The sequence below is a fragment of the Nicotiana tabacum genome, chromosome 7 (genome assembly GCF_000715075.1).
Source record: "Nicotiana tabacum cultivar K326 chromosome 7, ASM71507v2, whole genome shotgun sequence".
NCBI lineage: Eukaryota > Viridiplantae > Streptophyta > Magnoliopsida > Solanales > Solanaceae > Nicotiana > Nicotiana tabacum.
This window is the reverse complement of record NC_134086.1, coordinates 35,113,935-35,186,023: the sequence shown is the minus strand read 5'-3', so window position 1 is coordinate 35,186,023 and position 72,089 is coordinate 35,113,935. Positions and strand designations below refer to the sequence as shown.

General features: G+C 38.9%; 2 protein-coding genes across 30 annotated transcripts; one reads left to right on the top strand and one right to left on the bottom strand.

Annotated features, from left to right (window-relative positions):
• Positions 1 to 37,331: 37,331 nt before the first annotated feature.
• Positions 37,332 to 49,595, bottom strand: LOC107824908 (uncharacterized). Of its 29 annotated transcripts, XM_075257093.1 has the most exons (12): positions 49,398 to 49,595; positions 45,980 to 46,069; positions 45,747 to 45,815; positions 45,601 to 45,663; positions 41,132 to 41,178; positions 40,869 to 40,976; positions 40,607 to 40,752; positions 39,995 to 40,099; positions 39,852 to 39,905; positions 39,052 to 39,151; positions 38,881 to 38,966; positions 38,156 to 38,295 (listed from the first exon to the last, which is right to left on the bottom strand). In XM_075257093.1, the coding sequence occupies exons 2-6, from the start codon at positions 45,993 to 45,995 to the stop codon at positions 40,911 to 40,913; spliced, it is 261 nt and encodes an 86-aa protein (XP_075113194.1). In that variant the 5' UTR covers positions 45,996 to 46,069; positions 49,398 to 49,595; the 3' UTR covers positions 38,156 to 38,295; positions 38,881 to 38,966; positions 39,052 to 39,151; positions 39,852 to 39,905; positions 39,995 to 40,099; positions 40,607 to 40,752; positions 40,869 to 40,910. The 29 variants fall into 29 exon arrangements, with proteins under 29 accessions (XP_075113177.1, XP_075113191.1, XP_075113192.1 ...); XM_075257076.1 differs by lacking the exon at positions 39,852 to 39,905 and adding an exon at positions 37,332 to 37,758 and having other exon boundaries at positions 38,157 to 38,295; positions 40,869 to 41,178; XM_075257090.1 differs by lacking the exon at positions 39,852 to 39,905 and adding an exon at positions 37,332 to 37,758 and having other exon boundaries at positions 38,157 to 38,966.
• Positions 49,596 to 53,615: 4,020 nt separating this feature from the next.
• On the top strand, positions 53,616 to 57,757 carry LOC107824911 (sm-like protein LSM5). The gene is made up of 4 exons (XM_016651719.2): positions 53,616 to 53,779; positions 53,874 to 53,997; positions 57,229 to 57,301; positions 57,442 to 57,757. The coding sequence occupies exons 1-4, from the start codon at positions 53,743 to 53,745 to the stop codon at positions 57,472 to 57,474; spliced, it is 267 nt and encodes an 88-aa protein (XP_016507205.1). The 5' UTR covers positions 53,616 to 53,742; the 3' UTR covers positions 57,475 to 57,757.
• Positions 57,758 to 72,089: the final 14,332 nt, after the last annotated feature.

Sequence of the window (72,089 nt, the reverse complement as noted above, 5' to 3'; positions counted from 1 at the left end):
ACCGTGGTTGAAAATGATAAAACTGAGCTCATCCCAACAAGAACAGTGACCGGATGGAGGGTGTGTATCGATTATCGGAAGCTCAACAGTGCCACATGCAAAGACCATTTTCCTATGCCTTTTATTGATCAAATGCTTGATCGGCTAGCGGGAAGGTCATTCTATTGCTTTCCTGATGGATATTCCGGGTACAACCAAATCAACATCGCATTGCAGGATCAAGAGAAGACAACATTCACTTGCCCTTATGGAACTTTTGCTTTTAGCCGGATGCCATTTGGTTTGTGCAATGCTCCGGCTATTTTTCAAAAATGTATGATGTCCATTTTCTCTAACATGGTGGAGGATTTTCTAGAGGTTTTCATGGACGACTTCTCAGTGGTAGGTGACTCTTTTGAACACTGTCTTAACAATCTTAGACAAGTGCTTAAGAGATGTGAAGAGACCAACCTTGTGCTCAACTGGGAGAAATGCCATTTCATGGTAGATGAAGGTATTGTACTGGGGAATTTCAAAACATGGCATAGAGGTTGACGGGCAAAGATCGAGATTATTTCCAAGCTTCCTTTACCTACTTCCGTTAAAGGTGTTCGAAGTTTCTTGGGGCATCCCGGGTTCTATAGGCATTTCATCAAGGATTTTTCCAAGATTGCAAATCCTATGTGCAAACTCCTTGATAAAGATGCCAAGTTTGTTTTTGATGAGAAATGCCTCAAAGCCTTTGAGAATTGAAGCAAAGGCTCACCACGGCACCTATTATTGTCACACCCGATTGGTCTCTTCCTTTCGAGCTCATGTGTGACGCTAGTGGTGTAGCTATTGGATCAATGCTTGGCCAACATCACAACAAGGTTGTCCACCTGGTCTATTATGCAAGCATGACACTCATGGAGCACAAATGAATTACACAGTGACTGAGCAAGAACTTCTTGCCATTGTTTATGCCTTTGAGAAGTTCCGGGCTTATTTGTTGGGATCTAAGGTGATCGTGTACACAGATCATGTTACTCCTTGCTATCTCATAGCAAAAAAGGATGCAAAGCCTCGATTGATTCGATGGGTCTTGTTGTTGCAAGAATTTGACTTCGAGGTCAAGGATCGCAAGGCAACTCAAAATCAAGGAGCGGATCATTTATCAAGGCTTAAAGAGGTAGGGAGGCCAAAGGGAAATCTTGAGGTTAATGATGCATTCCCTGATGAACACATATTAGCACTTTCTAGCACTTTTGCTCCTTGGTATGCCGATATTGCCAACTACTTGGTTAGTGACCTTATTTCGGATGTATTAGAATCCTATCAAAAAAGAAGTTTTTGAGAGATTGTCGACAATACTATTGGGAAGAACCATTCTTGTTCCGTGTTTGTGCTGACAACATCATCAGGAGGTGTGTTCTAGAAGAAGAGATTATGCCAATTTTAAAGGCATGCCATGACTCACCGGTTGGGAGTCCTCATGGGGGGAATCAAACGGTAGCTAAGGTGCTTGAATGTGGTTACTATTGGCCTTCAATCTATCATGATGGCAATCAAATTGTCAAGACTTGTGACCAATGCCAATGGCAAGGCTCAATCTCTAAGAGGCATGAAATGCCAATGCACTTTATGATGGAGATAGAAATCTTCGACGTGTGGGGAATTGATTTTATGGGTCCCTTTGTAAGCTCTTGTGGGATAAAATATATCTTGGTGGTTGTGGACTATGGGTCCAAATGGGTTGAAGCAATTGCCTTACCAAACAACGAGGCAAGAATTATGACCGCATTCTTAAAGAAAAACATATTCACTCGGTTTGGCACTCCAAGGTCCATTCTTAGTGATGGTGGGTCTCATTTCTGTAACAAGGCTTTCACGGGGCTACTAGAGAAATATGGCGTCAAGCATAAGGTGGTCACACCTTATCATCCCCAATCAAGTGGTCAAGTTGAAGTTTTCAACCGGGAGATAAAGAGCATCCTAGCAAAGACCGTCAATGCAAACAGGAACGATTGGTCAAGGAAGCTAGACAACGCATTGAGGGCATACCGTACGGCATACAAAACTCCTATTGGCACTTCTCCTTATCGGCTAGTCTTCGGCAAAGCTTGTCATCTACCCATAGAACTAGAACACAAAGCCATGTGGGCTCTGAAGAGGTTGAACTTGGATTGGGCTGATGCTGCAAATTTGAGGTTAACACAACTCAATGAAATGGAGGAATTTCGTTTCCATGCATATGAAAGTGAAGCTATGTATAAAGAAAGGATGAAGTTCGTCCAAGACAAAAAGATCTTGAAGAGGGAGTTCAAGTCGGGTGGCTTGGTTTTGCTCTTTAACTCAAGGCTAAAATTGTTTCCGGACAAGCTCAAATCAAAATGGTCTGGTCCGTTCAAGGTGGTAAATGTCTCTCCTTTTGGAGCTATGGAACTAGAATCGGAGGATGGGCTCCGAACCTTCAAGAATGGCCAGCGAGTCAAGCACTACTTGGGCACAAATGGAGAAAAACATTTGGTGGAGTAGCTGGCTCTCAAAGATGGTCCGTGCCCGACCAATGAGTGAATCTAAAGGAACGCCAAATTCGTCATGCCGCGACGTTAAATCAAGCGCTTCATGGGAGGCAACCCATGTGTGGTAACACCCTTTTTGGCCTTTAAATTTTTAATTTTTGTTAGATAGATTTAATTGAGCAATTTAAAGTGTGTGTTAGAGTGCAGGGGATTCAAAAGATCATAGCACGGGGTGAGATTGCATGAGAAAGGGAAGAAAAATCACTTTGGGTAGTTTGCTACACATATGCGATCGCATTTTCACTATGCGGACCGCATTTTGGTCGCAAACCAACACAATGTGTTTGGCTAAAATGGGTGATAAAACTGCGGCAAGTTGGTGCACTTTGCAGACCGCATTTCCACTCTGTGATCACATAGTGCACCGCAGTTTTGACCCTCCAGCAACTCTCTTGATTCCACCGCATAACACTTATGCGGTCGCATAGTGTGTTATGCGGTGACTTACCCAACTCCAATCATTCAGGTATACCCCCTCGCATCTCTTCATTCAAAAACGAACAAAAAGATTTTTTTTTAAAATTTATCAGAAACAAAACAAAACAAAAAAAAAAGAAGAGAAAAGGAACGGAGAAGGAAAAATGACTACTGTGTGAACTAATCTTCCAAATGTGCTCATAAACTCGTCACTGGTATGTTTTCCTTGTCCCAATTACATCCCTGCAAGCTTAAGTTTTACATTTGTTCTTGTTTTTGTTTCTCCTGTTTTTGTTTTATATTTTCTTTTATCTGTGTTTTTCTTTCGTGTTTTGTAGTTAGAGATCTGTTTGTACTGTGCTCTTAGTTAAGTAGTATGTTTTGGGGGTGTTGGGTAGTAAAAATTAGGCCCGCCATTGTTGAGGGTTGAGTTCAATCGTTGGGAATGATGAAGTTTGCGGCTCGCATAATCAAAATGCGGTCCGCATTTCTGCTGCATAAGTAAACCCAAGTAGGCTGAAGAAGATGACTAAATGTGGCGACTTTGCGATCGCATAATTGATATGCGGACCGCAAAGCCATCGCATAATGACACAGAACACCCAGTTTAATAACATGCCTTCTGCGTCCATTTTTCGATCGCATTTTGTGATTCTATTTTCTGACCAATCAAGTATGTGATGATTATGTGAACCGCATAGTGGTTATGCGATCGCATAATCCATCGCATACTTAGATCATTCAAAGGGCTTGCAAGTTTGCAATAAGTTTACGGTTCGCATAGTGGTTATGTGACCGCATAACTTGTCGTATTCTTAACTTTTTCTTGAGTTTTCTGTTTTCTTTCCACTATTGCCTACCATGCCCTCACATTTCACTTTTGTATAGATGTGGCTCCCAAGAAACATACAGCCCCCACCCAGAAAAGGGTATCCTCCAGTCGTCACTCTCAACAAGCAAAACGTCTACGATCAGACCCAACTGTTACACGTTCCTCCCAGTCTGATGAGGAGGAGACCTTGCCCGAGGTTGACCTACAGGCTGAGGCAAGACGGAAACGAGGAGATGACTTTCAGCTCAGATTTGGGGTCAAAGGGTCCAGGGAGCTTTATAGAGAAGGGCTGAACAAATAAAAAATCCTGGCCGAAAAACAACTGAGTACGAATGGGATACAAGAGCAGTACCCCCACATATGGGAGAACATCAAGGCACTAAAATGGGAGAGCTTCACGGAGTTGCCTGATGAATATAATGAAACCATTTTCCGTGAGTTTTATGCCTCCTATGGAGCCTCCAAGATTGCTTATCACAAGCGCAACAGGGTTTTCTACGACACTGTGCTAGTTCGGGGGACGAGTGTGTTCTGTAGTGATGAGACTATTAATGAATTTTACATCCCTAACTAGAGCTCGGGCACAGCTGAGTACCACGCCAAATGGGTAAACTGGGAGAATGAGAGAAGTTGGATAGCATATGTGATAGCAAAGGGGACTCCTACCTGGATCAACCCCGTACACAAAATATACAAGGAGGATCTCATATGAGAGGATCGATTTTGGCTTAGCTTTGTCACTTCTCGACTGATACCATCAAGAAATGAGACTGATATAGGCATTGAGAAAGCTCTTCTCATTGCCTGCATTATGGCGGGAATCAAGATTGATGTGGGCGCTCTTATCTTCCGGGAATTAGGGATTTGGGCAAAGCAAGTAGCCACTTCACTTCCATTCCCATGTTTGATCATAGCCCTCTGTAAGGCTGTGAAAGTCCCTACCATGCCACACACTGACAAGATAGGGAAGACACTAAAGGATATTGATATCACACACATAAATGATGTTGTTGCTCCCCCAGAGGCTCAGACTCAGGGCCCAGTTGATGTAGAACCTTCAGATTCCCAATCTCATGTGTCCCCTCAGGTTCCAGTTGCATCTACTTCTACTTCACAGCCTGCCTCTCAGTCCACCATTGCTCTGCCTTCTGCTGCACTTCCAGCCATTTCGAGGCTTGGTCTCATAGCTCACCATGCCAATGCTAAAGTAGACCATCTTCTGAAGAACTTGCCCACTCTCATCAGACAGCCTTTGATGCCTATACAGTCCTTAGTGCCAGCACTCCAACAACAACAAACAACTTATAGGGTCACCTGCAACAGCTTGAGTTGAGGGTAGAGAAGATAGAGCGAGGTGAGGTTAGTGACTTGCCTAGGCTCCGGGAGGAAGTTGCCACTATGAAGACCGAGCTCCACAAGATGCAGACTTTGGAGTTCGATCTTTCATCCTTCCTGCCCAAGGAAGGTGAGCAGGGAGCAGACGCAGCAGCACCAGGCTTGGGCCTTGACTTCTCCACTCTGATGATAGATATTGCACCTCTGACTGTCGGGGCTTCCCAGCCTCCAGCTCCTCCTACACATATTGAAATTCCTTCAGATGAGGATTCCGGACATTCTACAAAGTCCGAGGGTGAGGGGGCAGACGAGGGAGAGGATGAGGAGGATTCAGGGTCCACGGAGGATGATGGCCCTCAGGAGAAGGGCAAGCAGATTGCTGCCTCTACAGTAAACAAGCAGCAATTCAGATAGCAATACAACATTCGCTAGCAGATATGGCCGCCCATGCAGACCCATCGGCCACTCAGCCATCAGCGGGCGAGGCTAGTAGCTCACAAGCCCCAGCTCCAGTATTGGGTCAGCCAGATATCCCTCCTCCATCAGTGGAGGTCACTCCTCAGGTCGAGATCTCATCGGTCCCAGCTTCAGCATCAGAGGGTGACCCCACCATCACTCAGCCGGCTTCCGACTCCCATAGCGCTTAGTGCGCCTCAAGGAGCCCCTAAACTCTATTTTATGTTCTTATGCATTGGGGAAAATGCATGCTTTTTAGTTGGGGTGGTAGCCTTGTATATATTTTTGTGAAATTGGCAATTGTTGTACATGTTTATGTTTTTGTGCTATAATCAAGCTTATGTTATGTTTTCGTAATTCTGTATATATTGGTGTTTTGTGATTTCTGTACATAAGTTATGTTATCCTTGTGTATATAAAAAAAACAAGTAGATAGTTTTCCATCTTTAGTAATTAGCAATGAATTCCCCTTGGTTTTTCTTTGTCGGGTTCTTTTCCAAGGGTGTAATAGTAGAACCAGGACAGTAGAATGAAGCATGTTGACCGGTTTGGTGTACTTGTTTAGTTTCAAGCATGTGTGTCTGTATATAGCATATACCCTTCCATTAATATTTAAAAAAAAAAGATATCAACTGTGTGAACTTGAGGCTCGCTCTGTGATTCTATGTCTACCTAGAGTTATACATGTATATATGATGAAAGCTTTGAGTTATCAAGTGTTGACTCGAGGGCTTCAAACTATGTAAGCCAAACAGTTCGTGTGCCATGTGTGTGAGTTCTTTGTGTAAATAATTCGTGTGTTTACTTCTGCCATCTAGAACTTGCCCGGTTGATTTTTCGATGCTTATAATAATTACATTTGGTTGGAGAAACGACCTTAGGCAGTCTTTGTGATTTTTGGAAAATCAGTTAGCCTTTCACGCCACCCATTGTACAGATAGTATCATTAGTCACCCCATTTGAGCCTTTAACCTTTTCTTTGGCTACCTCATTACAAACCTTTCCCTTTTTGTGAAATAATTCCCTCTTTTGAACCCGTCCCTCCTTGAGAATTGAGAATGAGGCTAAAAGCTTAAGTTGGGGGTGTGTTGTCAAGCCGAAAATCAGCAAGGTTGTGCAAAGAACGTAGGAAAGTGTACCTCAGAATGTGAAACTACTCAAGCTCCAAAAGCAAAAAAAAAAAAAAAAAAAAAAAGAGAAAAAAAAGGTATAAGAGCTGTGAGTATTTATATATAAGGAGCCTTGAAGAGAATAAAAGAGGTAGTTGAGGTGGCTAAATGGTGGAAAAGTTGAAGCTAATGAAGGCTATGTGGTTTTAAAAGAAGCAAAGAGCAACAAGAAAGAAAAATGTGATTAGTGTTCAAGGAGGGTGTAGTCACTTGTACCCAAATGCTTATCCGACCCTTCCCTAAACCTACATTACAAGCTTAAAAAGTCCTTATGGGATCTCCAACCGAGCGTTCTTAGAATAAAGCGATGAATTAAAATAAGGCCAAGCCTATGGTATGGTATGTTGCAACACTTGAAACTCTTTTTGAGGGTGAGTGTATTTGTGAATTCGTCCCTTTTTGTTGTCATTGTAAATATTGTGATTTTGGACTTTCTTTCTAGTGAGGGCACATGAATTGTGAGGTTGGATAAAAGTTGAGTTTTTGAGTCAAATGCAAATGCACTCAGCTGAGGGTAATATTTTGTCACATTGTTTGAGGCTCAAAGTTTCACAAGTTGATTAGTTTCCTTGTAAATATTGATGGTTCAGGGAGGGTAAAGCAATCGAATAGGATAGTGTTGTCTTAGTTGCTTGAGGACAAGCAAGAGTTTAAGTTGAGGGTGTTGATGTGCCAGAGAATTTCGGCACATTTGATACAAATTGCTTAGATTTTAGCTTGTTTTAGATGTAATTATCTTTTATACTTATGCAATTTTAATGTTTTTGCAGTGTATGAGGTTTGAGGACTTAAGAGCATGGAAATGAAATCAAAAAGCCACAAAAAGATAAGAAAAAGAGCAAAAAGGCATCGCAAATCCAACATGCGAGCCGCAGAATGTCAAAGGAATCGCAAACCATAACATATTTCTGGGCAAAGTCCAGTGCAATAAATGCGGTCCAATCTGCGATCGCATAACCTGTTTGCGTGCCGCATAATGGACCGCAAACCCGACATGAAGATTGCTGAAGGTAGAAAATGTGACGCGAAATGCGATCGCATAACTGCAATGTGGACCGCAAAACATCAATGCGATGAGGGCCAGGAATCTAGGGTTTTAAGATGCAATGGCTATGTCAAGAATGCGGACCGCATGTCTGTTATGCGACAGATATGCGGTCGCATATTTAACCGAAAAAAGTATTTTTGTCCAAATTTTATCCCGAGTTTTGGCCCACTATAAATAGATTTATTGGGGTTTTGTGGGGGCATCTTGTCTGATTTTAGAGCTACAATATAAGGCTTTAATATCCTTCTCTTTTGGAAATTTTTGGGTCAAGAATCTTTCACTTTGTAAGCTTTATGGTATTAAATATTCTCTTCCTTTTGTTTTTTAGTATGTATAGCTAACTTTAAATACTAAGGTTGTGGACCCTAAATGGGTGTTATGTTAATGGGTATTTAACATTGAATATATGTATAATGGTTGGTTGATATTTATTTACTTCTCATTCTTCATTTATCAATTGTGGTTGCAAACATTAACAAGTGCCATTAAATTCTTACTTTGCTTGGGAAAGTGGGTTGGAATTTGGTAGAAGTAAATAATAAAGACTCAAGGCTTTAAACCTTGTTTAATAGAATCGCTTAGGAATAAGTGAGTTTTATTTAGCATATATTGATTATTCTTAATTGCAACTCTTTTATATTTGGAGAAGTCGTAAAGAGGAAATACTACCCAACTATTGGAACATATTGGGTAGTCATTTAGAAATCATTTGCATATCAAAAGTACCTTCCATTAGAAATATATCACATTAACACCGATAGCATTACACTTCATTGAAGGGGGCACAACCTTGGTTTCTTTAATCAAATTATTTACACTCTCAATATCACAATTAGTTATTTCTTCAAACCAAACTCAATTCATACTCTTGTTACTATTAACCGAATAGAATTACGACTTTAGTCAAGTAACACACTATTTGAGTAGCCTTTTCACACCTATTTCCTATTGGATTCGACCCCAACCTTATTGAGTTATTATATTTGACACCGATCGCCTTACACTATTTAATTAAAGTGTAATTTGAGCGTATCACACATACCTTATATCAATAGCTAAATATCTCCACGTGTTAAACTAACTTCTATTCTTTGAACTCAATTAAACTTTACTTTACCACTGGAACAGCTCCACCTTCTCTATTATTGAACAGAATATGGTTTCAAAATTTTACCCATTTAAATTAGTTATGTTGGGAATTTTTAATACTTTCAACTTTTACTTCCAATCTATGCTTTTCTTTTCTGTTCTCCCTCTTGTTTTCTGCAATTTTCCTCTTAGGTGGTGTGTTTTGTTTTCTTCAAATCTTTTTATTATTTTATAGATTTCTTACCCCACCCACTCCTGTATCATTTTATCATGAGGAGACCAAATCCCAAGAGATATTTAAAGTTTAAACAATGAAGTGTTCTTCTTTTAAGGGGCAAAGCTATGCATGTCGAAAAAATTATACTATGCATAGATAAAATATTACTTGTTTTGATAAAAAAAAAATTTAAAACACCTTTACATAGTTTACTGACAAAAAAATTTGAACATCCTTATTGAATTTTCTGGTTTCGTCACTGCTTCAGTTCTTCTTTCTTTATAGATTTATTAATCCATGACATAATATCTAAATTTCCCATTCACTTTTAGAGTTAGTTGCTTTCTGTGACTGGTATGAGCTGCTGCCAAGAAAAGAATGAAAGATACTCCTTTTGCCAATACTCTATGAAATATGAATACAGACAATATTGCTTACCCTTTCTGCCCAAGTTAAGGAATATACCATGAAAAAATTAAGACTAGCTAGGAATCTTTTTCGTGCTAGTCAAGTGATGCACTTCTTTTCAAGATTATTGTCTCCTATAGTTGGAAATTAATATTTTTGTGAAACAATGTTTAAAGATGGGATGGCAATTTAAACAAAATAAGAAAGAGTATATTCCAATAACATTTCTTTACAATTTCACTTATGTATAAATATTATTACTTTATTTCCTTTTCAAACCCATGAAGGACCCAAAAGCTGCAGAAATAAAGAACCAAAGAGGTGACTTGCTTTAAGGTTTTGTGAAAGGGACTATTTCATTAAATTTGATACCAAAACTTTAGTTGTAGGACAAAATATCTTGCCAAATGGTCCCCTTTCGTGGCCAAAATTACACCTCATAGCCTACCTAACTTCTTCTTTTTAGTAACATGACCGCCAAAGTTTCCAAAAAAGGATTTAAGGTTTGTACTTGACAACTTTCCAATCAAATTACCTACAAACACATAACTGGTGTTGTGCAATTGTCACCATCCAAGCTATGGGTTGTGACAGACATGCAGTATGGGCTTGTTTCTGTGTGTATAATGAGAGAGGTCACTTGAGATGGTTTGATAATGTTTTGCATCGACTTTCAGTTATGTTGGTTCATAAATCCGAAATCATCGTGCGTAAAGGTTTAAAAATGGTACATGATAATCCTAAAATCATCTTAAAGGAAGATGGCTCAAAGATATATAATATCTTGGATCTATACAGAAATAGCAAAAGATATAACATAACAGAATAGAAAAAAAGACCTATATGAGTGATCGATACTAATTAGTTAGGAATATATATGTTTTGGTCGTGTTAGTACGTTTATTTTAGAATATGCTTTCTATGAATCTTTAACCCAGAGAGATTTTATGCTAGCGAGAATTCTAGTAATCTTTATATTTATTTTTATTTTGTAGAATATGGCCTTATATGAATTAATTTAAGCGGAGAATTATATGTAATTAGTGAGGATTCAAATAGCCGACTTCATTTGGGATTAATGTGGAGTAACAGTAGTTATTGTGTTATAGTAGTGTGTATAAAATAGATTATTGTCTAGCTATGGTAATTGTCCATAGGTAATAGTTAGCTGGCCTTGTTAGGTAGAGTACAAACCTAGTATATTGGTGAAGCAAAAGGTAATACTATTATATAGGATTTATATATGGATCATACATATTAAATGTATGAGGTTTTCTAGCTGTCCTTTTTGGTTTGGTATATAGTGCTTAATAACAAAAGAAGGTGGGATTCAAAATACAAGTATTCTTCAGTCTCATGTGCATTTTGTACTTAGATATTTTTTGCTAGAATGTTTGCGACTTAATTTCTCTCCCTATATGAGTGGTGGATATTGCTTAACTACCCAAGCTATTCATTAGTTTTACCTGCAAATTGCAATCAGATAATAAATGTGAGGATGAAAAAAAAGAATATATATATATATATATATATATATATAAGAGGGAATAGAAAAGAGGACTTGGCACATCTCTTTGGCCATGGATCTTATTTATCTTTTTCTCCTTTTTTTGAGATTTTATCTCTCATTTTAATACATAAAAAACTCATTTACTACCTAGGAAAGTGAACTAATAAGGAAAACAAATGAGGTTTATGGATGAGATTTTCAGTTATGGAATATAAACAAAATGTAATTACTGCTCAATTATAAAAAAAAAATCAGTTATGGAATAGTAAAAAGAATAATTAACTCATTAATTTGTAACTGAAAATCACATTGATTATATAAGTTGTCCTTTTGCCCCGATTCAGATCAAACCAAAACAATTGGTTTGAGATTATTCTGAGCTTTGAAGTGCTTTTGCTAATTATAATTGAGAGCGAATGACGATGTATGCTTCAAGGGTAAGGCTTTTCAAGGAACACGACAAAGAATTACAAAGAAAGAAATCTAATGATTCTCATATTCTAACTATGACATTCTTACTAATTTTCCTTTCTTTGTTACTTATTCCCTTTTAAATGATGCTTGGAGATAATCTTTTCTACTTTGTTTACATGTTGGTGGAATCATCTTAAGTTTCAAGAAAAGGAGAACTCCGCAAATATATCTTTACACTGCAAAAAGGTTTTGTGATGACCCAAATGATCATCACTTGTTTTAAAATGAAATTTCCGTATTCTGAGGCCTTGAAAACCTCATTTAGAGTCAATTCGATTTGCGTGCACAATTCGGGCACGTAGCCGGAAAGCTTAAAAATGAAATTTTGTAAAAAATGATAAGTTTTGACTGTAAAATGAATAAATTTGACTTCGGTCAACATTTTGGGTAAACGGACCCGGATCCATAATTTGACAGTCCCAGAGGGTCCGTAAAAAATATGGAACTTAGGCGTATGCCCGGAATCGAATTCTGAGGTCCCGAGCCCGAGAAATGAATTTTTAAAGGAAATTATTTTCTGAATTTTTTTTAAGGACATATGAAATGGAGTTGATTAGAAAGAGATGGTATCGGGCTTGTATTTTGGTTTCGGCGTCCGGTACAGGTCTTATATATGGTTTAAGTCATTTCTGTAAAGTTTGGTTGAAAACGGACTTCGTTTGACGTGATTCGGACCTAAATTGCTAAATTTGATACCTAATGAAGTTTGAGAAAAACAAATTCTTGATTTTGAGGTTGATTCATTGTTATTGAGGTTATTTTGGCGATTTGATCGCACGGATAAGTTCGTATGATGTTGTTGAGTTAGTGCGTGTGTTTGGTTAGGAGCCCCGAGGGCTCGAGTGTGTTTCGGCAAGTTTTGAACTTAGGAAAAAAATTGCAGATTCAGAGAAGTTGCAGGTCTCTGAAGCCAGGTCTCGCGGTCCGCGGTGAGCAAGGCCAAGCCTCCGCGGCCGCGCTCGATTTCTTGCGGTCCGCGATGGAGCTCTGCGGCCACAGTCCTTTTTATGCGGTATGTTGTGGAGCTCCGCGGCCGCAATCTTTTTTATGCGGTCCGCGGAGACAGTCTCAGAGAAGTATATTTAAACGGACTTTTCAGTTATTTTTCACTTTTCAAAACCTCAAAAAATATAAGAGGCGATTTTCCAAATAACCTTTCTTGTCCAAATCAATTGTAAGTCATTTTTAACTAGTTTTCTTCAATCTCTAACATCTTTTAACATGATTTCAACTTCAAATCAATGATTTTCATGGGAAAAATTGGGTGTTTTGGGTAGAACCTAGGTTTTCACAAAAATGGGGATTTGGACCTCGATTTGAGGTCCGATTTCAAAACAAATTGCATATTTAAACTCGTGGGGGAATGGGTAATTGGATTTTGGTCCGAATTTCGAGTTTGGACCAAGCGGGCCCGGGGTCAATTTTTGAATTTTGGGGAAATCTTTATAAAACCTATTTTCATGCATTAGAATTGATTCATTTAGCATTTATTGATATCATTAAGCAAATTGTTGCTAGATACAAGCGAGTTGGTGGTGGAAACAAGAGGTAAAGTGGTAATTGAGGCTTGAATTGTGTCGTTGCATCGAGGTAAGTGTTTGGTGTAACCTTAGCTTGAGGGATTAGGAGTTGTGTCCTATTTGCTAATTGCTTCTTGTCGAGTACGACGTATAGGCATGGTGACGAGTATCTATACGTTGATGTCAAGCATAACCGTGGGTCTTATATTGTGATTTTCATAATTTCGTTGTATTATTCATGCCTTGGTGAAGATTTCTAATTGTTGTATAAAGTTTGTGGAAGGAATTGTGACCTATGAACATTGAGGAGCGTTGGCTCAGGTTGTATAGCGAAATTTTGAAAGTATAAGTGACAATTGAACTTTTAGAGCATTGGCTCGAGTTGTGAAGTGAATTGTGAAGTAAAATTGAGAAAAAGAAGAGATCACTATGTTGTCACCCTTGCCGGGCTATTGTTTATTTATTTGTTGTTCCCTTTTCGGGATTTAATTGTTTAATTGTTGTTCTCTTGCCGGAATTCAATTGGTGACTTTTTGTTCCCTTGCCGGAATTCTTATTGCAAAATTTCCTTTATTTCCTTATCCTATTGTTTGTGATTATTGTTTGGGTGGGGAAGAGAGTTAAAGCACGAAAAGTGATGTCGTGCATTGTTTGTTATTGTGAGGAAAGAGTGTAAAGCACGAAGAGTGATGTCGTGTCGCACGATGTACCATTCTGTGCCGATTTTATTGATTATATGGTGAGGAAAGAGAGTAAAAGCACAATGGGTGATGTCGTGCACATTTTATTATATGATTGCTTTGGTGAGGACGAGAGTAAAAGCACGAAGGGTGATGTCGTGCATCTGTTGATTTCTGAATCTTTGTTGATATCCGAGTTATGTTGTTTCTTTCATTACTTGTTGTTATTTGATTCACTTCGAGGTTATAGATTCCCTTACCCTATTTGCCTTGTGATTGTTGTTTGGGTGAGGAAGAGCGTAAAGCACGAAGGGTGATGTCGTGTAGTGTTTTGGTGAGAACGAGAGTAAAAGCACGAAGGGTGATGCCGTGCAAATTGTTGATTTCTGCTTCCTTGTTGATATTCTAGTTATGTTGTTTCTTTCCTTACTTGATGCCTTTCTATTCGGAACTATTATCTCCCCCACAGCATGTTTCCCCCTCCCACATTGACTGGTTATTTCTGTATTTCTTTTCCGTTGTATATATATATATTTCTGTATCTCTTTTCCGCTATATATATATATGAACTGCACAGGTTTATTTGGAGTCTGGTCCTAGCCTCGTCACTACTTCGCCGAGGTTAGGCTAGACACTTACCAGCACATGGGGTCGGTTGTACTAATACTACACGTTGCATTGTGTGCAGATCCAGGAGCAGCTTTCGGACAGTAGTTGGAGGGCTTCCTTCAGTCCACCCGGAGACCCAAGGTAGACCTACAAGAGACCGCAGGCCCTGGCATCCCCCCTATATCCCTTTTTCTCTGTTTCATTTTCTTTCGTTCAGAAACAGTGTATTGTATTTCTTCAGACCTTGTATGTAGTAACTCTTAGATAGTCTGTGACACTGTGACACCAGGTTTTGGGGTATTTGAGGTTTTAAAAGTTGTAACATACGTAGCTTTAAGTTATATATAATTGTTGACTTCCGCTTATTTATTTAAAATTTCGCTTTATTCATATTATCGACTTGTGATGTTAAAAAGAAGCAAAGATGAAAGTGTAGCAAGTGGTTAAGGTTTTGGGTTGCCTAGCTCCCATTAGCAGGCGCCATCACGACTCCCGAGGGTTGGAAATCCGGATCGTGACAAGTTGGTATCAGAGCTCAAGGTTGCATAGGTCTCACAGTTCACAAACAAACTTAGTAGAGTCTGAGGGATCGGTACGGAGACATCTGTATTTATCCCCCAAAGGCTACAGAGTTAGGAAAAACTTCACATTTATTCTTTCCTATCGTGCGGTTTTGTTTCTCAATGCTAATTGAGCTTCTACTCTATTGTTTCGCAGATGGCGAGAACACGCGCTTCCTCATCCTCCGCTCAGCAGCTCGAACCCCCAGCAGTGCTCCCACGAGGGGCAGAGGGCAAGGCCGAGGCCGTGTTAGAGGCCGAGGTAGGGGCAGATCTCAGCCCCGAGTAGCAGCCCCAGTGACGGAGCCTCAGGTTGATTTTGATGAGGAGGTTCCAGCTCCAGCAGTTTTGGTGGGCCCATCTCAGGTCCCAGAGGGGTTTACTGCTACCCCAATTCTTCAGGATGCTCTGGTCCAATTAGTGGGCCTCATGGAGAGTGTCACCCTAGCGGGCTTGCTTCTTGTAGCACCAGTCGTCTCTCAGGCTGGAGGAGGGGCCCAGACTTCTACTACTCGCACTCCGGAGCAGGTAGCTCCTCAGATTCAGACTCCAGCGGTTCAGCCAGTTAGAGCAGTACAGCCGGGTGTGGTTGCCCAGACCGGTGATGGAGCGGCTATGTCCGCCGATGCTTTGTGGAGACTAGATAGGTTCACCAAGCTCTTCACTTCTACTTTCAGCGGTGCATCTACTGAGGATCCCCAGGATTATCTAGACAACTGCCATGAGGTTCTCAGGAACATGGGCATTGTTAAGACCAACGCGGTCGATTTTGCTACATTTCATTTGTCTGGATCCGCTAAGACTTGGTGGAGGGATTATTTCTTAGCGAGACCAGTCGGATCACTAGCCTTGACTTGGGAGCAGTTCACAAAGCTAGTTCTAGAGAAGTTTCTCCCCGTTACTCAGCGAGAGGCTTATTGGAGGTAGTTCGAGCGCCTCCAGCAGGGTTCCATGACTGTTACCCAGTATGAGACCCGGTTCATCGACTTAGCTCGCCATGCTCTCATTATACTCCCCACCGAGAGAGAGAGAGAGAGAGAGAGAGAGAGAGAGGAGGAGGTTTATTGACGATCTTATTCAGCCGATTCGTCTTCAGATGGCTAGAAAGGCTGGGAGTGAGATTACTTTTCAGGAGGCAGCCAATGTAGACCGTAGAGTTGAGATGGTTCTATCACAGGGAGGCAGACATGGGTCAGACAAGAGGCCCAGTCATTCAGGCCGATTCAGTGGTACCTCATCCGGAGGTCGAGATTCGTATGGTAGAGGCCATCCTCCTAGGCCTTATCAGTCAGCACTCAGGTTTCTCACGGTACTTCAAATGGTCGTGGTTCCCAGATGCAGTATCCCGATCAGCAGTCCTACAGTGCACCACCCGCTCCTATCAGTGCACCGCCGCTTCAGAGTTTTTGGGGTGGTCATTCAGGCCGTCAGGGCCAACAGTCTCAGTAGCCGAGGGCTTGTTACACTTGTGGTGATACGGGTCACATTGCCAGGTTTTGCCCTCGAGCACTGAGTAGCTCTCAGCATCAGGGTTCTAGTATTATGGTACAGGCACCAGGTGTTCCACAGCCCGCCCAGCCAGCTAGAGGTGGGGGTAGAGGTGCTATAGGTGGAGGTAGAGATACTAGAGGTGGAGCTCAGGCCGCCAGAGGTGGAGGCTATCCAGCTGCAGGCCGTCCCAGAGATATAGTTCAGGGTGGTGGGGCCCAGCCTCGATGTTACGCCCTTCCAGCCATGCCAGAGGCTGAGGCTTCAGATGCGATCATTACAGGTACTATTATGGTTTGTGATAGAGATGCTTCAGTGTTATTTGATCCAAGGTCTACCTACTCATATGTGTCATCTTATTTTTCACCGTATCTGGTCATGCCTAGTTATTCATTGAGTATTCCTATTTATGTGTCTACACTGATGGGTGATTCTATTATGGTAGATCGAGTGCATCGTTGTTGTATTATGGTGATTGGGGGTCTTGAAACTCGTGTGGATTTGTTGCTTCTAGACATGGTCGATTTCGATGTTATATTGGGAATGGACTGGTTATCACCTTACCACGCTATCTTGGATTGTTATGCCAAAACTGTGACCTTAGCCTTACCGGATTTGCCCCGTTTAGAGTAGAGAGGAACTCCTGGTCATTCTATCCGCAGTGTTATCTCGTATGTGAAGGCTCGGCGTATGGTTGGGAAGGGGTGTTTGGCCTATTTGGCATATGTTCGTGATTCTAGTGCTGAGGTCCCTTCTATTGATTTTGTGCCCGTTGTTCGAGAGTTTCCTAATGTTTTCCCTTCAGACCTACTGGGTATGCCACCCGACAGGGATATTGACTTTTGCATTGATTTGGCTCCAGGCACTCAGCCCATTTCTATCCCGCCGTATCGTATGGCCCCACTTGAGTTAAAAGAGTTGAAGGAGCAGTTGCAAGACTTGCTTGAGAAGGGTTTCATTAGGCTGAGTGTTTCGCCTTGGGGTGCGCCGATGTTGTTTGTTAAGAAGAAGGACGGATCGATGAGAATGTGTATTGATTACCGGCAGTTGAACAAGGTTACAATCAAGAATAAGTATTCATTGCCGAGGATTGATGATTTGTTTGATCAGCTTCAAGGTGCCAAGGTATTTTCGAAGATTGACTTGAGATCTGGCTACCATCAGTTGAGGATTAGGGCATCCGATGTCCCTAAGACAACTTTCCGTACTTAGTACGGGCATTATGAGTTCTTAGTGATGTCATTCGGGTTGACAAATACCCCAGCAGCTTCTATGGATTTGATGAATCAAATGTTTAGGCCTTATTTGGACTCGTTTTTGATAGTCTTCATTGATGATATTTTGATATGCTCCTGCAGCCAGGAGGAGCACGAGCAGCATCTCAGAGCGGTTCTTCAGACTCTGAGGGATAGTCAATTATATGCTGAGTTCTCGAAGTATGAGTTCTGGTTGAGTTCGGTTGCATTCCTGGGTCATGTTGTATCAGCAGAGGGTATTCAGGTTGATCCGATCAAGATTGAGGCAGTCAAGAACTGGCCTAGACCAGCATCAGCTACAGAGATTCGGAGTTTTTTGGGATTGGCAGGCTACTATTGTCGGTTCGTGGATGGGTTTTCATCTATCCCAGCCCCGATGACCAGGTTGACCCAGAAGGGTGCCCAATTCAGATGGTCGAACGAGTGTTAGGCGAGCTTTTAGAAGCTCAAGACAGCTCTGACTACGGCACCGGTGTTGGTTTTTCCCACAGGTTCCGGGCCTTATACTGTTTATTGTGATGCATATCGTATTGGGCTTGGTGTAGTGTTGATGCAGGATGGCAAGGTCATTGTCTATGCTTTGAGGCAGTTGAAGATTCATGAGAAGAACTATCAGATTCATGACTTGGAGTTGGCAGCCATTGTTCACGCATTGAAGATTTGGAGTCCTTATTTGTATGGCGTGGCATGTGAGGTATTCACGGATCACAAGAGTCTTCAGTATTTGTTCAAGCAAAAGGAGTTGAATTTGAGATAGGGGAAGTGGTTGGAGTTGTTGAAAGATTATGATATCACTATCTTATATCATCCAGGAAAGGCCAATGTGGTGGCCGATGTGTTGAGTAGGAAGTCAGCCAGTATGGGCAGTCTTGCTTATATTTTGGTTGGTGAGAGACTGCTTCCTTTGGATGTTCAGGCTTTGGCCAATCAGTTTGTGAGGTTGGATATCTCTGAGCCTAGTCGTGTATTGGCTTGCACGGTCGCTTGTTCTTCTTTATTGGAGCGTATCCGTGATCGGCAATATGATGATCCCCATTTGTGTGTCCTTAGAAGATACGGTGCAATGCAGAGGTGCCAAGCAGGTTACCTTAGATGATGATGGAGTTTTGAGATTGCAGGGTCGAGTTTGTGTGCCAAATGTGGATGGGCTCTGAGAGTTGATTTTAGAGGAGGCTCATAGCTCTCGATACTCTATTCATCTGGGTGTCGCGAAGATCTATCAGGATTTGCGGCAGCATTATTGGTGGCGGAGAATGAGAAGGATATCGTAGCATATGTGGCTCGTTGTTTAAATTGCCACCAGGTCAAGTACGGGCATCAGAGGCCTGGTGGTTTATTTTAGAGGATTGAGCTTCCCAAGTGGAAGTGGGAGCAGATCACTATAGATTTCGTTGTTGGACTCTCGCAGACTCGAAGGAAGTTTGACGCAGTATAGGTTATTGTTGATAGGCTGACCAAGTCAGCGCATTTCATTCTTGTGGCGGTCTCCTATTCATCCGAGAGGTTAGCTGAGATCTATATCCGAGAGATTGTTCATCTTCATGGTGTGCCTGTATCTATCATTTCGGACAGAGGTACGTAGTTTACCTCGCGTTTCTGGAGAGCAGTTCAGCGAGAGTTGGGCACCCAGGTTGAGTTGAGTATAGCATTTCATCCTCAGACGAATGGGCAGTCCGAGCGGACTATTCAGGTCTTGGAGGATATGCTCCAAGCTTGTGTCATTGACTTTGGAGGCTCGTGGGATCAGTTTTTGCCTTTAGCCGAGTTTGGCTACAACAACAGTTACCAGTCGAGTATCCAGATGGCTCCTTATGAGGCTTTATATGGTAGGCGGTGTCGATCTCTGGTTGGGTGGTTTGAGCCGGAGAGGCTCGATTGTTGGGTACGGATTTGGTTCAGGAGTCTTTGGACAAGGTCAGGATTATTTAGGATAGGCTTCGTACAGCTCAGTCCAAGCAACATAGTTATGCAGACCGCAAGGTTCGAGATGTGGCTTTTATGGTGGGAGAGCGGGTATTGCTCCGAGTGTCGCCTATGAAGGGCGTGATGAGATTTGGGAAGAAGGGCAAGCTTAGCCCTAGGTTCATCGGTCCGTTTGAGATTCTTGATCGAGTGGGATAGGTGGCTTATAAACTTGCATTGCTGCCGAGCTTATCAGCCGTGCATCCAATGTTTCATGTGTCCATGCTCCGAAAATATCACGGCGATCCATCCCACGTGTTAGATTTCAGCACTGTCCAGTTGGACAAGGACTTGTCTTATGAGGAGGAGCCAGTAGCTATTCTAGACAGGCAGGTTCGTCAGTTGAGGTCGAAGAGTTTTCCTTCTGTTCGTGTCCAGTGGAGAGGTCAGCCTTCTGAGGCATCGACCTGGGAGTCCGAGTCCGATATGCGAAACCGTTATCCCCATCTTTTCCCCGACTCAGGTACTTCCTTCTTCTGTCCGTTCGAGGACGAACGGTTGTTTTAGAGGTGGAGAATATAATGACCCAAAAGGTCATCACTTGTTTTAAAACAAAACTTCCGTGTTCTGAGGCCTTGAAAACCTCATTTAGAGTCACCTCGATTTGTGTGTGCAGTCCGAGCGCGTAGCCGAAAAGCTTAAATATGAAATTTTGTGAAAAATGATAAGTTTTGACTGTAAAATGAATAAATTTGACTTCAGTCAACATTTTGGGTAAACGGACCCGGATATGGGACTTGGGCATATGCCCGGAATCGAATTTCGAGGTCCCGAACTCGAGAAATGAATTTTTAAAGGAAATTATTTTCTAAAAATTTTTTAAGGAAATTTGAAATGGAGTTGATTAGAAAGAGATGGTATCAGGCCCGTATTTTGGTTCCGGCACCCGGTACAGGTATTATATATGGTTTAAGTCATTTCTATAACGTTTGGTTGAAAACGGACTTCGTTTGACGTGATTCGGACCTAAATTGCTAAATTTGATACCTCATGAAGTTTGAGAAAAAAATTCTTGATTTTGAGGTTGATTCATTGTTATTGAGGTTTTTTGGCGATTTGATCGCACGGATAAGTTCGTATGATGTTGTTGAGTTAGTACGTGTGTTTGGTTAGGAGCCCCGAGTGCTCGAGTGTGTTTCGGATGTGTTTCGGCAAGTTTTGAACTTAGGAAAAAAATTACAGATTCAGAGATGTTGCAGGTCTCTGAGCCAGGTCTCGCGGTTCGCGATGGAAACTTTGCGGCCGTGGTGGGGACTCTGCGACCGCGGTGGGATTTGTGCGGTCCGTGGTGAGCAAGGCCAAGCCTCCGCAGCCACGCTCGATTTCTTGCGGTCCGCGTTGGAGCTCCGTGGCCGCAGTCCTTTTTATGCGGTCCGCGGTGGAGCTCCGCGGCCGCAATCCTTTTTATGCGGTCCGCGGAGAGGGTCTGAGAGAAGTATATTTAAACGGACTTTTCAGTTATTTTTCACTTTTCAAAACCCCAAAAAACATAAGAGGCGATTTTTCAAATAACCTTTCTTCTCCAAATCAATTATAAGTCATTTTAACTAGTTTTCTTCAATCTCTAACATCTTTTAACATGATTTCAACTTCAAATCAATGATTTTCATGGGGAAAATTGGGTATTTTGGGTAGAACCTAGGTTTTCACAAAAATGGGATTTGGACCTCGATTCCGATTTCAAAACAAATTGCATATTTAAACTCGTGGGGGAATGGGTAATTGGATTTTGGTCCGAATTTCGAGTTTGGACCAAGCGGGCCCAGGGTCAATTTTTGAATTTTGGGGAAATCTTTATAAAACCTATTTTCATGCATTAGAATTGATTCATTTAGCATTTATTGATATCATTAAGCAAATTGTGGCTAGATACAAGCGAGTTGGTGGTGGAAACAAGAGGTAAAGCGGTAATTGAGGCTTGAATTGTGTCGTTGCATCGAGGTAAGTGTTTGGTCTAACCATAGCTTGAGGGATTAAGAGTTGTATCCTATTTGCTAATTGCTTCTTGTCGAGTACGACGTATAGGCATGGTGACGAGTATCTATACGTTGGTGTCAAGCATGACCGTGGGTCTTATATTGTGATTTTCATGATTTCGTTGTATTATTTATGCATTGCTGAAGATTTCTAATTGTTGTATAAAGTTTGTGGAAGGAATTGTGACCTATGAACATTGAGGAACATTGGCTGAAGTTGTATAGCGAAATTTTGAAAGTATAAGTGACAATTGAACTTTTAGAGCATTGGCTCAAGTTGTGAAGTGAATTGTGAAGTAAAATTGAGAAAGATAAGAGATCATTATGTTGTCACCCTTGCCGGGTTATTGTTGATTTATTTGTTGTTCCCTTGCCGGGATTTAATTGTTTAATTGTTGTTCTCTTGTCGGGATTCAATTGGTGACTTGTTGTTCCCTTGCCGGAATTCTTATTGCAAAATTTCCTTTATTTCCTTACCTTATTGTTTGTGATTATTGTTTGGGTGAGGAAGAGAGTTAAAGAACGAAGGGTGATGTCGTGCATTGTTTGAGGAAAGAGTGTAAAGTACGAAGGGTGATGTCGTGCCGCACGATGCACCATTCTGTGCCAATTTTATTGATTATATGGTGAGGAAAGAGAGTAAAAGCATGAAGGGTGATGTCGTGCATCTGTTGATTTCTGATTCTTTGTTGATATCCGAGTTATGTTGTTTCTTTCATTACTTGTTGTTATTTGATTTACTTCAAGGTTATAGACTCCCTTACCCTATTTGTCTTGTGATTGTTGTTTGGGTAAGGAAGAGTGTAAAGCACGAAGGGTGATGCCGTGTATTATTTTGGTGAGAACGAGAGTAAAAGCACGAAGGGTGATGCCGTGCAAATTGTTGATTTCTGCTTCCTTGTTGATATTCTAGTTATGTTGTTTCTTTCCTTACTTGATGCCTTTCTATTCGGAACTATTATCTCCCCCGCAACATGTTTCCTCCTCCCACATTGACTGGTAATTTCTGTATCTCTTTTCCGCTGTATATATATATAGACTGCATAGGTTTATTTGGAGTCTGGTCCTAGCCTCGTCACTACTTCGCCGAGATTAGGCTAGACATTTACCAGCACATGGGGTCGGTTGTGCTGATACTACACTCTGCACTGTGTGCAGATCCAGGAGCAGCTTTCGGACAGTAGTTGGAGGGCTTCCTTCAGTTCACCCGGAGACCTAAGGTAGACTTGCAGGAAACCGTAGGCCTTGGCGTCCCCCCTCTATCCCTTTTTCTCTGTTTCATTTTCTTTCATTCAGAAACAGTGTATTGTATTTCTTCAGACCTTGTATGTAGTAACTCTTAGATAGTCTGTGACACTGTGACACTAGGTTTTGGGGTATTTGAGATTTTAAAAGTTGCAACAGACGTAACTTTAAGTTCTATATAATTGTTGACTTCCGCTTATTTATTTAAAATTTCGCTTTATTTATTTTATCGACTTGTTATGTTAAAAAGAAGCAAAGATGAAAGTGTAGCAAGTGGTTAAGGTTTGGCTTGCCTAGCTCCCATTAGTAGGCGTCATCACGACTCCCGAGGGTGAAAAATCCGGATCGTGACAGGTTTTTAAATATATGAGTTGTGAATTTTGAAAATCGCTGCATAATTTTATTTTTCAAATGGTTTGAGACCTCATATTTTTATGATATTTCGTTGAGGATTATATTCAAGTGTCAATTTAACTGTTGTTATTAACTTATTACAATCAATCTACTAGAAATTCTGGTTTCTCGTCATATCGTATCATCAAAGGTATATAAAAAAGCAAAGAAAAAATGCAAGGAAAAAAAAGTGACTAGGGTCGGGCCTTTTGATTTTTCGAGCAATCTAGATAAGATAACATCTGAATTTACGGATATATTATATGTATGTATTGAGTCAATGGGTTCCTCCTTGTGCGTTAAGTGCGAAAATATTTTGTTTATGAATGAAAATGTCATTACATGATGTGTTTACCAATTTTATTTTTGTTGTTTCTGTGTAATATTGCTATTATTTGTTGTTTCCAATTTTTTTAAAATGAATTGGCCTGATTAAAGATTAAGAAATAAAATGGTCTAAATAGAGGAGAGTGTGAATTAATAATTTCTTCTTCTCCTCTTCCTCTTTCTGCTTCTTCTCCTTTTCCGTCTTCTTCTTTGTCTTTATTTTGTCTTTTATTTTTTAGAAAAATGTGTTTATGTGTATTTTTATCTTGATTGTTCGGTATCTATTGTATTTTTTATTCTGTATTAATATTATTTCGTAAAAATATACAGTTTTAGAAATACAAAAAAAAACTAAATGTTGAGTTGCACTTTGATTAAATATTATAGAAGTGATATCTTCTGAATTTTGGTTAAGTGTTTTAAAAGTTGTATTTTCTCTCTTTTTCCTTTAATATCGTATTTTAGAAATGCAATAATATTCCAAATATAGAAGCAGAGAAAAAACTGAAAATGAAGGGTAATGCAAAGATGTTATAGAAATACAAAACTAAACCTTGTGTTAAATTTTTATTTATTTATTACTCTTATTAAATCATATAATATATTACTATAACATATAGAATATATAACATATATAATATTTCTTTTGTAGATCTTTTGTTTCAAAATTTAATTATTTAATAGTAATGATATCATTTTGTGGCATGATACAGGATATCATGAAAATATGGCATCCTTAATTAATATCAATACTTAATGTAGTCCTTCAATTTAAACCTTCAAATTAGCCCGATAAAGTTCTTGCAAAGGAGTAAAATATACACTTGCATATGTATAAAAATAGAGAAAGCGAGTCTTGAGTGAGTCTTAAAGATTGTAGAAAGAAATAATCAACCTTGAAAATATAATTAGATCACAATTATAATTTATGGTTGAAAAATATAAAAGAAGGTAAAACTGAACAAAGAATAAAGCTTTTTTTTTAATTATAAAATTTGTAACAATAAATTTTCATTCATATTTTATCTTTTTAAAACTGCGCGAAGCGCGGGCATATTGACTAGTATACTAATAAATGTGAGAATCCATTGTTTCCTAACTCAAGCATAGTTATGTACTTGTGTTGATCGTCAATACTAAGTACTTATATTTTAATGCCATCTTCATTGCTTGTTGCAAATCATGATTTCAGCTCCAATGGTTTTATTTTTCTATTTTTATGAAAAAATAATTATGATACACAGACAGAGCGAGATGGAAACGGGAGAATCAAACTTTCACCAACAAAATAAAAATGCAGGTAGTCAACCAATTGGATTACTAAAATTTTCATGATTTGGTGTTGGGACTTTGCCTTTTGCTACTTTTATTTTACATCTCTCGTTTCCTCAAAACTCACACCTCCGATACATTTTATTAGTTCATTGTTAGAAACTGTGCATCCACCAAACAGTATAGAGAACCGGTTCTCTATCTGTTTCCTCTGAAAATACTGATGAACCAAACTGTATAGCGATCTGGTCCTATATCAGTTTGGTACAGTGCTAAGTTTGTGTGAGTACACCAAACAGTAGAGTATCTGGTCCTTCATCGGGTTCTATTGTGAATGCTGGTAAAGTTGAATGTAAATAAGGCAGAGGATTTTTACGTGGAAAAATCCCACAGAAGGGGATCAAAAAACCACGACCTACACCTATAGACTTTTAACTTCACTAACTTGCAATCTCCATATTACAAGCCACTTTACAATAACCCTGTTGCAAATACTTCAACTAACTTGTGATGCTCTCATCACAAGCCACTCTATAACTATCCTAATTACAAAGAATTTGACTAACTTGTGATATTTTCACCACAAGTCACTTTGTCACACTACGGTTACAAAGGTTTTGACTAACTTGTGATGTTTCCACCACAAGCCACTTTGTCACACTACGGTTGCAAAGGCTTTTGCTTATGACTCAACCTAATCAACGCTTCTAAGAAAGCCGGATAGGAGTTACAATGAAGAACAAATTACAAAGACTCAACAAACCTAAGGACTTAAAATATCTTCGATTTTGGATCAGGTCCTTGAGGTTGCAGCAACTTTGTTCTTGAGAGAGGTTCTTGAGCACTTGAGAGAATTTTCTTTTTCTATATTTGCAAGTGTTGGAACCTGAAACTTGTGTCTTGCATAAGGTTTATACTACACAAGACATCCTTATTGATGTCCAATCTCAATGGGAAGTGATTGATGCATAGTCTGTTGCACTGTTGCAGGCAGTCACTTTGTGCAATTGTTTTCCAGCTGTAGTTGACTTGTATTTCTGTCAGAGAACCCTAAGGGACCAGGTCCCTGTTGTGTTCCTCTTTGTACAGTTGCGATCAGTCACTCAGTTGCATTCCAGCTGTATAGTTGACTTGGACTTCTGTCAGAGAAGTACCAAGGGATCAGGTTCTTGATCTGGTTCTTGTGCACACCGCCCAGATTGTTTTGAGTTGAGTAACTTGAATGATGATTTTTATAGACTCATTATAGGTACACCTTGATCAAATCACTTGAAGTGATGTGAGCACTTTAATTAGTCAGAGAATGAGTGGGCGCTGAAAATAGTGCAGTGCGGCAGAATCTTCGTTTTCAGCTGTGTCCAATTGATTTTGTACTGCCGTGAGGAATCCACAAGAGTATCAGGTCCTTGTTTGGGTTCCTACCTCCTAAAGTTGTAGCAAGTTCACATTTGGCTGGAATCTGTTAGATCCAGTGTAATCCAAGTGAGGTAGGTTCCCTATCTGGTTCTTGACATTAAGTTTGTTACATCATCAAAATACAAGGCAAAAATATTGAAAACCTATCAATGCTATCAATTTCCCCTTTTTGATGATGACATACTTAGCATTGGAAACAAGGAGTTAGAGTTCAGAGAACCAGATTGAATAACAGGAGACCACAGGTTCCCTCTGACTTTATGCCCTTACTTACACATGTTTCCCCATATTTTCCCCCTGACTTCTTACTATCATTCTTGGTCTTTTATTTGGTTCCATACAGAAAGTTTGTTAGATCATCAAAACATAGATTAAAAGACCTTAAGCCCATCAATTTCCCTCTTTTTGATGATGACAAACTTTGAACATTGATGACTATTTGACTTAACCAGATAAGGTACCAACAACTGCATATGTTCCCCCTGAATCTATTCTTCCCCCTGACATATGTCTGCATATATTCCCCCTGACTCTATTCTCCCCCCTTTTGGCATCAACAAAAAGACACAGTCAGACAAAAAGGCATAAAGAAGTCCAACAAAGCTAACACATGCCACATATGTGCACACAATCATGATAGAAAAGAGAAGCAAAAGGGAAAACAAGCAGTGTACAAGCAAAAGAAGAGCTGTTTTATTGACAAGAAATTTGATTGTTTCAACAGGAGCAGCAACGGTGAAATCCAACATGCCATCAAAAAATACAAACAAAAAGAAAAACAACAGCGACAAAATCATCAGAGCAAAAGATAACTGGCCACTGAGAGGATCCTAGGGGGCACTAGAAGAGGGAGGCTTGGAAGAGGAGGGAGCAAAGGTTTTGAGAGCTAGGTCCATGCGGGTAGTTGCAGACAACTGTTAGTCAAGCAGTTTCTCCCGCAGGTTCTCCACTAGTTGCCTAAGTCCAGAACTTGTCTCATACCTGCCATCTCCTAGATTGTCGGGCAAGCATGCAACCCCACAAGACATGGAATGGTCTTTACTGAACCAGGTCCTCCCACAGTTTCCCACTTTTGTTTTCTAGAAATTTCAACAAACTTCCCATTCCTGCTTGCAACAGCCACAATGGCACTTTTCAAAACAAATCTTTCTCAACCACAAACTTTTGTAGATATTTTTACTAAGGAACTAGGTTCCTCCACATCATCTTTATCAACCTCAACCACTGTAATGTGTTTATCAGCCACAACTTCCCACTATTTCATCAACCTCTTCTTCTTTTTCTTAATACTTTACTTACTCTTCTGCAAGGCAGACTCAAAAGCCTCTTTCTTCTATAACCACCTGGTTTGTTTCAGCTAAAAGAGATGTGATGACCCAAAAGGTCATCATTTGCTTTTAAATTGAATTCTGTGTTCCGAAACCTTAAAAATCTCTTTTAGCATCACCTTGATTTGCATGCATAGTCTGGGCGCATAGCCGAAAGGCCTAAATATAAAAATCTATGAAAAATGATAAGTTTTGACTATAAAATGAATAAATTTGACTTCGGTCAAGGTTTTGGGTAAACGGGCCCGGACCCATGATTTGACGGTCCCGGAGGGTCCGTAGGAAATTATGGGACTTGGGCGTATGCCCGGAATCGAATTCCGAGGTTCCAAGCCCGAAAAATAAATTTTTAAAGAAAATTATTTTCTAAAATTATTTAAAGGATTTGGAAATGAATTTTGATTAAAACTCGAGGGTATCGGGCCCGTATTTTGGTCCTGGCGCCCGAAACAGGTCTTATATATGATTTAAGATGATTCTGTAAAATTTGGTGAGAAACTGATGTCATTTAACGTGATTCGGACCTTAATTGCAAAATTTGATGTTTTAAGTAGTTTGAAATAATTCTTTGATTTTGAGGTTTAATTCGATTTTAATGATGTTATTTTGGCGATTTGATCACACGGATAAGTTCATATGGTGTTTTTGAGTTAGTACGTATGTTTGGTTTGGAGCCCCCAGTGCTCGGGTGAGTTTCGGGTGGGCGTCGGAGTGTTTTTGAACTTAAAAATCTGGTGTTTATAGTTATTGTTGGTGTCCAGGAAATTAATTTTATGTGAACGCATCCATGGGAATGCGAACGCGAAGGGTAGGAAAAGGGAAACTATGCGAACGCACCTAGGTGGTCGCGAACGCATAGCTTTAGAGAGGGGCTGGGGCTGGGCAGAGTTAAGCTTATGTGAATGCATCCCTTTGGAAGCGATCGCAAAGGGTTAAGGGAGGGTAGCCTGCGCGAACGCACCACTCAGGTCACGAACACATAGGCTATTTTTGTCCAGTCATTTTAAAAACAGTAGCCATTACGGGATTTTTACCAAAACTCATAACTTCTTCATCTAAACTCCAAATTGGGCGATTTTTTGAAAGGGGATTTCACCATCAATTCATAGGTATGTAATCTTAGACTCATTTTCTTCAATTTTCATTAATACCCATTAAATTTATAGGCTTAAATCATATACTTAAGGGTAGAAAATTAGGGATTTGGGTAGAGTTAGGGCTTTTTATATATTTGTGATTTAGACCTCGATTTGGGGTCAAATTTTGGAACTAATTATATATTCGAGCTCATGGGTGAATGGGTGATTGGGTTTTGTTCATAACCTCGTGGTTTGACCGAGCAGGCCCGGGGTCAATTTTTAACTTTTTGGGAAGATGATTAGAAAGCTATAAGTATTGGAATTGGATTGTTTAGCATTTATTGATGTTATTAAGTCGATTATGTATAGATACGATTGATTTGGAGCCAAATTCAAAAGGGAAAGTGGTTTTTGAGGCTTGAGTTGCCCGTGGAAGTTCGAGGTAAGTGTTCGGTCTAACCTTAGCTTGAGGGATTAGGAGTTGTGTCCTATTTTCTATTTTCTTCTTGTTGAGTACGATGTAAAGGCATGGTGACGAGTATCTATATGTTGGTGTCGAGCATGACCGTGCGTCTTAAATTGCAACTTGTTGTGTTCTTAAATGATATTACGGATGTTTTAATTGATGATTCTCGACATTGAGCAAGGATTAAGTTTGATTTCATGGAAATTACCTATGACTGAGTATTGATGTTAGCTGAGATGAGTAGAAGTTGGGTAAAGATTGGTTATAGTTGTTTCTCCTTTGCCGGGAGGTATTTATTTTTACTGTCGAATCCCTTGCCGGGATAGTATAGTTTATTATTGATCCGTTGCCGGGACTCTTGGTTTGGTTGTTATTAAAGGTATATAAATGTTATATTGGATCGGGTTGCACGCCGCAACAATATTATATTGGATCGGGTTGCACGCCGCAACAGTGTTATATTGGATCGGGTTGCACGCCGCAACAGTGTTATATTGGATCGGGTTGCACGCCGCAACAATGTTATATTGAATCGGGTTGCTCGCCGCAACAGTGATATAAGTGGATCGGGTTGCACGCCGCAACAGTGTTAAATGATAAGGGCGAAGGTTGCGCGCTGCAACAGTGTTATTGTTGTTTTGTTGTAGATTTTGAATTGTTCTCCCATATTTCTCTTAAGTTTCTGTTGTATTTGATATTTTCCCCGTAGCATGCACCCCCTCCCATTTAAATTATTTATTCATGTTTATTTTCCGCTGTATATTATATAACTACACAGGTTTATCTGGAGTCCGGTCCTAGCCTCGTCACTACCTTGCCGGGGTTAGGCCAGGCACTTACCAGCACATGGGGTCGGTTGTGATGATGATACACTCTTCACTATGTGCAGATATCGGAGCATCTTTTGGGTAGTAGCACTCGGGGAGCTAGCCTTTAGTCCAACCAGAGATCCCGAGGTAGTCCTACAGGCGTCCGCAGGCCCGGTGTTCTCTTCTATCTATTCATATGTTCTGTTTTCACTTGTTTCCGAGACAGACTGTATTTCCTTTTTCAGACATTTGTATGTAGTACTCATAGACAGTCCGTGATATTGTGATACCAGATTCCGCGTAGAGGAGTATAATAGCATTACAGCACTGATTTTGGTTATTTTTTTTATCTATTCAAGTCTTCCGCTTGTTCTGTTTATCATTAATATTCAATGTTGATTACCTGTTGATCTAAGATGTTAAAAAGGGTTAAAACAGAAGAGTTAGTGATTTTAATATTTTTGCCTAGCTTCTACGAGTAGGCGCCATCACGACTCCTATGGGTGGGAAATCCGAGTCGTGACAAGTTGGTATCAGAGGTCAAGTTGGTATGGGTCATTGTTGATAGGCTGACCAAGTCAGCGCATTTCATTCCTGTGGCAGTCTCCTATTCTTCTGAGAGGTTAGCTGAGATCTATATCCGAGAGATTGTTCGCCTTCATGGTGTGCCCGTGTCTATCATTTCGGACCGCGGTACGCAGTTTACCTCACATTTTTGGAGAGCTGTTCAACGAGAGTTAGGCACACGGGTTGAGTTGAGCACAGCATTTCATCCTCAAACGGACGGGTAGTCCAAGCGGACCATTCAGATTTTGCAGGATATGCTCCGAGTTTGTGTCATTGACTTTGGAGGCTCGTGGGATCAGTTTTTGCCTTTAGCAAAATTTGCCTACAACAATAGCTATCAGTCGAGTATCCAGATGGCTCCTTATGAGGCTTTGTATGGTAGGCGGTGTCGGTCTCCGGTTGGATGGTTTGAGCCGGGAAAGGCTCGGTTATTAGGTACGGATCTGGTTCAAGATGCCTTGGACAAGGTCAGGATTATTCAGGATAGGCTTCGTACAGCTCAGTCCATGCAAAAGAGTTATGCCGACCGTAAGGTTCGAGATTTGGCTTTCATGGTCGGTAAACGGGTATTGCTTCGAGTGTCGCCTATGAAGGGCGTGATGAGATTTGGGAAGAAGGGCAAGCTTAGCCTTAGGTTCATTGGTCCGTTTGAGATCCTTGATCGAATGGGAGAGGTGGCTTATAGACTTGCAGCCGCTGAGCTTATCAGCCGTGCATCCAGTATTTCATGTATCCATGCTTCGGAAGTATCACGGCAATCCATCCCACGTGTTAGATTTCAGCACTGTCCAGTTGGACAAGGACTTGTCTTATGAGGAGGAGCCGGTAGCTATTCTAGACCGGCAGGTTTGTCAGTTGAGATCAGAGAGTTTTCCCTTCTGTTCGTGTTTAGTGGAGAGGTCAGCCCCCTAAAGCATCGACCTGGGAGTCCGAGTTCGATATGCGGAGCCGTTATCCTCATCTTTTCCCCGACTCAGGTACTTCCTTCTTCTGTCCGTTCGAGGATGAAAGGTTGTTTTAAAGGTGGAGAATGTGATGACCCAAAATGTCATCACTTGCTTTTAAATTAAATTCTGCATTCCGAGGCCTTAAAAACCTCTTTTAGCATCACCTCGATTTGTGTGCGCAGTCCGGACGCGTAGCTGGAAAGCCTAAATGTGAAATCTGTGAAAAATGATAAGTTTTGACTATAAAATGAATAAATTTGACTTCGGTCAATGTTTTGGGTAAACGGACCTAGACCCATGATTTGACGGTCCCGGAAGGTCCATTGGAAAATATGGGACTTGAACGTATGCCCGGAATCGAATTCCAAGGTCCCAAGCCCGAGAAATGAATTTTTAAAGAAAATTATTTTCTGAAACTGTTTAAAGGATTTAGAAATGAATTTTGATTAAAACTTGAGGGTATCGGGCCCGTATTTTGGTCCCGGCGCCCGGTACAAGTCTTATATATGATTTAAGATGATTCTGTGAAAATTTGGTGAAAAACGAATGTCATTTAACGCGATTCGGACCTTAATTGCAAAATTTGATGTTTTAAGAAATTTGAAATAATTCTTTGATTTTGAGGTTTAATTCGATGTTAATGATGTTATTTTGGCGATTTGATCGCACGGATAAGTTCGTAAGGTGTTTTTGAGTTAATACGTATGTTTGGTTTGGAGCCCCAAGGGCTCGGATGAGTTTCGGATGGGCGTCGGATTGTTTTTGAACTTAAAAATCTGGTGTTTATAGCTGTTGCTGGTGTCCAGGAAATTAATTCTATGCGAACGCATCCATGGGAATGCGAACGTGAAGGGTAGGAAAAGGGAAACTATGCGAACGCACCTACGTAGTCGCGAACGCAAAGCTTTAGAGATGGGCTGGGGCTGGGCAGAGTTAAGCCTATGCGAACGCATCCCTTTGGACGCGATCGCGAAGGGTTAAGGGAGGGGAGCATGTGCGAACGCACCACTCAGGTCGCGAACGCATAGGCTATTTTTGTCCAATCATTTTAAAAACAGGATTTTTACCAAAACTCATAACTTCTTCATCTAAACTCCAAATTGGGCGATTTTTGAAAGGGGATTTTACCACCAATTCATAGGTATGTAATCTTAGATTCATTTTCTTCAATTTCCATTAACACCCATTAGATTTCTAGGCTTAAATCATATTCTTAAGGGCAGAAAATTAGGGATTTGGGTAGAGTTAGGGCTTTTTATGTATTTGTGATTTAGACATCGATTTGGGGTCAAATTCTGGAACTAATTATATATTCGATCTCGTGGGCGAATGGGTGATTGAGTTTTGGCCTGAACCTCGTATTTTGACCGAGCGGGCCTGGGGCCAATTTTTTACTTTTTGGGAAGAATGATTAGAAAGCTATAAGTATTGAAATTGGATTGTTTAGCATTTATTGATGTTATAAGTTGATTATGTATAGATACGATTGATTTTGAGCCAAATTCAAAAGGGAAAGCGATGTTTGAGGCTTGAGTTGGCCGTGGAAGTTCGAGGTAAGTGTTCGGTCTAACCTTAGCTTGAGGGATTAGTAGTTATGTCCTATTTGCTATTTGCTTCTTGTTGAGTACGACGTATAGGCATGGTGATGAGTATCTATACGTCGGTGTCGAGCATGACCGTGCATCTTAAATTGCAACTTGTTGTGTTCTTAAATGATATTATAGATGCTTTAAATTGATGATTCTCGATATTGAGCTAGGATTAAGTTTGCTTTCGTGGAAATTACCTATGACTGAGTATTGATGTTAGCTGAGATGAGTAGAAGTTGGGTAAAGATTGGTTATAGTTGTTTCTCCTTTGCCAGGAGGTATTTATTTTTACTGTCGAATCCCTTGCCGGGATAGTGTAGTTTATTGTTGATCCCTTGTCAAGACTCTTGGTTTGGTTGTTGTTAAAGGTATATAAATGTTATATTAGATTGGGTTGCACGCCGCAACAATATTATATTGGATCGGGCTGCACGCCGCAACAGTGTTATATTGGATCGGGTTGCATGCCTCAATAGTGATATAAGTGGATCGGGTTGCACACCGCAATAGTGTTAAATGATAAGGGATCGGGTTGCACGCCGCAACAGTGTTATTATTGTTTTGTTGTAGATTTTGAATTGTTCTCCCATATTTCTCTTAAGTTTTTGTTGGATTTGATATTTTCCCCGTAGCATGCACCCCCCCTCCTATTTAAATTGTTTATTCCTATTTATTTTCCGCTATATATTATATAACTGCACAGGTTTATCTGGAGTCCAGTCCTAGCCTCGTCACTACCTCGCAGGGGTTAGGCCAGGCATTTACCAGCACATGGGGTCGGTTGTGCTGATGCTACACTCTGCACTATGTGCACATACCGGAGCAGCTTTTGGGCAGTAGCACTCGGGGAGCTAGCCTTCAGTCCATCCAGAGATCCCGAGGTAGTCCTGCAGGCGTCCGCAGGCCCGGCTTTCTCTTCTATGTATTCATATGTTCTGTTTTCACTTGTTTCCGAGACAGACTGTATTTCCTTTTTCAGACGTTTGTATGTAGTACTCATAGACAGTCCGTGATATTGTGACACCAGATTCTGGGTAGAGGCGTATAATGGCATTGCAGCACTGATTTTGGTTATTTTTTTTATCTATTCAAGTCTTCCGCTTGTTCTGTTTATCATTAATATTCAATGTTGATTACCTGTTGATCTAAGATGTTAAAAAGGGTTAAAACAGAAGAGTTAGTGATTTTAATATTTTTGTGGCTTGTCTAGCTTCTACGAGTAGGCGCCATCACGAGTCCCGGGGGTGGGAAATCCGGGTCGTGACAAGAGAATCAGGTTTTTCAACAGGTTCTTCCGTGATGGTGTCATGAATCGGAGACTCAAAAAGAATATGAGTCCTTTCATCCCTTAAGAATGGAGTTTCTTCCCCCTGAGATTCAGGAACAAAAGGGAAGTAGGGTTTGCAACACATGGAAGTGAGACAGGGTTTGATGGATGAGTAGAGGTGACTAGAGATGAGGAGGAAACTGGCATGGGTACAGTAGTATCAGGGATAGTGAAGAAGTGGGTTTCTAGTGATGGTGTTAAGGGAGGAGGAGATGTGGGAGTGATGTTGATGGCAAGAGAAAAAGACGATTATTCGTTGGCCATAGTGAGAGAAGTGGTAGAGAGTTCTGAAGGAAAAATTAAAAAGATGCAAAGGGAGACCATGATTTAGAACTGTTGATCTGAAAAGTCAGATGATGTGGCGATTGAATTAATTTTGCTATCCTCTTTTTTTTTTTGAACAAGCATGCGAGAAACACATTACTACTAATATGTGGTACAGGAACTAGGTTCCTGGCCTGTTTTGTAAAAGGGTTTTTTGCAGCTCTCCTCCAAAGTTCAACACTATACCTTTAGCTTCTATGATTATCATGTGTGTTTACCTCCAACGGTATAGATGTGAGTTAGGCCTAGTCAGAAAATACTTTAGCCAATTTTACCTAAGTGTGACTATCATAGTCATGTCTGCAGAACCAGGTTCTCAATTAGGCTTAAGTAATCCTAATACCATCTTGTTTCTCAAAGTGTTCCTTGCTCAGAGCTTTGGTGAAGATATCTGCAATTTGATCTTCTATGCAACAAAATCTTATACAAATAAGACACTTTTCCATATAGTCTCTGAGAAAATGGTGTCTAACATCAATGTGCTTGGTTTTCTTGTGTTGAACCGGGTTTTTTGTTATGTTGATAGGATTGGTGTTGACACATAGAAGCGGTACACAATCAATGTATACACCGAAATCTTCCAACTGCTGCTTGATCCAACTGTTGCTTGATCCCCGGCAACGGCACCATGTTCTTTTTCAGCTGTTGAGAGAGCTACTGAGTTTTGTTTCCTTTACCCTATGAGTTAAAACATGATCCAAGGAAATGGGCCATTCTAGATGTATTTTTCCTATCCACCAGATAACCTGTATAATCAGCGTCATCATAACCAATAAGGTTGAAATTGTCATCTAAAGGATAGTGCAAAACCAGGTTCTGTGTGCCCTTAAAATATCTCAAAATTCTCTTAGCAGCCTTCAGATGAGATTTCTCAGGAATTGATTGGAACCTTGCATGTAATCCCACACTGAATACAATGCCTGGCCTGCTGGCAGTAAGGTAGAGTAGAGATCCAATGATTCCCATGTTTCCATATCAATCCTTTTCAAGAGTTTTTTTTAATGCATTTCTGACTGATACACGTTCCCTTTATGGACTGCTTCACTTGAAGACCCAGGAAGACATTCAGTTCCCCCATCATACTTATTTCAAACTCACTTCCCATGAGTTTATCAAATTCTTCACATAATGAGTTAGCTATAGCTCCAAATATGATGTCATCTACATAAATCTGATCAATGAGCAGGTTTCTTCCCTATTTTTTCAAAGACAATGTATTGTCAATCTTTCCTCTTGTGAAGCCATTTTCCAAGAGAAACTTGGATAGTCTCTCGTACCAGGTTCTAGGGGCCTGCTTCAATACGTACAGTGCCTTATTCAATTTGAATACATGTTCAGGATGTACATAATGTTCAAACGCCTGGAGGTAGCTTGATATAGACTTCTTCTTTGAGAAAATCATTTAGGAAGGCACTTTTCACATCCATTTGGAATAAGGTGAATTCCATATGTGAAGCAAAGGCAATGTAGATCCTAATAGCTTCCATGCGAGCTACTAGGCCAAAAGTCTCATCATAATCGATCCCTTCAGATTGAATCCTTGGACAGCAAGCCTTGCTTTGTTCTTCGTAGCATTTCTATGTTCATCTAGCTCATTCCTGAATACCCACCTGGTCCCTATGATGGTTCTGTCTGAGGGTCTAGGTACCAGGTGCCATACCTTGTTTCTTTCAAGTTGATGCAGTTCCTCTTTCATTTCAGTAATCCAGTCTACATCCTACAAGGCTTCCTTGATATTTTTGGGTTCTATTTGGGATAGAAATGCTGAGAAAGCTAGGGAATTTCTATATTTTTATCTTGTTTGAACTCCAGAATCAAGGGGGTGATTATATTATCAAGTGAATGGGAGTTTTTGTGTTTCCAATTTGGGACTGAAGTTTGATTTGTAGAGAAACTGGGTAAGTTAAATGGATTTCCCTTCACTCCTTGTTCTGTTACTTGGGGAGTGCCTTGCACTGCATCTCCAACTCTTTCTTCTGCTTCAGGGGTAATGATGGAAATACTAGGTTCCTCTTGAGAAGTAGAAGAGGATGTTGCATTGTCTCTCACCTATCTCCTTCATCTTACTCATCAAATCAGCCTTCCCATCTGAAACTCCAGATATTTCCCAGGGACCAAAAGTGGTTCATTATCTTAATCATCATTGTTTCCTCCTTTTTAGAGAATGATGTCTCGTTGAATAGGACATGAACACTTTCTTCCACACAGTGTGTCATTTTATTGTAGACTTTGTGGGCTTTGCTTTGAGGGGGGTATCCCAGAAGGATTCCTTCATCACCTTTTGCATCAACCTTCCCAAGCTAATCCTTCCCGTTGTTAGAACATAGCATTTTCATCCAGAGGTTCTCAAATGAGTTATATTTGGTTTTCTTCCATTGAGCAACTCATAGGGGGTTTTGTTCAAGAGAGGTCTGATCATGCACCTCTTTTCACTCCTACTCAGTATTCCCATAGGAATTGCATGCTCCGTATTCTTTGAACTTTGAATTTTACAGACCATGGACCAGGTCCTTCAATATATCCAGAAGTGAGAAATTTGTATCCCCCATTCCTTTGTGCCATGTCTTCGAATCATTATCAACTGCATTCAAGCAGCTCATATCACTAGCTTAGACACGAACTTCTACCTTGTTTTTCTTCCCCATACTTAGAACTAGTTGGAGTAACCCGGGCCCAACATAAAGAGAACCATATTGTTGTAAGTAAAAGGCATAGTGATAATATCTCCAGCGGATGAGCTCGAGTTGTACTCAAAAGAGAAATAAAAGACTACACAAATATGTTACACAAAAAATGTAATGGATTTGCAGTAATATCTGCAGATACAAATATGTATAAGATGGCAAAAAGTCTACTATCAAAGGATATAGTACTATCTTTCAACTGGTCTGAAAGAGTACCAGAAGAATCAACTCGTGCCTGAGATAAGCATTTAAAGGAATTCCATTGGATATATTCTCTCCTTCCACATTTTGAACCCTTGGCTTTTTTCGGGAATTGGATACAGTTGCAAATGCAGTAGATTTTGTAAGAAGATCCTCAAGATTTTCTAGCCGGACTTTAGCCCCTCATTTTCACTCGAATGTAGAGAGCATTTCAAATTGTATTGAAATTCTTGTCCTGCCAGATCACCAAGAGAAAACAAAACAAACAAACAAACAAACAAACAAACACAAAATTTCCATAAAGATCATTCTTTTAGGTAAAACAAATATAGCATATCTTATTTTGATTGTCTTATCAGATGAATCACAGATAAAAAAACTAAACCCATTAACAAAAATTTTCTACTTAAACACACACGCACACATACCAAGAAAACACATAGACTCCATAAATATCACCTTTTTAGTCAAAACTCAAATAGCTTATCTTATCAAATCAGTCACAAATCAAAAACTAAACCCTTTAACAAAAAATATTCTACCCCACACACACTAAGAAAAAATAGAACAAGGAAAATAACAGTGCAATTAAAATTTGCAATAAAAGCAAAAAGGGGATGAAATTTGACTAACCATTTTGATTGTATTGGATGTTGAGAATTGGGTGAAATTGGAAGAGATTGAAAGGTTAAAGCTCAAGGCTCAAGAACGTGGTGTCCTGTCAATGTAAAGCTAAAGGAGCGACATATCCATTTGAAAATCCATCAAGAAGCTGCAAAATTAGGTATGTATAAATGATCAATGATAATGAAAGAGTTATGGAGCAACAAAAAAGAGAAAACAAATTGGATATTAAGGGGAAGATTAAATTCAATGACTGCAAACTAAATCAACAAATTAATGAAAGCACACTAAACATTTCATTTTTACACTTATTTTTACACTTAAACAAACACATGTAACCAGTATAAAATTCAAATATACAGAAATGTTTCAATGTGCTACTTGAATGTAAACTCCAAATGAGTAAGGGAAGAAGCTTCCAATCATCAACAGTATGCCAAAATAGAATGGAATGAAGTTACACATCAATCGATTAGGAGGAACGCATCAATGACATGAATGTTGCTAGACAAATCATCAGCCAAGGACTAAGGATCTTTAAGATCTTGATTTACTCCATGAATATGTGTTCTATGTATTCGTGAGTGTGCATTTGTATTTTAATATTTATAGATCCATTTTGAAATGACAACGTAAGTGCGATTTAACAGGAGTGTTCTTAAGTAGCAACAATGTATGAATACAAGCTTGCATATAGGAAAATATGATAATTAGGTAAATAAAATAATATCACTTATAAATTGTCGGTTTTCTGTTCAAAGATGCAATTGTCTTTCTTTGAACGATCAAGTCTTCAAGAGTCACGATATTGAAAGAACTCTGTCAAAAAAGATATATAATTAGTCACGAAGATAAACATCTCTTCAATAGTTTTTCCCATTGTCTAACAGAATGAAGATGTTACCTTTTGTCGAAGCTGAGATGACCGCGAAGCTAGCTTTATTTTTATCTTTTCAATCAATCATTCTCAAGAGTTGATGTAGGTCCATGGCGCAAAGTGGATTCTAAAGAAAATTCAGAAAGAAAAGGATTAACTAATGGTTTCTATTGTGAAAAAGACAGTGAGTCTAGACCATAAGAAATGCAATTGGTAAAGCAGAAGATCCTATTCAGTTAAACAAATTGAATAAAGTGCTTTCTCACAATCAGCTCTACGGTATTTTACAATAAAAACACTAAAATAATCATGTTGACAAAAGGTTATATGTAAGAAATCTGCAGTACTAGTATAATATTTCCAGATAGTTTTAGCAAAACAATCTGTGCAGCAGATGTCACTCATTGAGTCGATGGCATATGTGTAGCAGCAAGCAGATCTTGATACCGGCTGGTGTACAAAATTGAAAACTCTATGATCAGTAAGAAGATTGATTGTTGCCTAAAGTTCTCCATAGTAACAAAGAACATTTAAAAGAAATAATTTTTGTGTGAAATCTTTTTTAGTAAAAATTGTAGTTTTTGTTGGTGCCATTATCTCCCAGGCTGAAGCTCACGTGAAATTATCAGAATAATCTACCACATTTTAAAGTGCAAAGTGCAAAATACAAAGAGCAACTTTAAGGATGATAGAACTTTACAAAGTGTATATTAGCAAGAGAATTATTTGTCATCTGTCAGAAAGGATTCGACATATTCATTTATTAGTGCAGCGAGTCAGCTAATATGAAAAATAGTCCAAAATTTATCATCGGCAGTAAATAATACCAATGTAAACAGTGAAATGACTAAAATGACCGAACCATTTCCTGGAGGAGGAATCTAAAATAAGCAAAGACAAAAGGATTTAGTAGGCGCATGAGTATTCAGTAAGATAATTTTTAACTGAAGAGAAGTAACACGTTATGCACCTTTCTTTTGATAAAACAATAGCTTTTATTGCTTCCACAAATTGTTCAACAAACAGTGAAGGCATACATGCGTTCAGCACCCATCTTCAAGCGCATTGCATTTTCCTTAGGTCGAAACAACAATATATTGTCGTCATATTTTCGATATGTCTTTAAAGCTTCGAACAATCCCTACGAAATACTATCATAATACAAAAGTGTAAAAACTAACTTGTCTCATAATTTAATATTTTAGTAGATGGGCTGAACTCAATATTACCGAAACGCTGTAATTCACCCTTAGAAAAGTTTTCACTTTGAGAACATTTCATGACATACATATAATCAGTAGTTGTAAAGTCAAAGTCAAGGTTGTCCCAATCAATATCAGCTAATTAAAAGGTTATGTTGTTGTTATAAAAACAAAGATCCTATCAGTTATGTGAAAAGCAATAAGCAAAGCTCTACCATGAGTTTTTTTTTCTCTTTTTAATTGATGTATTCCGATGGTACTTGCATTGGAGAAAGTAATGACTTCCCTTTCTCGCTGTAAATAGCATCCGATGACCATTGTTCTTCAGATAATCGATTAATATGCTAAAATAAAAGCGCAAAAAGAGCAGAGCAAATTACCAAATGATAGTAACGGTGATATGCCTTCAGATCAGCTGATTGTTATCGTACCACATGTCTCGATTTTGCAAACCAAATGTTATGTGGCATTTCAGCCATTCCTTTTTTGTGACAGAAGTTTGATGTCCAAACATCTTCCCGAACACCTTGAGTAGTTTATTAGTTGATATGTTATTAAATGGCACACAATTGTATTTGTCTCGTCACAGAGCATCATAAACAGATGAGTTACTTGCATCAAATAACTTTAATACTACAATACCACAATTTTTTCCATTTGAATCAGCAAGCTTGTTTTCCAAATTCAGATCTCAAATACAGGATATATCGACATCATCGAGGGTGGGAATCCCTTCCTCGATTTCAATATCTGTCAAATAGAGAATATCAATACTTGAATTAACTTATCAGCTAAAAGATATTTAATTAGGACAAAAACAAAGTAGGAAAAGGAAAGAGTAGCGAAGCATAATATTGCAGATAATTTTTGCCATATGCAAAAATCTTTGATTGTCCATCGTTTACCCAAAATCCGTAGTAATACGTGCTCTTCTCACGGGCAGATGGAGAAACTGCAAATAGATAGCATAAAAGCATATTAGGAAAATGTGTACACAAGATAAATAGATCGAGCGACAACAAAGTACTTGTGAAAGTATAGTATGTTGAAGACATCAAACAACTGCCTTTTTAATGATTTCATCAAAGACAATATTAGATGTAGAATGATCGTCATAGCTAGTTGGCGTAGATGGTCGGATCAACAATTTCACACAATTTGAACTCTTTGCTCTTCATAAGGCAACGTAAAGTTGGCCATGTGAAAATACAGGTTCTCGCAAATAAATTCCAACAAAATCTAAAATTTGTCCTTGTGCTTATTTATTGTTATAGCAAAGCATAGTCTAATAAAAAATTGTGTTCTTTTAAATTGAACCGGCATCTTTTCATCCTGTGATGATAATAATGGTATTCTCGGTATAAATACATGCATATTCTTGAAATCACCTATCATAATCTTAGCACTAATAACATGACTTTTAAAATCACAGCAGGTCAATCGTGTGTCATTACATAAACCTTCACATGGATTTAAATTTTGCAATAATATAATTGGACAATTTTCTTTCAAACATAATTTGTAAGGGGGCAAACTAGGAGGATTTAAAGTGTGTAGTAAATCTTCGAATTGTGTTTGGTTATTAAATTCAATAGCTTCATCGGTGCCAATATATGTTTTTGATTTTCCAGTTAATCGATCAATAAGCATATCATTAATTTCATCTACGAAATCATTTGTTGTTGTTAAGATCACACGAGAATCTGTACAGAATGAATTAGAGTATAACAAATCCAAATTTGAATATGTCGCTGTGAATAATTTATCTAGAGATTCTTTTTCGATTGTGTAAGAAAAAATCAATGAATCTGAAATTTCAATCTTGTTTGCTGAATTTACTTGTTCTTGTCTATTTCCAATTTTTAGCAAATAATCACAAAATGCAGGATCCATTTTTGCTCTCATATTTTCAGATAGCTTTAATTTTTCAAGTTGATTCCAAATGTTAGAATATAACAAACTTTCGCTAATGAAATCTTCTTTTTTTCCGTATCGCACAACAGGAAGAGTTTGTCTGAAATAACCTCCGAAAACTACAACTTTTTCGCCAAATAATGCATTTGTATCCATCAGATCTTTTAATAATAGATCAAAAACTTCCAACATTTTCTTTTTGGCCATAGATACTTCATCCCACACAATCAATTTTGCATCGCGTATTAAACCTGCAAGTGAACTTTCTTTGCTAATGTTACAACTGGCATTTTCATCGATGTCAATAGGAATTTTGAAATATGAATGTGCAGTACGTCCCCCTGGAAAAATAGAAGCAGCAACACCAGAAGTAGTTGTTGCCAAAGCTATATATCCCATAGATCGTATAGTTGCTAATAAAGCACGGTATAAAAAAGTTTTCCTTGTTCCTCCTGGACCATCCACGAAAAATGCACCCGCTTTATTTGAAAATATCCTTTCAGTAATCACATTATATGCAATGAGTTGATTTTTGTTTAATTTCCTGTGTAACAACACGTCGTCTTCGCTGACAATAATAGATCTTTCAAAATGAATCTCTTTTGCCTCTTTGGCTGTGACAGAAGGCCTGATAGTTTCTGGCATGAGTTCATACTCATTTATATCATGACCCATAGAATGTAGAATGTCATTGATATGATTCAAAGCCTGATATCGGATTTCACTTCTTTTAGTAATTTGCAACACTTTGTAGTCTACGGTCATTGATTCCTCAAATTATTCCCATAATTTTCTAGGGTTGACAGGACCACAATACACCAACAATGTAGCAAATAAACGCCTTAAACTATATGGCATTTGGTAACTTGCGGCCTCAGACATACACTCTATCAAGCTATTATCACAGTGTAGTAATTCTTTTTTTTCTACGGACTCTCTAAAAGTACTACAAGGCTCTCCATTTACTGTCAAAAGATCCTTATATGACTTCGGTCCTCGCACATGAATTAGTAATAATCTAATATAATATCTTTCTCCTTCTATTGGATGGCATGTCACAATACGACCAACAGCACAACGTTTTTGTCTGCGTGCCCAAAATTTGTCACTGGACGACCACACAAAATATTCAGGAAATTCTTTGTATAGTAAATTGAGCTCTTTAGCATCTTCATCACTGTCGTTCATGTAGAAGAATTCGGTTAGCATTGGTTTTTTTATCATTGGATTATTCACAATTGTTTGTATATCTGTATTACTCTTAAAAGAAACAAATTGTTGACCTTCAAGATGTAGTTGAAGACGATAAACGCTGGGAGACATTTCACTTATAGGAAAACCAAAGAGACGCCATACAGCTTCCGTAGGTGATACCCATCTAGCAGATCGATATTCTTTTACCTAGTCTATAACTATGTTCGTATCATTATTTTGTACACAGAATGCATTTTGTCATGTCCTTTACATATATTTGTATAGATATTTCACGACTTTGATATCGGAGCAAACTTCAACATTTATGTGACAATTGAATTTACCAAATAAATACGGATTGTATGGAACAACCCGGGAATTATCTAAATATTGTTCTCTTACTTTCACAACTTCGCCCGTATTTTGTCTTTTGTAGATTGGATAAGAATCGTTTCCTTTCAGTGTTTGATCGGCAAACATTTTTGGATATTTGAACTTGCAGTAACCCTTTTTTCATCATACAAGAATTTGTTGGATCTAAGCTACCGCAAGGACCATGCATCATATGTTTAATGACAAGCTTACGCAAATCTAGTTCTGCCTTGTCATCCAGTAATTCTGCTCTAATTATATCATCGTATGCCTCTGCTGTCAATAGTTTGTGTTCATTACCTAGTATAATAAGAAAATGAGCATGGGGTAAACCTTTGTTTCTGAAACTCCATAGTGTACATAAAAGCAATAACTTTTCCAAAGATATTTCGTTTTAATATATCTGTCTTCAGCTCTTCTATTTTAGCCCTAAACACTCGAGTAATCAAATCAGGTCTATTTTGAGCTTCATCTGTTAACCATAGATGTTCTTTTATTTCCGTCCAAGATGGGTTACAAGTCATAGTTATAAACAAATCAGGTTTCCCAAAACGTTGCACCAATGCAATAGTATCCATATAATGTTGCCGCATATCCTAGGACCTCCTATAAAAGAATTTGGGAGAAATGTTTGTTTTCCAACATTGGAAGCATCTCGTTTGCCAAGTCTTAAAATATCAAGAAGTCCTTGCAGTATACCCATTCTGAACAAATCTTGATTGAACGAAACAAAGTCCAACCTTTGTGTCTCCAATTTTATATATTCATCCACTGAATATTGCTGCAATAATCTTCTTGTATGCAAAATTTCATCCTCATCATCGTTCCTTATCTGAAGTTTATAACAGTAATATTCACGAACTGAAACTGTATCTCTTTTGCGTTTTGCTTTTTGCGAATTTTGAGCTTCCATATCAAGATATCCATCAACGGAGGTAAAAAAATTTATACACGGTAATTGTTCAAATTCAACAAAGTGCGATTTCTAGGAATATTTTCTGCTCTCGGAAACTTCTTAATACCACAGTGCCACCCGCCTTGGCCATATGGAAATAACAAGGGGTATTGTAAAGGGTTATAGCACCCAAAATAATAGTTTACTCTTTGTGTCCTGTCGCTGTGAGTATAAATTTGAAGATGCGGTGCATGAGTAGCAGGACCATCATTTTCATCAACCCATATTGCTACAATTTCAGTAGTAGTAGTAGGCACATTATATACACGTTGATCCAATCCAGCGTCACATTTTAGTGCTATATGAAAGTTTTGCAAGTTTGGCATGTCTGTTAAGGATCGCAGAAACATTGAGTATGGATTACCCTTTAGTATGTCCATCAATTCCTTCACTGTCGATTCATTTAATTTATCTGAGCAAGCCATTCTATTTTTAAGCTCATTTGCATTATCGTAAAAGTAGAGTTGCAAATTTCTTGGCCCTCTTTCTTTGGGATATAAATCGTCTATCAAGTGATACATCTGTCCTTGAACTCTGAATGTATAAATACCACGATTTCTCTTGGCCAAATCTTTGTCATAATTGACACCAAGTGCCGTAAAGGCAAACAAATTATTATATGTTCTAATGTACGTTCGAAAATGCTTAGATTCTGCGTTGTTTCCAATATATAAATTTCTCAGTTCAGCTGGCATTCGATGAGAGGTCAACTTCACTGTACCATTGTTACAGCAAAATCCAGGGGGCTCATACTCAAATTTTTTCGCACGGCAGAATTTACAATTTGGAACCTTTTTTAACAGAACATAATCAGAACGTAGTTGTTTAATATTAATCGTAGTTTTCTTATTTGTTACACGACCTGCATATTTCAAATAACTTTAAGGGATACAAATGGAAGAAATTATAAAACCAACCAAGGGTTATGGTTATACGAACCTTTAGTTGTAGTTGTTCTAGAAGTTGGAGTACATGATTCATTTGCAGTTCTCGATGTTGAGCCTAGTTCAAGATAATTTTCGGTTACATACTTGCGGATAGTAGACGCAGAAACATAAATGATCAGTATGGATTCAGAGCCCTACCCTTTTCAAAAATAGGGGTAGGATGAAGCATGCTTTTTCCTTTCTGAACTACATCAGCTGCTGTTAAAACTTCATAGTTAATGACCACTACATTAATAACTTGTTCATAAACATAAAGGTCACAAAGGCAACCAAATCGGCAATACGATCATACATCTGAACTGTAAATGTGTAAATACGACAATGTAAAAGTAATATGCAGACTAAAAAATGTAATATAAAATTAACATTACCTGTTTCATGAATCATGGAGCGATTGCAAATATTCTTCCCTTTTTCTAAATTATCCCTTGATGTAGTCACACAAAGTTGTTGCGTGGCAGCTGCAACACAAAGTAGGCGAGATGTTTAAAGGTACACAGTAAATCGTTAATAAGCACCAAATAAAGAGAGAAAGAGCACAAACTATTCTATATCTCATTTAATTAATTAAGATAAAAAAGGGGTCATACAATCTTCTAAAAAAATAAATGCGCAGCAGTACATTAATAATATATGGTAGCTATAAATGACTAAAAAATATAACATTTTTAAAGCAAGCTAGCAGGTTCTCGTATGATAAGAGCAGTTTATTTTGGAAATCCTCCTTTGTACCAAGATGGTTCTCGTATGATTTGTTTTGGAAATCCTCCTTTGTACCAAGATGGCGTTCCCTGCTCTAAGCTACGAACAATGGGATCTTCAAGAATCCTATGTTTTCCACAATCTTGTTTTCTCATACGTCGTGATAGTAATAATGCTTCTCTTCTATGAGCAGATATTTGGTTATACGTATCACATCGTTTAAGTTGCATTGCAGCCTTCTTCTTTTTTGCATCTGAACATTTGTTTGTATTCCTAGACTCCGTCAGCTACGCAAGTTCAAGTTCCTCTTTTCTTACATGTACAAATTTTAAGTTGCAGGCTCGTCATAAAATGTCTAGATGTAAAAGATTAATGATATTACAAATGTAATTGTAGCGCACAAGATAAATGTTTAAACTGTAGGTTATCACGAAATCAATGAGTGTCTTCCATTTTCACAAGCTAAAGTAATTGCATCAAAATATATTTTGGCTCCGTCAATTTATAGCATTTATCATAATGAACGTTAACAAACACTAATTGTAACTAAAGGCTAAAGCTTACATCACCACATTTCAGCTGAGTGAAAAGATACCAAAAAACAAATAGCATGCCCAAACAATCCAACAGCACGCACATTTATTTAAAATAATCACATCTCCAACAGAGCAAAATAGTCAAAAATTGACATTCATCGAAAGAGTGAGCTTTCTTTTGTCTTTTTGTATACTTTTTTCCAACACATTGTATCTCTGTATAGTTGTTGTTCTGAGAGCACCTATAGCTTCATCTGTTGCGGAAAGGCTTTGTGGAAGAGGAAAAATTAATGTATTATAAGAACAATATTATTTCCATTGAAGGATAAACTGAGATTTTTGTAAATGTTTACTTCTAAATTTTTAAATGTACTCTTAGTTGTTAACACTATGCAGTAACTTAAACAAAAAATAAAAAAAAAAAAGAAACACGCAATGTGCAGTAGCTCCTATAACACATATTTTAAGCCAAATTTGATACTTCAGTTTGCATATTTCTTCTTAGTTGTGGATGACATAAAATCAGAAGAAAGCAATTCAGCACAACAACTATCAGTCCAAAAGAAAAAGAAAGAAAAGTGTGCTAATAAATTATACAATATGGATAATTGAACAGAGAGTCATGAGGACAAAGCACAAAGCAAACAGATCCTCAAGAAATATAGATAACAAGATAACTTTAAAAATATTTGAAGAGGCAGATGTGAAGAACCAATACTCATAACTTGTAATAGTCATTTACTTCAATAATCTGTGACTATTCGTAACTTTAAAAGTAAAAATGGACAACACAGTTGTGATGTATCTATGCGCCTTTTTTGTTTTGTCTTTATCTTTATGTTAAATGGTGGAAGCAAAGAAAAGAATAAGCAATATTCAGAATATCAAAAGCCATCAAAATTTTGGATTGGCCACCCCATTCGTGGAGATGTGCGACCAAGGGCAGCTAAAAAAAGCCATATACTCATAATTTTGTAAGCAAAACAATGTCAGATGAATGAAACAATCTTCAATTATAATTGGCTAGACCAATAGTTGCCAACTTGGTTGGGCAACTTGCACGTCAAAGTCCAATCAAATATGTCATTTATTATCTGGAGTTCTGCCCCATTAAAATTTTTTATTTGCCTAATTCACATTTCAGTTGCATTAACATAGGGAAAAATCAAGCATATCCAAATAGACTAAGATGAATCTCTACGTTGAACTTCTTTTTCTATATGCAGAAATAATGTTATTCCCCAAAACAACTTTCAAGTTATCAAAACCACCATCCATGAAGAATCGACCTGTAACCACCCATAACTCTAACCTCCATTGCCAACTATAACAAAAATTAATTTAGGCTGAACGTTGTAATCTCAAGAGTGACATTCACATTTTTTATAATCTCCTTCATAGTACAAAGATGCAGTGTAGTACAACAGAACTAAAATTTGGACCTATTTTCCCAAGAAAATAAGCTCTTTTCTCCCTTAGAATTCCTACTTAACTAATAAGTTTCTTGCTTTCATCGTGTATTCATCCCTTACCTTTTAACATTGAACGTTTGTTGTTTCCCTTTCTGTATACTTCTTATTCTTCCCTTAGAATGACTATCCATCTTTTATGCTTTTTTTTAATAGTGAACTGTAGCATACACTATATATACCAGAGAATTCCTCCTATGTGGTGCACAGAAACTCTTATTTACTCATAAAAATAGGTGTAATTTTTAAATTCATATGGCATATCAAAGAGGAGTATTCATTTTGGGTTAGATGGTCTGCCAAAAGTTTCGAACTCCGAATCGCAAGTCCAGAAAATTGTTGGCACGGCTACTATGTGATGCAAGAGAAAAGCTTTTCATCTATAATTTGGCATGATATTGAGCAATTCTAAAAATTCGAATGGTTACACATAAGCTTCACAGAGTAATAGAGCATTGTCCTACCAGTAACATCCTAGAGGCTTTCCCTATTTATTGTCTAGTTGAAAGTCGTCTAAGAAACTTATCACACGCGGATCTAATGTATCAGTTATGGGTTAATTTAAGCCCAACAACTCTGCCTCGAACATCGTATTAGTATTTGTTTAAAATCCACTAAATAAATATAAATATTAAATCATAAACACAGTAAATCAAGTCCTGAATCCCCAAATTGACCACTTAACTAAGCCGGAATTATAAGCTATTTGGATCTTGGATAATATGAATTTTCTATATTGACGTAACCAATTGCATGCCATAAATCAACAGTAAACCCAAGAGCAAAACCCCAAATGACTCATTAACAAAGTCGCCGATTTTCAAGGCAAATAGAAAAACAGGGAAGCAGAAGACACACTAACTTTACAGAAGACTAATGACTTACTCTATACTAACTGGGTTTGTTCTAGCTTTTTAGTAAATCAAAGAAATAATTTTATTCCCCAAAATAACTTTGTAGTTATCAAAACCACCATAAATGGCGAATCAGCCCGTGGCCAGCCATGACTGTCACCTCCATCAACAACTATGACAAAATCAGAAGAAGAAAAATTGAAGTAATACAATGTGAACTGAACTCACCAAGAGATAAAACGGAAATCAGCAATACCGGGAAAGTCAAAGAACCACCGCGAAAATAGAGAGATGAAAGAGAGTGTGAAGTTGAATCAAGCTTTCAGTAGAAAAATCATAAATCTTTCAAGTATCCGCCGTTTACCCAAAATCCAATGTAGCACGTGGTGGTCTCTCAGGCATCACACCAAGCAAACGTAGGGCTTTGATGTTAATCTTTCCCTCAAAGATAATTATACCCCTGAGATGATAAGGTTAGGCATAATGACAATTATACCCTCAATAAAGCCAGGCAAGCAGGTTGACCTAGTGTGTGCTTATTCTCCCTTATTAATAGAGAGAATGTACTCCTTCTTTCCATTTTTCAAAGGGTACATCCCTTCCTTGTAGGGCTTTCAATGAGAGAAAATTCATGGTATTTTCAGTCATGTGCTTTGAGCATCTACTGTCCATGATCCATTATAGTCCGCTTCCTTCCACTGTTCCTTGCACATCTAAATTATGGGTTAGATTTAGGAACTCAAACTAGTTTGGGTCCCTTGTTATGATAGAAGGGATGGATAAGGGCTTTTCTAGTCCATGCAGGCAACATTGGTTTCTTGCGAGCAGTACATGGTCTCTTGTTAATAGTCATTTTGTCAGCAAATACTTTATTTTTCTGAACAGATTGAGCCCTGGCCTGGCAATTTTCTTTGAAGTGCCCATTATTACCACAGTGGGTACACAGCCAGTTATCAGGAACTGTGACGTACTTGTTGTGAGGGTTGTAAGGAGTTTTCTCCTTTTAGAACCCGATTCCCTGCATGTTTCCACTTTTGTTAAAGTACATGGCAGTGACAACATCTGAGGACCAGGTCCACTTGAGAGATTTCTCAAGATCCCTTTTTACTCTCTTCAATTTAACTTGAAGCTGCCTATTTTTCTCGAGTTCACCACATATCCTAGTTCTAGCAGCTTTCAACTCCTTTTCAAGCCTAGTGTGTTCCTCACTGGCTATCTCCTTTCCTTTTCCAGATTTTTCAGGTTTTAACTTAGTTCAAGGTTTCACTATTATTTCCCTTAAGTCTGTAATTTCTATCAAAAGATCATTCTTTTCTTTTTTGAAAATTTCAATGGTTTTCTTATGGTCAGTAACTACCGCCACTAAGTCGTCTCTAGTTTGTTCAGATTTTGCTAACTCTAAGGTCAAAGAATCTCTATCCTCCACAAAACTATGAAAGACACTGATTAATACATTAGCTAAAGACATGAGTTTTCTTGGAGAATAGGATTTCAGATTTCTCTGAACATCCCTGAATTTACCTCATTGTTGTCATCGTCTTCATCATCATTTGGTTGTGCCATCAACGCAAAGGTTGAGTCATATTTATTTTCCTCGCATTCACGTGTCATCATGGAGCTATCACCAGCATCAGTTTCATCTTCAGACTTACCAAATGCAAAAGCATGTTTCACTATATTGTCAGCTGATCTTTTTCTCTTGAAGTTCTTGGAGAATTCTTGCTTTAAGAGAGAACAATTTTTCATAAAGTGTCTAGCCTTTCCACACTTGTAATAAAGATTATTGTTCTTTGATCTGTTAAAGCTGTCCCTTTTCAGCACTTCTCCATTTCTTTTGACCATCTTCTGAAACTTTTTGGTTAAGTAAGTCATGTCACTATTTTCCTCACTCGAATCATTGTTATCAGCTTTGAGTACACGGTACTTTTTCTTCTTTGGTTTTCTCCTTTCAAGAGTTAGTGGAGCAGCCATGAGGATCCTTCTTAGGTGTTAGCCTGATAGGAAGAACCCGCTCTGATACCACTTGTTAGAAACTTTGCGTTCACCAGATTGTATAGAGAACCGGTTCTCTATCTGTTTCCTCTAAAAATACTGATGAACCAAACTGTATAGCGATCTGGTCCTATATCAGTTTAGTACAGTGCTAAGTTTATGTGAGTCCACCAAATAGTAGAGTATCTGGCCTTTATCAGGTTTTGTTGTGATGCTGGTAAAGCTGAATGTAAAAAAGACAGAGGATTTTTACGTGAAAAATCCCACACAACCACTCTATAACTATCCTAGTTACAAATAATTTGACTAACTTGTGGTATTTCCACCACAAGCCACTTTGTCACACTACGGTTACAAAGGCTTTTGCTTATGACTCAACCTAATCAACGCTTCTAAGAAAGCCGGATAGGAGTTACAATGAAGAACAAATTACAAAGACTCAACAAACCTAAGGACTTAAAATATCTTCGATTTTGGATCAGGTCCTTGAGGTTGCAGCAACTTTGTTCTTGAGAGAGGTTCTTGAGCACTTGAGAGAATTTTCGTTTTCTGTATTTGCAAGTGTTGGAACCTGAAACTTGTGCCTTGCATAAGGTTTATACTACACAAGACATCCTTAGTGATGTCCAATCTCAATGGGAAGTGACTATTGTACTGTCTGCTGCACTGTTGCAGGCAGTCACTTTCTGCAATTGCTTTCCAGCTGTAGTTGACTTGTATTTCTGTTAGAGAACCCTAAGGGACCAGGTCCCTGTTGTGTTCCTCTTTGTACATTTGCGATCAGTCACTCAGTTGCGTTCCAGCTGTATAGTTGACTTGGACTTCTGTCAGAGAAGTACCAAGGGATCAGGTTCTTGATCTGGTTCTTGTGCACACCGCCCAGATTGTTTTGAGTTGAGTAACTTGAATGATGCTTTGTATAGACTCATTGTAGGTACATCTTGATCACATCACTTGAAGTGATGTGAGCACTTTAGTTGGTCAGAGAATGAGTGGGCGCTGGAAACAGTGCAGTGCGGTAGAATGTTCGTTTCCAGCTGTGTCCAATTGACTTTGTACTGCCGTGAGGAACCCACAAGAGTATCAGGTCCTTGTTTGGGTTCCTACCTCCTGAAGTTGTAGCAAGTTCACATTTGGTTGGAATCCATTAGATGCAGTGTAATCCAAGTGAGTCAGGTTCCCTATCTGGTTCTTGATATTAAGTTTGTTAAATTATCAAAATACAACGCAAAGATATTGAAAACCTATCAATCCTATCATTCATGGTCAGTTATTTATTCTTATTGGGATCTTCTGATTAGAGAATTAATAAGTCAAGTTAAGAATTAAGTTTAAGCATATAAAATTTGATACTTGAAGAAGAAGAAGAAGAATAAGAAACGCAAAATATATAATACATTATATTTGAATAGAATATGTAGTTTTTATTTTATTTTAAAAAGAAGCAGAAAATAGTGGCAAGCCCTCTGGATGCTGACCAAGATAGTTTTGTTGGGCCAAGCCCGACTTGCTACATATTCTAGTGCCCACTTCCCAAAATTCAAAAGAAAGAAAATTTGAAAGCATATAGGCCAAGCCCATATATACCATTAAAAAGGTGGAAATAACACCAAATAGTCAATTTGAAGCATGTTGTTTAAAATATATATCTATAGTTAAAAATGTATTTAATGATTAACCAATTCGCTTAAATTTTAGGATACGGCATCCTGATGTTAAATTTCAAAGTTCAAACTTCATGACATCGTGTCCTAAAGTTTGAAAATTGCGCCCAGAAATTCAAATTTTATGTCTTGAATTTTAAATTGATAATTTTGAAATTCAGAACACTCAGTCCTGAATTTCAAATTAGCAGCTAAAAATTTTAGGACTAAGTCCTGCATTCCAAATTTTAACTCAAAAATTCAGGATACTTAATCCTGAAGTTTGGCTGAATTGATTAATATTTAAATACATTGTAAATCGTAGATATATTTTAAATAACAGGATAAAAAGTGCATATTGGTGCACTTTGTCCGTAAAAGTGGAAGACTTTTTGAGTCAGTGGGTCCTCGTGAGCAGTCAAATCTTTACATAAATAGCTGGCCTAATTTACTACTCTACTATTTATATTCCCTAGCTAATATATATACTTATACTCCCTCCGTTTCAATATATGTGAATCTATTTTCTTTTTGGTCTGTGCCAAAAAGAATAACCCCTTTTCTTATTTGGAAAAAATTTAACTTTATGCAATGATTTATAGTCACACAAAATATATGTGCCTCATTTTACATCACAAGTTCAAAAGTCTTCTCTCTTTTCTTAAACTTCGTGCCCAGCCAAATGGGTTCACATAAATTGAAACGGGGGAGTACATTATATACTGTTGGATAATCAATTATTTCTGTCATTGGGCCCAAGCTCAACCCGCTCATGGAGAACTTAGAAAGAATATACATAAAATATCAATTTTACCCGTCCTATGAAGCGCCCTTAACACACCCCAAGTCCCTACAATCAATTTTCCAAGTTTTTTCAGCTTACCATCGTTGAGTTCCGAGAGCTAAAGAGGAAGAAAAAACCTTTGCGAAATTTCCCAATGTCTTCAAACAACCCTTCTCAGCTTCTTCCATCTGGTAATTTCCCTCCTAACAAGATTTATTAACTAGGATTTTAACCCCTTTATTCAATTTTTTAATTTTGCAGAGTTGATGGGTTTTAATTTTGCAGAGTTGATTGATCGTTGCATTGGGTCAAAGATATGGGTGATAATGAAGGGGGATAAGGAGCTAGTTGGTACCCTTAGAGGATTTGATGTTTATGTTAATATGGTTCTTGAAGATGTCACTGAATAGTAAGTAGTGACTGTTCTTTTTGTTGATAATTTACCGTTGTTTTGTGAAAGATTTTAACTTTAGGGTTTTAGAATGCTAAAGGGGTTTAGATTTTTTTTTTTTTGCCTAATGTGTGGAACATAGATTGATTAAAAAGTATGCCGATTTTGCTCAGTTTATTTAGGAACTTTTGTTAAAAATTCTCAAGTTTAAAAATACTTAGGAACTAAGCCTGGTATTTAAGTGGAGAAGGGTAGAGGGGCGCGCCCAATATACCTGAGTTTCGAAGTCTGCGGTTGGTCCTGAGGATTGGCCCCAGATAGATTGTGGGCTATCAAAAAGAAAGTTACCATCTTTATAGTTTTAGGAATGTTTCTGTTCTGCTTTCGAGGTTTCATAACCATACTTTTGTTTGGTTTTTAATATTTTCTTGTGCGTTTCGTCTGCATTTCATTTTGGGTATGGCGTCCTATACAAGATACCAGTTTGTAATATTGTAATGGGCAATCTTGAATATTGATTTCAAACCCATGTCCTTCTAGTGTTGTTGTTGTTGGAGCGGGAAAAAGGGTACCACCATGTTAATGTAGTAAAGTTATTTATGGTCTACCCCTAACTTGGTATACATTTGCAATTAAATTCACCTATTCTGATTAGTGGTGGCAAAGTGAATAAAAAACAATTATCCATCCATATTATCCACTAAAAACTGGGTTGGATAATGAACTTGTTAAAAATGTGTCAAATTTTTTTTAAACCCCTCCCAAAAAAAGTGGATATTCAATGGATAACCAATGGGTTTAACTTTTACATTTGCAAAGACTCAAATTGGGGGTTCTTCAAATTTAGGAGACTAGAAATTCTCCAAAAGTGATCACATTCAAGAAGCCATGGATAATATGGGTATCCGTATTATCCACCAGTTATATCCATTTTCTATCCGTGGGTTGGTTGGATATTTATTCGTTTTTGCATTACTCGTTTTGACCCGCCTATATCAAACCCAACCCGCCTGCCACCCCTAATTGTGATTGTGACTGTAGTTTCATCACTGTGCACATAAGTTGGTGTTTTATGTCAATGCCTGCAATCAAGTCTGAGGAAAATTTCACTCATCTTCATTTATGCTAGTTAGTTGACATATCAGAAGTAAATTAATTTGAGCTATATTTGTTTTCTTAAGAGATCTATAATTGATTTATATATGAACTGAGTATTTTCCTTAAAACTGTCCTAATTTTTTGCCTCCTTTTGTTGAATAAAGAGTTGGGTTTTTATCTATGCACGGTTTGTACGTGATGTCTTGGTTAGCCAAAAAAGCTGCTTCTCTTACTTGGAACTCGGGTCCAATCTTTACCGTCTACTCTTAACATCCATCCCTTGTTTTTTAATTGTTAAGATTTTTCTCACATTCTTTAGAAGAGCATAGTTGGTTTATTGAAAGTGGAGGTTTTAGGCAGTGTTTGCCTGGTATATCAATGTTTTTGTTGAAAATTTTGGTCTCAAACTTTAGCTTAGCTCAAGCAGGTGAGAGTTTTCCATGTTAGCCTGCATAAATGCTACTGTAATTCCTAAATATTGATAATTGATGGAACATAGTGCCATTTGAAAAGGTACCCGTCATAACTCCATCTTCATACCTCTGCCACGAGCTATGGTTGAAAGTTCTATTTATCAGTCCACTGCTCAACAATATTGCAATATTTATTTCACACCCATTTCTGTAACACTTTTCGGCAACTTGACCCCTGATCTCCTGCACTGATACTATAATTTAGCTTTTGTATCTTTATTACGGCGAGGAATTAGTTCTATTTTAACACAGTCTAAAATGACAAGAGTCAAAAGTTCTCAGTCTATCCTATTTTAGAGATTAATGTTGTTATAACTCATGGTCAAAGAAGAAGAAACTACTGAGAATGCATTTAAAATGTGGCACTCTTAACTTATCTTATCCACATGGAGTAGAAGCAGTTGTACTCTAGAAATTGAATGGCTAGATTAGATGTTATTTGCGTTGTCTGCCTTACAGATCTAAAAAAGACTATTGCATGACATAGTAATAGTTTCAGAAGTTGACATATGAGACATTCTCCTGAGCGGTGTATCATTGCATTCCTCGCAGCTTCGTTGTTTGTCTTGAACCCGTTTGATACAGGCAGATTTATCTCACATTCCTTTAGCGATCACCAGGATATAATTAGTTACTGAAAATGGAGGTTTTAGGCTGCATTCTTCTGCTGTATTCATGAGTTAGTATAAAATATGGTCTCTTAAGTCTAGTTTGGATACATCAATTATTAATTTCACTCCCATTTCTGTTCCTCTTTTCAGCAACTTGCTGCCTGATCTTTTACAGTTGGAGTCTAAAATTTAGTAACTGTATCTTCACTAAAGTGAAGGTTTGATTTGTATAAACTATAAAACAAGCTAAGACAATAAGAATAGAGAGCCCAGTCTGTCTATTTATAGATGATTTATGTTGTATCTCTTAAGCCCAGCTTGCTCTAGAATGTATTTCATGGATAAATGAAAATTTAAAAGGGGATGAGGTGGGGAGTGCGACGTTGATTCCTCATCCGTTCCGAAATGTTTTGACAAGTCGTCCCTGAAGTCCAGTCCAATATTGTGGAGCTGCGGATGTTTACTTGTGAAGTGGGATAGTTATTGAATGACCAGAATGCACGCTTACCAACCGAAAGGAGAAAAAGTCTGTAGGAATTTGCTTTCATCTTTTATCTTTTAAATAAAACATTACGCTTTGAAGTAATAATTACACGACCTGAGACTTTCAACATGCTCCTGCCACAGTACTTTTCATTCTCTTTGTTGTTTTTCACCAATTACTTGTAGGCAGATATTTGCTCACATTCTTTTAGGAAGCACGAAAATATCGCTAGTTATTGGATAAGAAGGTTTTAATGCATTTGCCCCTTGAATTCGTGGAGCAGAAAGTATCTATTTTAGCTCTCTTAAACTTTTTGTCTCTCTTAATCTAGTTTAGCCTCCACTAGATGAAGTGCCCTTTATACTTTTGTGGTTGTTATCTTCATTATCAAAAAAAGTGCCCGTTATACTTTTCCATATTACACTTATTGATTTCGAAGTTTTTGGTGGAACATAGTTTGTGCAATTTGAAGAGGTCTCCTTCTGGCCCCCCTCGTTATGAGAAAAATTTACACCTTCCTGCCATGAATGAAGTTGAAATGGACTATCACTCCACTGCTAAAACCTTTTCACTTTTCCTACAGTGAGATCACTCCAGAAGGGAAGCGAGTAACAAAACTTGATCAGATTCTGCTTAATGGAAACAATATTGCTATCGTAAGTATAATCCCTTCTTTCTGATTCAATTTGTTTCTTTCATTTGTATCCTGTTCTTTACTGATATTTTCATTTTTATTCCTAGCTGAGCTGGAAATATAGTGATAAGTAACAAACATTTTTTCTTTTAACTAATGCAGCTGGTTCCTGGTGGGTCACCTGAATCTGAATGATATATTATGATATGCGACGTGCTGTTCATTGAGATTAGTTGATGATGGGCTCGAGACATTTAAAACTCAAGCGCCATTTTCAATATGTATTTTCAGTAATTCTCGCTGTATAAGTTTACCATGAATCCATAACTGGCAAGGATTTTGTAACAGTGACTTGTGAGTGTGTTCGGCTAGGCCTACTATGATACTGATATTGTTCAGGACTTCAGGTGTTATTACCGTTACGCTATGGAGTTTTTGCAGAATTCTCAAAATCAAGTGCTCGTGGATCTTACCTTTACTTCTTTCCAGCTATATGCGTCCATTGTTTTCTTCTGTTCACTTGAGATGTTGGGTGCCCTCTGATGTAGTCAAGCAGGGGAATAGTTAGAGTTGAATATCTTCTTTCTTATTAATGTGTCCATACATTTATTTATTATGTTGATAGAACAAGCATTAATCACATAATTTTTTGGCTGAAGAATTTAGGCATATACTTGTGGGGATGGAAAAGCAATGCATTCTTGGGCGAACACAGCCTAATGGATAGCTTAAGTCTTGGCGACTAGAGTTATTTGCACTATTGGGAGGTAGCAGGTAGAATAATCGAGGAGCGTCCGCAAGCACATACGCTTCCTTACCAAGAAATAATAACAATAACAAACTCAGTGTAATTTCACAAGTGGGATCTGGGAAGATAGTATGTAGACATTATCCTTGTCTTATGAAGATAGAGAAATTGTTTTCGATAGACTCAGTGAAGAGAAAGCAACACCTCCTTACCAAAAAAGAAAAGAAAAAGATCATAGCCTAATGGACTAGAATAGAACCCAACAACACTTGTTTTGGAGCTTCAACTTTTTTTTTGTAGTGAAGTTTTCCCATTCCTCTAAGACTATAGTGCAGAAAGGTAAATACGAGATTACAAGATCAATCAGCCATCTCAATGCGAATTAAATATTTAGTCTCGCTGCTAACATTCTTTTATAACCAAAAAAAATTCTCAATTTCAGTTTTGAAAATCAGTTTGCCTCTCTATCCTTCTATAATTAAGTACAAATTTGGTGTGCTAGTTAGCATTCAAACTCGTGTTATACGTCCTGCTATAATTAAATATTAAATTTAATGTACTAATTGTTTGACCAAAAAGTATAGCACTCTTTGTTAAACTAATTAAAAGATAACGAAGGTGAAAGGCGAATCCTAGTCAAGCATAATAATTCTTAGAACTAGCTAAGTGTTTAAATGGTACCATCTACTTAATGCCCGGAATTGGTTATTAAATTATTAAATGCACGCTTTGGAGAATAAATGAAGAATGAATGATGAACAATAAATATGAAAAATGACAATAAATGTAAATAGGAAGAACAATTCGCCCAAATATCGAATGATGTGGAAGATTCTTCCTTCTAACTACAAAATATGGCAATAAGTAAGAAAATGAACAATACTTCTTGGATCGTGTGAGTGAAAAGGAAGAATAATCGATAAAATCAATCACTATGGAAACGTAACCTTTTGTATTTTCTCTCAAGAGCCAACTTCTTACAATAGTTTTTCTCAGAATGAACCTCACGTCCCTTTCCTCTCTTCCCTTTTCTATTTATATGGGACACTCTAAAAACCCTAAAAAGTACAACAAAGAGAATATTCCTATCGCTAGTCCCAAGACTACACTAGCCGTTGTTCCTACTCTTCACTACTCGACCTCGGCTTCAATGGCTTGCTCAGCGACTGCTCGTTGTTGGGCTTTAGTCGACCTCGTCTTGGCCGCCCAAATCGAAACACAGTCTTCTCACTTAACGACCTTCCCACGCCTGATTTCCTAAGTCGAATTTTGACATTTACAGTTAGTCCATGCCTTCTGGTCGGCCCCGATGAGTGGACTTTATTAGTTGGCAACTTAGGAAAAGTTTTTTGGCGTGATGATTGAGTAGAGGTGCCTGTAGTCAAAACGATAATGTGTCATTCTGAGAGTCGTTGGTCATGAGGCTAGTGCAGGGTGTCGTCACAACGTATGCGTCATCATTGCGCATCTTCCCAATGCGTTGCCTCGTTCCTCGAGCTCCTGTCGTTTCGATTCTAGGGCCACTGGCGGTTGCTTGCATCGATACGAATGCACCTGATGTCTATAAATATATAGGGGAAAGTTTCTCAATGGAACTTTTGCTTTCTCTGATTTCTTCAACCCTGCACTTGTTTCTCTTTCTTCTTCTTGTGTTCTTGCTCACTTCAACTGCAGCCGTTGCCACCATTTCTTCTTTTTTTGTTCCATCGTATACACATTAGCGGAAAATGGCTAACATCACCCCCAACGTTGAGACGATCTCTGACCCTACTCCATTATTGGTGGCCATGACTTCTGGTGGTGGAGAATCAGCGATTATAGAGGATGAGAGCTTTCCCACTGTGGAGTAGATCGTTCCTCGTAGCCCTACGTCTAGGTCTGACTTCTCTAAGGAACCCACCCTTGAACCGGAGTCTGCGAAGTCTGAGATGGAGACGGAGTACCTTGCCGCCCTTAGGACCAAATATGGCATTCCAGCCCACGTTAACCTGGTTCCGGCCGGAGATGATGTGGTTCAAGTTCACCGGCCTGGGTATTATGCGTTTTACACCTACCCGTTCTAGATAGGCTATTCTCTTCCTCTTCCTCTTCCTCTTCCTCCATTGGCGGAGGAGTTCTGCCGTTACTACCGCATATGTCCGACAGAACTTTTTTCCTACCTTTACAAGGTCTTCCTTATGTTGGCGAAGTTTGCGGAGCTCGCCAGCTGCGAAGTCTCTATCCGCCATCTACTGCATCTCTTTGGACCGAGCTTCCATAAGGGTACGATGATTCACCTCCGCCACCGCGGAACCAAAGGGTTGGTGGCGGGGATGGATGATAGGATGAACCACCGGTTTTGGGCCTATTATTTCTTCATCAAAACCGAGCACGTGGCGGCGAATCCTAGTGAATTTCCTGAACAATGGAATTTTGCTCGTAAGTGCCGTTATTTGGAGTACGTTCTTCCCTTCTATTCGTGTTTCATGACTTGTTACGTCATTTTTCCTTTTGCAGCTGAGAGGTATCCCCCTTCTTTAATCGCCAATATCAGTGATTGGGTGGCCCGCATCTTGCCTCATACCGTAGGGATCCGTGATTGGACGTCCTTCAATAAGAGGTCCGGGCTTAATCCCTCGACCGGTAAGTCGGGTTTCGCCCTTGTTACTATTTCGCTTTTGTTGTGGTGCATTTCTTTCTGCCGTTTATGATTTTCTTTTGATGCTAGGTTGGAGAACATCTAAGAAAGATGCTCATGTCCCCGCATTTTGCCAGGCGGTCGCTTCGACTGGGATGCAGTTTGTGTTGGCCGAGTCTATGCGAAATACTTCTTCCTAGACTCCGATATTAAGTAAACCTGGTCGTCAAATAGCCATTCCATCAGCGGAGGTCTCGACTTGCCCGGTGGTTCATTTAGTGGACGAATCTTCCCAGTGTGAGGAGAAAACGACGCTATTGAAGAGGCGGCGAGTAGAGGCCATGGCCACACCTGAGCGGGCAATGATTGTGGATGTGGAAGTGGCATGCCCTTTAGCTACGGGGACTGCTCCCCCACCACAGGTTGTCGCGGAATCTAGGCCGTTGGAGACGGCGGAGGCTGCTGCGGAAAGGGAAATACCGGGGGCAACCGAGGTTGGCTTTTCGTCTGCTAGTGGTAGAGGAAAAATGATTGTTGTGGAAGATGATGGGTCTGGTTCTGATATCAACATGTGGAGGTATGGACTTTCGAGGATAGATTTACTCGAGTGGAGGTGAGGATCGAATGGTCCACTCGAAATATTTTCATCCTCGTGGATTTCAACTTGTTGGTAACTCGGAGTGTGTGGTTCCGGCTTTGGCCCCCCTATGCGCAGAGTCTGAGAATAGGACCTTGCAGACGTTGAAGGATGCAAACCTATCGTTAGGCATTTACGAGATGGCCCTGCGAGGAAGTCCTCTCTTAGCATTTTAATTTCTTCTTTCCTTTACGTTATTTTCCTTTGCTGACCCTTCTTCGTCTGTTTATCAGACTCTCATCCTGGAGATTGAGAGCGCCCGTCGGGAGGAGAAGAGGACGGCTCTCTATAAGAAGATGGAGTCAAAATATAGAGAGTACCATACCAAACACAAGGCCCTGGTCCGCATACTTGGTGAGGACACTTTATTCCCAACTTTCTATGACGAGCTAAGGCAGAAGAATGAGGAGTTGAAGGAGAAGGATGATGAGCTCATGAGGGTTATTGGCACGTGCAGTGAGCTCGAAAAGACATTAAGGACCAAAAACAAGCTCGAAGTGAGCAAGGGGGTCATGGACGAGTGCGTCGACCTCCAAGCTCAGGTGACATCCTTACGGGCCGTGCTTAAGCAAAGTGAAACTACAGCTAACGACTTAAAGGATGAGCTGGCTGCCAACGCTGCGGAGTTGGAGCAAATTGAGGCAGAGACGGAGACACTAGCGGGCACCCTCCACATCCTTAGATCAGAGCGGGCTAGTGAAGCAGATGCCTCTTCTCTTAAAGAGGCGAGGCTCGAAGAGCGGATAGGTGGACTAGAAGGATAAGTCCAAGATTTGAACGAGCAGATAGTCGTCCTCAAGACCGAGAAAGCACAATAACAGGCTCATTCGTCTACCTCTCATGCTTCCACTTATCCCAACGTCCCACGAGACTCGTACGAGAAGTGGGTCCATGTTGAGGCTCATTTTGACATATACAGGGGTTTGATGGCGGCCAGAAAAGCCTCTGAGACAGAGTTTAAGGATGTTCATGTTAAGGCATGTGCAGTTCGTGTTGCTTACGGCTATGACCCCGACACGCACAGGATAAATGATGACAAAGAGGATTTGGACGGGATTGAGCCAGATGTTTGGTACGATGATGAGTACTCAAATGGCGAAGGCGTCGGTGGTGATGGCGATGGGGGAGCTGCGACCGAATAGTGTGCTTTTCTCTGTACTTTTCTTCTCTCTCTCTTCTTTTTTGTTTTGTTTTGCGGGCACTTGTTTGGACCTTCTAAGATGACATTTTGCAATGATAATATTTTTGTTTTCTGCCTTGGTTGCGATTTCACTTAGGTCGATTGCTAGTCGAGCAGGTTCAAGTTTGAATGTCGGCTATGTTTTTAATCGAACAAAGTCGAAACATAAGTTACCTCAAGCAAGGTAGAATATTGATTTTAAATTGGTTTGAACGAGGTCGAATGCGAGTCGATATGAGTGAAGTCGAATGTTTAACTCTGATTCGAACGAGGTCGAATATAAGTCAATTAGAGCGAAGTCAAATGTTAATTAATTCGAACAATGTTAATTGTGAGTCGATTCGAGCGAGTTCGAATATTTTACTCTGAATAATTCGAACGAGGTCGAATGTTTATTAATTCGAACAAAGTCGATTGTAAGTCGATTCGAGTGAGGTCGAATGTTTGACTCTGAATGATTCGAACGATGTTGAATATAAGTCGATTCGAGTGAGGTTGAATGTTAATAAATTCGAACTAAGTCGACTGTGAGTCGATTCAAGCGAGGTCGAATGTTAATTAATTCAAACAAAGTCGATTGTGAGTCGAATCGAGCGAGGTCGAATGTTTGACTCTGAGATTGGCGTAATATATAAACTTGGCGGAGAAATGAGAAACTCATGTGTTCGCATATTTCGCTTTGTTTGTACATTCATTGGAGAAGTTACATGTTTTTATTCTATTCATACATGTATTAGAGAAGTCCCAGTTTATGTAGTCCCTTCATCGGCCGACCTAGAGAGGTTGTCGAGAGGTCGGGCGATGAACTTATACTTAATTTCGAGATGCCCTCTTTGTTGCCTCGTTAAACCACCTTCCCGAGAAAATCCAATTGGGACAAAACTTGAGCAAGGGAAAAAAGAGTACGACTTGGAGGACGTCTTGTTTCTAGAAGTTGAAGTATTTGATGTGAGCGACGTTCCAATTGTTTGGTAGCACTTTTCCCTCCATTGTTTTCAGTTGCAACGACCCTTTGCTTGCTGCCGTTGTGATTTTGTATGGGCCATCCCAATTGGTCCCCACTTTGCCTTCTCGTGGATCTTTGCTCGCCTGTATTTTGGCTTTGAGTACGTTGTCCCCGACTTTGAGTGGCCCAACCTTGGCTTTTTTGTTGTAGTATCGCTCTGCTTGTTGCTTTTGGGCTACCATTCTTATGTAAGCCATGTCTCTTCGTTCTTCGGCATCGTCGAGATTTTGTTTTCTATTTTCGTCATTGCTTGGCCCACTTTCATTTGAGTATATTAGGCTTGGTTCCCCGACCTCAAGTGGTATCATTGCATTAGTCCCATAGACTAGTGAGTATGGCGTTTCCCCTGTGCTCGTCTATGGCGTGGTGCGATATGCCCATAATACTTCTAGCAACACTTCTGGCCACAATCTCTTGCCGTTTTCGAGTTTCTTTTTCATGATATTCAATATTGTTTTGTTGGAGGATTCAGCTTGGCCGATGGCGGTGGGATGATATGGCGTAAAGAGTATTCTCTTGATGTGCCATTTCTCGAAGAACTCGGCGACCTTTTTCTCTGTGAATTGAGGTCCGTTGTCACACTGATTTCCTTGGGAATGTCGAAGCGGCATACGATGTTCCGCCATATGAAGGTGATCACTTCTTGTTCGCGTATCTGAGCAAATGCACTTACTTCCACCCATTTAGAGAAATAGTTAGTCAAAACCAAAAGAAATTGCACATTACCTCGTCCTGCGAGGAGCAGGCCGACGATATCCATTCTCCATTTGATGAAGAACAAGGGTGACATGACTGAGTGGAGGTGTTTTCCAGCTTGGTCGATCATGGGAGCGTACTTCTGGCATGGTTCGCATTTTTTAACGAAATTGGTTGCTTCTTTTTTCATTGTGATCCAGTAGTAGCCTGCTCGTATGAGGCATCTGACGAGAGCTTGATTGTTGGTGTGAGCTCCGCAGTGGCCCTCGTGTACTTCTTCGAGGATGCATCACGTTTGATTTGGTCCTAAGCACTTTGCTAAGGGACCACCAAATGGTCTTTTGTACAAGTCGTTATTGACAATGTTGTACCTAGCCGCCTCCATTCGAAGCTTCTTGGCTTTTTTTTGTCGGGTGGGAGTACTCCACTCTGCAAGTATGAGATAATACAATTGCGCCAGTCCCAAGTCAGGTTTATAGATTGTAACTCGATTTGATCTATTGATAAATGGAGTAGAGTGACCATGTCCCCCTATCTGGTTATGCTTTTGGTGGCTACTGCCAGTTTGGCAAGGCCATCCGCCTCGATGTTCTGTGCTCGGGGTATTTGGTCGAGCTGGCATTCGTCGAACTCAAGTAATAGTTTGCAAATTTTGGCCTGGTATTTCTGTACCTGTTACTCCTTAACTTGGAAAGTCGTTTTGACTTGGTTGACGACGAGCTGCGAGTCGCATCAAAGGATGACTTGCCGTGCTCCGTACTTGAGTGCCAATTTTAACTCCACAATCACTGCCTCATACTCAACTATTAGTCATATCAGGGTATCGTATGGACTGGCGAACCATTTCACCTGTTGGGACCTCGAGCATGAGTCCCAGTCCAGATCTTGATACGTTAAAAGTGCCATCGGTGTACCAAACCCATTGGTCGTGTACTTTGGTAGAAGTAATGGCGGTTTCCCTTCCGACTTCGGACATTATCTTCACACTAAAGTCGGCAAGAACTTGCGACTTTAACGATGTTTGCGGTTGATAGGTTATATCGTGCTCGCTCAGCTCTATGGCCCACTTGGCCAATCTGCCCGACAATTTGGGTTTATGCAAGATACTCCTTAAAGAAAAAGTCGTGACCACCAAGATAGGGTGGCACTGTAAATAAGGTCTAAGATTTCAGTGGGGGTACCTCGTTTCAGCGTCGACCAAAGTTTTGCTAATATAATAGATCGGAGATTGCATACCTTTATTTTCTCGTACCAGGACAGCACTTACTGCGATGTCGGATAAGGACAGGTAGACGAGGATGCACTCTCCGGGTTCTGCCTTAGCGAGCAACGATGGCGAAGACAGGTAGGCCTTTAGTTCTTTTAAGGCGTTGACGCACTCGGAATTCCATTGGAGTCTGTTATCCTTTTTTAGTACGCCAAAAAATTTGTGGCACCTATCGGAGGACCGCGAGATGAATCTTGACAAGGCGGCTATTCGGCCGGTCAGCTTTTGCACTTACTTTTGCTGGTTAGATTTTTTGGTATTCCTTATATGGCCTTGATTTGGTCGGGATTGACCTCGATGCCTTATTGTGATACCAAGAAGCCGAGGAATTTTACAGATGTCACACCGAAAGCACATTTTTCGGGGTTTAATTTCATGTTGTACCTTCTGAGTATGTCGAAGGCTTCCCTCGGGTGGTCGATATGGTCTTCTTTTCTCTTTGACTTGACCAACATGTCGTCTATATATACTTCCATTATCTTTCCAAGTTGATCTTTGAACATTTTGGCCACTAGCCTCTGGTACGTTGCCCCTGCATTTCTTTGCCCGAATGGCATCACTCTGTAGTAGTACGTCCCCTGGTAGGTAATAAAGCTGGTTTTTTCCTGGTCCTCCTCCTCCATGAGGATTTGGTTGTAGCCCGAGTAGGCATCCAAGAAATTTAGCAGTGCGTGCCCGATTGTGGCATCAATGAGTTGGTCGATATGGGGCAGCGAGAACGGGTCTTTTGGGCAAGCTTTGTGTAACGACCCGGCCGGTCGTTTCATGAGTTACTGCTCTGTTTCCCCATTTCTAATTATTATTGCCTTTTTCAGCTGTATTATGAGTTATCAGGTTGGTTGGCTCGGGTTCAGAAAGGTTTTGGTGAGGTTTGAGACACTTAGTCTCTTTTGAGTGAGCTTAAGTTGGAAGAGTCAACCGGATGTTGACTTATGTGAAATAGGGCTCCGATGTGAATTTCAATGGTCCGGATAGTTTCGGGAAATGATTTGGGACTTAAGAGTGTGATCGGAACGTAGGGGTGAGCATCAGTCAGTTCGATTGTGAATGTTATCAGTTCGTCATATCGGTTATCGGTTTATAAACATGCTAAACCGATAAGATATCGGGTATCGGGTATCGATTAGTCGGTTATTGATCCTTATCGGTTTACCCGATAAAAATAAAAATATCTAAAAATTTCATGTTTTTTAACAGAAATCGTGATCACACTGTTAAGAGAATCGAACTGAATTTTTGTTCTTAAAAAAGAGGGATTAAATTTCATTTTTAGAAAAGAAACTTTCTTTGCATTTGAAAATCTCAATGAATGATCTCAAATTTCAAAGTTATAAGTTAGTAGGAGTAAGGAATAAGACACTTAACAAGCTAATCTTACTAACTATCTCACTGCGGGTGTGCATAATTCACAGGAAAATAATAAAATCCTAATCTTGTAAATACTAAAGAATCATTGCAACAAAAGAAACAAATATAAAAACTAAAAATTTTAACAATTAATTCTTTAAAGTTTAAAACTAAAAATCTTAACTGAAGAATTAAGATGAGAAATTTTAAAAAAGTTTAAAAATTACTCTAAGGGTTAAGGTCGGAAGATGAAGAGTAACTACCGAGAGAATTGAGAGAGTTGAGACATAAGGTGGCTTTATATATTTAGTTGGTAAAATTTTAATTTTGTTAAAGCTTATTGGGCTATCAGTTAAACTGTTATTAAATTGGACAAACCGAGACCCGAACCGATAACCCCATAGTCAAATAACATTAAACTGTTATCGAACTATTTACCCAATAACCCAATATCGATAACCCAATAGTATTTTAGCGGTTCGGGCTATCGGTTATACTCGATATATGCCCAGCCCTATCGGAACGTGTTTTGGAGGTCCGTAGTAGATTTAGGCTTGAATTGACGAAATTGGAATTTTGGCATTTTCCGGTTGATAGGTAAAATTTTGATATAGGGGTCGGAATGGAATTCCGGGAGTTGCAATAGGTCCGTGGTGTCATTTGGGATGTGTGTGCAGAATTTCAGGTCATTCGAACGTGGTTTGATAGACTTTTTGATCAAAAGCGGAATTCGGGAGATTTTGGAACTTTAGGCTTGAATTCGATGTGATTTGGTTGATTCGATGTTGTTTGAGGTATTTTGAAGATTGGTATAAGTTTGGATAGTAGTATATGACTTGTTTGTGCTTTTGGTTGAGGTCCCGGGTGTTGATACCCAATTTTTTCCTATATATTTTAAATATGCATAACTACCTTCAAAATAGCATATATATGCATATATAAGTATGTCCAAGGTTTTTATTATTTTCCCCATAATTTTAAGGGATTAAATTGACTTATTTTCTCCCTTTTTATCCATAAAATCCCCAATAATTGTTTTCAAAATTATTGTTTTGATAATTCATCTATTTAATTTCTATATTTATGCCAAAATATGGCTAAGGTAATTTTTATATATTTTTACAATTACATTTAGTATTTTTAAAGCTAAATTGTACATAATTGCAATATTAGCCCTTTTAAGAATAATTATGTTTTATATGCATAAAATTGGATCTCGTATTTTTAAATTGTTAATTATGTATTTCAAATCATTTTGGCAACTTAAATTTATTTTCCAGAAATTGCCGGTTATTTTATATAAATTAAATATGTGAAATTGGCTATTTAAATAACAGCCAAATTTGGCTTTCAATTATAGCCAAAATTGGACCCCTTTCCAGCCCAATTTCACGCCCAAACAACCCGACCCAGATCTATACACGTCTACCCGACTCAAGTCGTCTAAAGAGATCAACAACCCTCGTTCAACCTTTCCTTTTGAATTCTAAGAGACCCCCGCTAACCCTAATCACTTTTCTAAGGGCGCCGCCCTCAGATGCTCTTGTCTCTCTTCTTTCTCGACCTAACCCTAATCACTTTTCACTGCCTCCTTCTCCGGTCATCTCCGGCGACCACCCTTTCAAACCCAAGCCTCCAATGGGTCTCTCATCACCCTGCTCATCATCTCTAAGGCCCTCAAGGGTCCTAGGCCATGTCGATTTGGACCTAGGGTTTCTGTTCCTATTACTTATGGGTCTCCGATGTGATTTTGGGCAAAATCATACCTTATATGTCACGATCGGTGAAGTTTCAACAGGTTCCTTTAATTTTTACTTGGTTTTCTTTTTGAAACCCTAACTCTCTTCTGAATCTCTCAGATCTATGTTATTTTTTATGCTTTAAGCCTATCTCTTTCTGTGACTTGCTTATTCTCGAGCTTTCTTTTGAAAGATCTTCTACTTTAAAGTTTTTTTACTCCCTTTGAGAAACTAGGGTTTTCAGAGTTCTTTCTATACCTGTTTCGACTGATTTCTTTATGATTAAACCTTCTTCTTTGTTTATCTTGACCGATTCTAAGTTCTTATTGCTTTTTAACTCAACTATGTTAAAAAGCCCTAATTTCTTAAAGATTTTCTTTACTTGTTTCTGTGTGTTGGCATGATTTTTTTTACCTATTTCTGTGTGTTAGATTGGTTTTCTTCACTCTGGTTTTGTGTGTTAGCCATGGCTAATTGACTTTGTTAAGTTTTTGTTGGTTACCATGCTTTGAATGGGTTTTTCTACTGAGTCCTTAGCCTACTCGTGTCACTTCTGTATGATTGTGTCTATCTGGTTTGCTCATCTCTTGCTTCTTTTTGTCGATATGGCTGACCTTGCATGTCTACTACGCCTGTTCATTCTTCTCTATTTATATGTTGAAGTACAAAATCATGACTCCCTCTTGATTGATCCTGATTTCTTTAATTTATGGTTTGATTGCAAGATTTTCTTATAAAACCCTAAAATTTTACTCGGCTGTTTAAGTTGATTGATTACATTTCCTTATTTGTTGTGGTGCTTCATTCTTGTTGAATCCTTTCCTTAATTAGTGTATTCTGTACTTAATAATCAATCAACTCTATACTTTTACTACCCTTTATATGGTAAAAATCAGTCTTTCTCGACTGATTTTCTTTCCTTGGTTATCCCTGTTGGTATCCGTTTAAGCTGTAATTCCTTGATTAAAGGGGAGTACTTGTATTAATTGGATTCTAATTGTGATTACTTTCATAATTGTGCTAAACCTTTACTTGTTACCTTATTTTCTACCTATTTTCAAAGCTATAAACACCCTAAGTCTTTCACTAACAAGACACGAGACTTGGCTTTCAAAAACCCCTCTCTTACTTAAAAAACTCTGTCTTATTCTACTACTATTAGCCGGCTGCAAGCCAAGGCTAATCACCTGTAAACCTTGGTTCTTTCATTTTGCTTACCTCTATCTTCATTGGTATGTCCTAGTTTAATTTAAAGTCTCAACAACAACATGTTTCTATTCTTGTTTCAGTTTCTTTTATTTCTGGCCTGCTTTTACTTGTAGTTTTGTTGTGAAGTCTGTATCTAAGCATGCTGATATGATTCCCCTCCTTTTAAATTCATGTATTCCCTTTGTGTTATTCAAGCATGCCTGCACAATTGTATTCTTTTACCTACTGTGCACTTACCACTTTGTGAATCCCAAATCCTTATCCCTCCTCTATGTGTTCATGACTTATTTGTGATTATGTCAGTGTCCAACTATCTCTGAGCATGTCCATACCAGTCCTAATACTCCTGCTGGGGTTAGGTGTCTGCAGTCAATGTATATGTATCCCCAAACCCCCTTAACTCCATGTGTGATTACTGAATTCATTCACTTACAGTGTGTGGTCTTACCCTGAAGTGTTTGAACTCTATTTTACTAACACAACTTCTTTCAACCATCTCTTTTACTAATTGCTTTCAAAATGGACCTTTCAGTCCAGTTTTTAACAAACTCCTTTCAAACATGTGTCCTGCACTTTCACTCTACTCCTAGTTAATAAGTTATGCCCCCTCTAGTATGTGTACTGCCTTGGGATCCCCTTGAGAACCCTTGGAACTCTGGCATACTGAGGCTGGCTTTCCACACTGCACTGGTTCAATGCTTGGCTATTAAGTCTAGGTGTAAGCAATGCCCGGAGTCCTTAAGACCTTTAGGGAACTTTGATGCACCTAGATTCTGATTTGTCTATGGAAACAAGGATTGAAAGACCATTAGAGGCTTTGGGTAACTATGGCCTGATTGCAGGCTCTCTATAGAATAGCTTCTTAATTTTTATTTCACTTATATAATTCATTTGTTGGCTTGTAATAATTTGTAAACAGATATTTAGGGTTTAATGAAAGGGTGGGTAGATGTATACTTTATGGGGTAACTTGGGTAGGAATCCTGCTTTAGGATTTAATTTCGAATCTGCTTGCCTCACTCACTAGAGAACATGCCTATAAGGTTTCTTTTCCTATTGAATCTGATTGCATTTGTATAGTAGAAGCATGCCTGTAGGGTTTCACTTTCAATCTCATTTGCATCATAATAGAAACCATGTCTATAAGGACTTCACTTTTAATGTCACTTGCATCAGATACAAATCATGTTCTTAAATCCTGCATTTGTCATGTAGAAACCATGTTTCTAGGTTCCAAGTCATCATATTTTAAATCAACTCAATTGTAGATACCATGCCTATAGGGTATAATTCCAATTCAGCAAGCCTTTCATATGTTACTGCAAGTTGACTAAAAACAGTAATACAGCTAGATACCATGATCTAATTCGCAATTCTGTCTGGTAATTCGAATTAGCCTAATAGATCAAATGTACCTCGCCTAGTTTACTTCTCAAAACCGGGAAATAACTCTTTTTTTCTAAAATTAGTCCTTTCAAAACTGTTGTATTCTCATTAGATATCCTGCCTGTAGGTTTAAAAGGGATTATTTCAAAACTTGCTTGTTTCTGCATTAACATAAGTATCGGTCATGCATGTAGGCAAGCCTTAGGGCGTTTTCAAAACTTGCACTGCTCTGAAGCTGTTTCTGTCACTCAAAGTTTTTGAATCCTCATGAGATTTTAAAAGAGACCTATGCAACTAATATGTTGTGACTTCTGCATCTAAAAGTGGTTTATTCCTGCATAATCATTTAGAAATCCTGTTTTAGGACTTTGATTGATAAAGACCTTATTTGTGGTTGAGTCGTGTTGCATGTATGCTTGTTTGCGGAGGAAACTATGAGCCTTTAATTGCTCCATTTATGTGAAAGTCCTAAATTTCTTTTCTTTGACTGTCGCCTTAGAATTTTGCCTCTAAGCCTTAGGGGTAGACGTGGGATATGACCAATAAGGGGATGAGAAGGGTAGACGCGGGATATGATGACTAAGCACTAATGTCACGTGTAGCCCCTCATTGAGGAGTGTTTGCCGGACATTGCGTAGGGTGATCCCGTAGGATAAACAACCTAGGACACCCCTTTACCCCCTAACCTTCTCCTTGTTTAAAACTTTTCTTCATAATTTTTTCAACCTTTATTTCACTACTTGATTTGTTCAAATGTATTGCACCTATTTGATTCAATTATTTGTATGGACTAATTTGTAAAAATATAAGTTTGATCGGGACCCACAGTTGTGGACCAAGAGGGGTGCCTAACACCTTCCCCTCGAGGTTATCTCGAGCCCTTACCCTAATCTCTGGTAATGCAAACCAACCCAAGAGTTAACCACTCTAGGTGCCCTAACGCACCATAATCCATTAGGTGTCGACTCTTCAAATACC

Coding starts and splice junctions, on each gene's coding strand:
- LOC107824908 (XM_075257074.1), bottom strand. Junction 45,664..45,746: donor TACCCCTATTTTTGAAAAGG/GTAGGGCTCTGA, acceptor ATCTTGAACTAG/GCTCAACATCGAGAACTGCA. Junction 41,179..45,600: donor TAGAACAACTACAACTAAAG/GTTCGTATAACC, acceptor ATCTATTTGCAG/TTTCTCCATCTGCCCGTGAG.
- LOC107824911 (XM_016651719.2), top strand. CDS start 53,743: ATGTCTTCAAACAACCCTTCTCAGCTTCTTCCATCTG. Junction 53,998..57,228: donor CTTGAAGATGTCACTGAATA/GTAAGTAGTGAC, acceptor CTTTTCCTACAG/TGAGATCACTCCAGAAGGGA. Junction 57,302..57,441: donor ATGGAAACAATATTGCTATC/GTAAGTATAATC, acceptor TAACTAATGCAG/CTGGTTCCTGGTGGGTCACC.